The sequence below is a fragment of the Trichomycterus rosablanca genome, chromosome 7 (genome assembly GCF_030014385.1).
Source record: "Trichomycterus rosablanca isolate fTriRos1 chromosome 7, fTriRos1.hap1, whole genome shotgun sequence".
NCBI classification, from domain to species: Eukaryota; Metazoa; Chordata; class Actinopteri; order Siluriformes; family Trichomycteridae; genus Trichomycterus; species Trichomycterus rosablanca.
In genome coordinates this window covers 11,787,567-11,839,762 of record NC_085994.1, presented here as the reverse complement: position 1 = coordinate 11,839,762, position 52,196 = coordinate 11,787,567, and the positions used below count along the sequence as shown (strand labels likewise).

Genomic DNA, 52,196 nt, shown 5'->3' with positions numbered 1-52,196 from the left:
ACCTTGTTCTTTTCTTTTTAGGTGTTAATGATGGCTTTTGTTTGGCTTTTCTGTATGTAAATCCCATTTCTTTTAGGTGATTTCTTACAGTTCAGTCACAGACATTGACTCCACTTTCCAGCCACTTGTTTCTCATTTGTTTTGTTGTGCATTTTCTGTTTTCAAGACATATTGCTTTGTTTTCTATCTTGATGCTTTGATGTCTTACTTGGTCTACCAGTATGCTTCCCTTTTACAACCTTCCCATTTTGTTTGTACTTGGTCCAGATTTTAAACACAGCTTACTGGGAACAACCAACATCTTTTGCGACATTCCACAATGATTTATCTTCTTGAAGGAGTTTTATAATCCTCTCATTTGTTTCAACTGACATATCTTGTGTTGGAACCATGATTCATGACAATCTGCTTTGTGCAACAGCTCTCCGAGGTGTAAGCACTCTTTTTAAACTGAAGAATAATTAGCAAATCTAATCTGCTGCAGATGTTTTGTTTTTAAACTGCAAATTACAGAGTGATTCCATAATTTTTTCCTCAGATTTGAGTGATTCCATATTTTTTTCCTCTACTTGATCTAAAAAAAGCAATTGTGACTGACCACAACTATTATATTTGTTTTTGTTTTTTATTGTTTCTTAATGCCAGAAGGTGGACATTTTGAAAAATGATAGTTTTGTGGCATGTCTGTGATTTATTTATTTTCTACAAAATTAAACTCTCTTCCAAGAGTGGTGATTCCATAATTTTTGCCAGGGGTTGTATATAGGCCAATAATTTACACTGGGGCTTTTTGTTGATGTAAAAGTGAAAAGCAGAATTCAAACTACCTTGTTCCTAACTTGGTCCTACATGATTAACAGTTAGTTACACATAAAAAACCACAACCCTGTACAGGTTTACAATATTTTCTTTATTTATATGTGCAATTGGAATATAACATAAGCAAACATTTCTTGAAATGAAATGGTGACATGTTATCATACATCAAACTTATCCTATAAATACAGACTGCCAAATACATTCTCAGAGAAATGTTTAACTAGAACTAAATGTTTTTCTGAATAAATATCCATTACTGATTCATTCTTATATCTTTAGCTAAATTTCTTGAGAATGTATATGCAGTTACCTTAATTCAACAAACAAAGCATATTTAGACAGTACAGTACAGTATTTTCACATTACTTATTACTAATTAAGAAGCTGAATGTAAATGTGTAATTGTGACTTTTATTTCTGACAGAATCTTGGCAGAATACCATAATGAAAATATGGTCAACAAGGAATGTGCAAAAAATTAATCAGACTGTGGATCCAAATCTCTGCCCTTACATAAAGCCTTGCCTCAAATATAACTACACATTCCAAAAAAGAAAGTTGGAACAACAGGAAAAGTGTAACTAAAAACAGACAGCAATGACTTGCAAATCTTTCATTCTCTCATACAAAAAGGCAAACTTCCACTCATCCTTTTTTCGTAACCACTGAGCCTTTTGTTAAGCGTCAGTTATCTATTCCAAACAAGTGTTTTTGATCATTCCAGAAACTTCTCCGCTGCTTTCTGTACTTACTTACATTTTACCTTCTGTTCCAACAATTTTGGAATTGGGTTTGTAAAATATTGACAATTTACCAAGATGCAAAGATTTGCTTATTTGTTAGGTACATTTACATTGTATCTGGTACACTTAACATATTTATTACACAGCCAGAAAGTGACCTTGTGTCACAGATAGCTTCTTCATAAAGGTCTTTAAAAAGTAGATTTGTCACTATGCAGCTTTTTTTCATGGTTATAGTGACATTCCCATGGTGTGATACTACAGTGGAAATAAGCAGTTTAAAGTGAAAATAAGCAGTTTACACCATCAAATAAATATATTAAAGTAATCCAGTAGATCATGGTAAATAAAAAAAAAAAGAAAATATTAATCTGCAAAAATATATTTTAAAAGCATTCTTACTTTCACACCCACACTGACCATACAAATAAAAAGCAGGGCAAATTGTGTGAACAGGTGAGTTGGTGTCAGTAACACATTCATATAGATCTGATACAATAGCAAGTGTGAAGGTTGACGGCTGACAGGGGGATAAGCGTACATAAAAGGCCTTTACATCAAACATGTAGCAAATCCAATCCTAAACAACCTAAGCAATTGTTTCCCTATTACATCCTTAGCAAAAGATTGCAGTATTTCCTATTTTTGCTCTGTTTGCTTGATAATTAATTTTCACAGCTGCATATAATCAAAGTAAGTTTAACAGCATCATCAAGCAAACTGCAGGTTATATAAAAAGCCCAAGAATTTCAGGTTCAGTCCTTTTTGGTAAGACATTTAGCATAATTAAATCATGTCTTTAAATCATTCAAATCCTTCCATGCTAACCAGACAGCTCCACTGATGAAATAATAAATAAATAGAATAATTAAACTTAGAAGTCACCTGCCTCGTGCATTTATTTATACTGCAGCTGGGAGCTTAGCTAAGCAGTTTGTGGCGATCGAACACAGTCTTACGCTGCTCCTGAACCTGTTTCTTCCAGCGCTGCTGAGCTCCTTCCACTCGCTCCAGCACCGTGTTCCCTCTGCCGGGGGTCCTCACGTCCTGTAGAGTGAAACAGTAACCACCTAGTATTTAGCAATCTTTATTACTGGCTGTAAAAATAAGACATTATTATTCATCCCAGTCTTTTAGAATCTAATATCTGTGATGAGAAGCAGCATGGCTTATCCACTTCAATAATGGACTAAACTAAGCTCTGAATTATGTTAAGTAATTATGAGATAATAACAGATCTGTGAATATCTATAATACGACCCCTATTTGTTTTGAATTCTATTTGACTTTATTTTTAATACTCTGTGGATGGTCTCTTCCTTACTTATAGACCTTACAAATTCATGGGCTTAACATTCTTGTGATGTAACTGCAAACATGCGATGCACATGCAGGCTATCAACAAACTGATTTTAATGCACTTATTGCAAAATGGATAGGTGGCATTTGTTCAATTCTGTTTTGCTACAAGAATGATACAATAGTTTTAACTCAGTGCAAGTTGAGTTAATTTAAAATACACAACACCATAAAGACATGGTTTGATGAGTGGCCTAAACCCAACCCCAGTGCACACATCTGAGATGAGCGACTGCAAGATTACACAGCCTCATCTGGCACAAACATACATTCCAAAGAAAACCATGCTGATTATAAATTGGATCCCATTTATCTGTATACTTGTAATTAGACTTTAATGATGGATAAAAGTTTCTCCTGCTTTAATTGCCCACCATGTGTATAAGACATGAACCTTTGTTATAAGACAGCTGGACTAGCAAGATGAGCTATAGGTAGGCTAAATTAAGTGTCTTCACCTCAGAATCTTCCTCATTTTGCAGCGGCTGTGTGTAGGGATCACGATGTCTACGGATTAAAGGCTCCACCAACAGCAGAAACAGCATGTACAGTAGTAGAGCACCAACCACAGACAGGTAAATGATTATGGTCACCTGGAAATGATGAAAGTAATAACAGGAAATTGTATCAAATATATAGATGTGTCGAGACATGCTACAAGAGTATATTCTGTGCACTAAAATCTTAAACAGTTTTAGATGAATGGTTAGCAGCTAAAGCAATTCAAAGGGAGACCATTGAAACAAAAAGTCTTTTTACACAGTTCCTAAAATCCTGCCTGCATAATGTAAACAATTAGAAAACATGAGGAAATTCATAATAAATGCGGTGGGCATGAGTACTCAAAGCACTGGCTCATTTACTTTCCTGAGTATACATTGTTTCAAAAGACCCAAATGTTCATCTTTATTTAAAATGAGATCCTTTTAAACTTTAATACATAAGGTACCTTAATGGTATTGCTGCTTCGCTCCTCATACTTGCATTCACAGTGTAGACAGTAAGCCTCAACATCATGACCAGGCACTGGCATGGGCTCCACTACATGCAGACAATTACTGTAAACACAATAAAGTTATTTCAGCAGACCTAAACACATCAACAGTAAAATCTAAACATAAGATGTGACAATATTTCAGCATGTTTTCCTGGGTGCAACTTCCAGCAACAAACATCACTTACATTTACAAGGTAATTTGGGTGATTGAACTCTTGGTATTTGGTATTTCAGTAATAGGCTGGAATATAATTTGAATATAAATGTTTGAAGTATATATTGCATTGCATAAATGAACACATACCAGTCCTTTTGAGTAACATTCCTATTGTAGATATGGCCACTGATGTTTCGGTATGGAGGGCAGATGCACTTGCAACGCACATCTTCTATACCCTGTGACAGTTTCATGAACAGGAAAATAAGTACAATGTTGAGCTATTAAAACATGACTGTACCACGGTCATAAAACTAAAATAACATGTTGGAAAATCTTGTAATATATTTGAAGGGATGACCATGACTGCAAATAACTCAAGTAACAGTTTTAGACATTCAGATATTCTCTGAGCAATATTTTATTAATTTATTTATTTACTAGGACTTTAATGTCATGTTTTACACACTTTGGTTACATTCATGACTAGGGATGTAACGATACACTCTACCCACGATGCGATACGATTCACGATACTGGGTTCATGGTACAATTTTTTCCCGATTTTTTTTAAAGAAAATGAAGTTGAAGACAAATGATGACAACGCTTCATTTTATTACTTCTATTTAAAATAAAATACTGTATTTGTGCTTATATTTAATTTATCTAAATAATGAATGCCCTTTTATTTCTGAGATAGGTGCAAACTACGCAAAACAAAAATGCTGCACATTTTCCTTATTGTGTAAAAAATATATAGCGCCAGCGCCCTCTGCTGTTTAAAGTGAATATCGATTCATCTTAAATGATTAACCGATTCAAATCGTGGCACATGCGCACTAATGCGCACAACTATTTTCCGGTGCATCGTTACATCCCTATTCATGACAGAATCATTGGTTACTTGTTACACAAGATTCATCAGTTCACAAGTTTATTGTCAAACACAGTCATGGACAATTTTGTATCTCTAATTCACCTCACTTGCATGTCTTTGGACTGTGGGAGGAAACCGGAGCTCCCGGAGTAAACCCACGCAGACACAGGGAGAACATGCAAACTCCACACAGAAAGGACCTGGACCGCCCCATCTGGGGATCGAACCCAGGACCTTTTTGCTGTGAGGCGACAGTGCTACCCACTTGGCCACCGTGCCACCCCCACTGAGCAATAAAGCACAAGACAATATTAAAAAGGGTTAGTGTTGGACATACCTTATCTGCATATGTGTAAGCCAAAAACAGCAAAACTAGTGCTGCTGATCGATGATTGCATATACTGGACAACATTGTAGTCTTCTTCACTTCTGCAACAAAAAACATACATAAACATTAATCCTCCTGTCATTTATTAAATCACTATATTGTTACGATCAGTTATGATTTTTAGACATAACTATAATAGGTTAAACAGCAACTACAGCTAAAGTAGTTGAGTCTTAAGCATGACACAAGGTGACAAGGTAAAATAATGTTTATAGTTTATAATAAAGTACACTCAGGAAGTTATGCAAAATATATCTTAAATGTCTAGAATGCATGCATAATTGTCCAAAGCATTTCTGATTATAGAAAATACTAGTTAATCACTGGCCTGGTAAATTAATACAAATAGCTGCCAAACACTTAGGATTAAGATCGAAACTCAAGACGTTTTGTCGGGTTAATAACGATATATATTTATAGCATAATTTAAGAAAGTGACTTTATTTCTTATTACGAATTTCGACTACTGCTCAACACACTGACATGCATTTGCAAAAAAGACGTGTAGAAATATTACATTATGCACAAATGTATTAAACACCGGGAGAGTAGTTTTCTTCCTCAATACAATTTCCTTTAAGACAAACTAATTCAATCCAAACAGCTACCAAACACCATTTCGCTTTATTATCATCGCTTGTGAGCTAATACATAGCTTAAATCTAAGCCGCAACTATGGGCTGTCACTCAAACCGCTTACACATATACTAAACTGTAGGAAACATGAGTAGCGCCACCATCGGTGAAGTGCACGCTATTTAGTGGGCCAGTACGCAATTTGAGACACAGCCTTGTCTTGTTAGCTTGTAGCTAGTTAAGCTTTGAAATAAAGAGCTTAACTTCGCGTAGTCACACAATGTCATACATTTCCTAAAATTATGTATTATTTAATACTCTACATTAAAAAAACTTACATTCCAGAACAAGCTCGTATCCACCATATAGCCGTGAAAATAACTACTCACTGCGTCGAATGACACTAGCAACCCACGACGGTGTTTTACAAGTAAATAAACAAATAAAAGTCATTAGTTATTATCAAAAAGTCATTATTCTCCGGGCAGAACTAGCTTTATAATACTAAAAATAATAAAGAATTAATATGTAGAACTATCCTGTTACGTGCCTTATTTGCATTAATAATTAAGACTTACGTACTAACAATAATTATACTGTTTTTAAAAACTAACTGTAATGCCAAATAACGGTGGAAGCTATCAACCTGTTATTTATCATAATTGTTATACCGACTAACAGAAGAGTTTCTGGGCAATGTACTTCATTTTGACATTTTTATATATAATAAAAAAATAGACTTTTATTACCACTGCTACCACCTACTTTCAACACGCAGTTAGTTAAATCGCTAACTAACCAAATAAATACAAATTGCGGTGAAATTTGCGGTGCAAATGCATTAAACTTGGAAAAAATAGCACATGAAGTCCAATTTATGATGAATTTGTGTGCTGACAGCAATCCTTGATTTATAGTGATTAAATTAAGAATATTTAAATCAAATACTCGGTTTACATCCATGTTGTATGATACATAAAGTATAAAGTGCTCTACACCTTGATAAACAGACAAAAGAAATGTGTACATAAACATATGTAAAGAAAAAAAAATAGAATATAATTCGTGTAATGTAGTTTTTGTAAATGTTTTGCATTTAAAAATTTAAATCATTTGTTAATTGTGATGCACTTATAAAACCTCTGAGAGAATGGGGCTATTTCACATCATTAGGGTGAAGGACTTTTAGCAACTTGTCCTACTTGAAGTAGGTTGGGTTTAGGTTGACAGATTCGATTGGCTGGTGAAGCTGTCGCTCACATGCTGCTGGAGCCAATCACCGTGCGACTTTTTAAACGCAGTTTTGGCGGAAAAGATGGCGGAAAATTTGAAAGGTAGGATTATGTTTTTTAAAACGATTTAAATATATTCACTTATCAATATCGTATATGATATGTAAAATATTTTATAATTTAATATGTAGCATAATGCAGGTCTGTTTTTTTTTCAGAATGGTGAGTAAAGTGTCATATTTGTACGTTACCAGACACAGCTGCAATGTAACCTGTTTTTAAATAATCACCATTAGCGGTGACTGTTTATCCAATCAAGTCCTGTTGTACGCGGTTCTCGGTTAAGAAGTCACAAGCGTTTAAAAAAAAAAAAAATTCCAATTTTTTAAAAATAAATCTAATTTCCCCTCTGTATAAGCAAAGTCAGGCATGAGAGTTTAACGTTTAACTCATTGATCTGCCCACTGCACCCAGATTTTCATTCTGTATCCCCTCACAGCAGCTGAAGCCCACATGGTGTTGCAGAAGAACCCATGCTTTTTGACATGGAGGCTTTTATTATAAAATCATTTTTACTGACCTGCATGAAAACACATCACATCAAAACTATACAAATACACTGCCTGACCAAAAAAAAAGGTCAGCACTTGGATTTAACTAAGCAAAGGGTCAAATTATTGGCATGCATCAAGCAGAGAAAACATTTAAGGAGATTGCTGAAACCACTAAAATCGGGTTAAGAACTGTCCAACGCATTATTAAAAAGTGGAAGGACAGTGGGGAAACATCATCTTCAAGGAAGGAATGTGGTCGAAAAAAAATCTTGAATGATGGTGATCGGCAATCACTTGAACGTTTGGTGAAATCAAATCGTAGAAAAACTCCAGTAGAACTCAGGGATATGTTTAATAGTGAAAGTAGGAGCATTTCCACACGCACAATGTGAAGGGAACTCAAGGGATTGGGACTAAACAGCTGTGTAGCCTTAAGAAAACCACTTGTCAGTGAGGCTAACCGGCAAAAACGGCTTCAATTTGCTAGGGAACATAACGATTTGACTCTGGAGCAATAAAAGAAGGTCATGTGGTCTGATGAGTCCAGATTTACCCTGTTCCAGAGTGATGGGCGCATCAGGGTAAGAAGAGAGGTGGCTGAAGTGATGCACCCATCATGCCTAGTGCCTACCGTACAAGCCTGTGGGGGCAGTGCTATGATCTGGGGTTGCTGCAGTTGGTCAGGTCTAGGTTCAGCAACGTTATGTGCCCAAAAAATGAGGTCAGCTGACTACCTGAATATACTGAACGACCAGGTTATTCCATCAATGGATTTTTTCTTCCCTGATGGCACGGGCATATTCCAAGATGACAATGCCAGGATTCAGTGGTTCAGGGAGCACGAGACATCATTTTCACACATAAATTGGCCACCACAGAGTCCAGATCTGAACCCCATTGAGAATCTTTGGGAGGTGCTGGAGAAGACTTGTGGTGCAGTGGTCCAAATCTCCCATCATCAATACAAGATCTTGGGGAAAAATTAATGCAACTCTGGACAGAAATAAATGTTGTGACATCACAGAAGCTTGTGGAAACGATGCCACAGTGAATGCGGGCCGTAATCAAAGCTAAAGGCGGTCCAACCAAATATTAGAGTGTGTGACCTTTTTTTTGGCCAGGCAGTGTATGTAGGCAGTCAAAACAATGGCTACCATACAAACATCTATTTATATTACATTGCATAATTTTGTGTAGTTGCAAGTACACAGTTATGCTTGTGTATATGTGGGAAAAATATTAGCTCAGGAAATAAACTGTTTCCCTTGCAAAATATATAAATAACCTACATTGATAATTAGCAGTTCACTGACTATATATTTACCAGATACTTTATTAGAAGCAACTGGAGTCTCGCTCATTTAACTGGAGTCTTACTGATTTATGATCCACATCAGAGGCTCTGTGTGTAGAATTATGGCCTCTCAGCGAGACGGTCCTGGGTTCAATTCCCAGGTGGAATGGTTTAGGTCCTTTTTGTGTGGGGTTTGCATGTTTTCCCTTTGTCTGTGTGGATTTCCTCTAGGAATGCCGGTTTCCTCCCACAGTCTAAAGACATGTAAGTTAGGTGAATTGGAGATGCCTGTGATGTTGACCCTGAACTGATGAATCATATGTAACCTGTAACTACCAGTCCTGTCATGATGAAGGATTGGCTGCTTCTTTTCACCTGCAAGAGTCTTAGAGACATTCTTTGCTGTTTTACTATAATCCCTCTCTCATGCCTCAACCTGCCAGCAGAGTTCGCCCTTACAGCAGCTATGCAGAACCAGTAGCCCTAAGGTGTTAAAAACTGAAATATTAAGCACCAAATCTCAAATCTGTTGCCAAAATTATTATTAAGTTCATTTCACTTCTAATATTTAATACAGGAAAGTATAAATGAATTTTAGATTGCTGTATGCTTTCTTTTTTTAATACTTGGATAAAGAATGACAGTGTGACTTATTGTGACTGTTCATCTGGATTGTAATTTACATTTTCGGCATTTAGCAGACGCTTTTATCCAAAGCGACTTACAGTACTGTGACACTATACAATCTGAGCAATTCAGGGTTAAGGGCCTTGCTTAAGGGCCCAACAGCGGCAACCTGACCGTGGTGGGGCTTGAACCGGCAGCCTTCTGATTACAGGTCCAGTAATCTTAACCACTAGGCTACAGCTGCCCTGTAATTGTAACGCTAGGCTGTTGTTGAATGTAAATAAATTGACCATTATACATTTGAATTAAATTAAATTATCTGATCTTCTTAGAGTGCAGAGTAGCATGTCTTACCTCGGTGAACCAGCTAGAGGTACTTTGCCGAGAGGATGGGATCATCTGCAGCGAGCTTGGGATCAACGGGCACAACCTGCTTGATTATGAGGTGGAATACATCTGTAACTATCAACGGAAAATCTTTACTGTTGGAAAAACACAAGAAGTGCAGGTAAGAGCTTTAATGTTGTATGTTATACTTTGATGACTTCGATAACTAAGCACAGCTGGTTTGTCTTGAAGTTTTTTTTTTTTAATTTACAGTAAATGTAAAGACAACATAATGGTAGAAACTGAAAAGTCATCTTGTGGTAGGCATACATTGATCAGTACCATATTCATGTGCATCAGTCTTGCAGGGCCAACATTTTCTCTAGCAAGAACAATTACTTGAACAATGAATGTTTTCGAAATAGGCTTTCCATTTGAGTCCATTCTTTCACTGTTTGTTACTTTTTGCATAGTTTCTTATAGCATTGCTCCTAATAGTTAATAACTTCTACTCTGATGTTTTAGCAACAATATTGATTATCTTTTGTACAAAGATTTTAAATCAAGGGAACATCTACCCTTTACTCTGAAACGTTCTTGTGATTTGATACCTTTGGTTTGAAAACAGCGTTTACACTTCCCAAAGACATGAACCTCTAAAAATAATTTTTTCAAAGCTTTTTAAATAATTCATAAATGTATTAATTTTACACACAGGAGCTTTTCTTGGTGAAATGGAAAGGCTTTCCAGAGTCAATGAACACCTGGGAGACTCGGAAGAACCTGAAGTGCACTGATTTGCTCAGCCAGTTCTGGGAGGACCTTACACGAGAGCTGCTGCGATTGAAGAAGCGCACTATTCCCAAAAAACTAGACGCTTCTATCGTTTCCCATCTCATTCAGCAATCCAAACTCAGGAAGACCCTTCAGCTATGGGAGACTCACCTGAACAGCCTGGGTAGGGACAAGGGTCGCATCCGTGTTGAAAATGTGGTGGACTTTGAGGGCCCACCTAAGAACTTCACCTACATTACTGACTTTAAAGTGGGCGATGGCATTTTCCTTAACGAGGTGGCTGTCGGCTGCGAGTGTACGGACTGTCTAAACTGTCCTGACGAGGGCTGCTGTGCCGGAGCCTCACAGCACAAGTTTGCTTATAACGAATTGGGACAAGTGCGCATTCGGCCAGGCCTGCCCATCTACGAGTGCAACAAGCGCTGCTGCTGCGGGCCTGAGTGCCCCAACAGAGTGGTACAAAAGGGCATTAAGTATTCACTGTGCATCTTCAGGACAAACGATGGCAGGGGCTGGGGGGTACGGACCTTGGAGCGTATTCGCAAGAACACTTTTGTCATGGAGTATGTAGGAGAGGTAAGGATAAAGATCTGTGAATTAAAAACTGACATTTATAATCATCTGTAGTTTTAATGAAGGTCATACAATGTAATTTACATTTTCAGCATTTATCTGACGCTTTTATCCAAAGCGACTTACAGTACTGTGGCAGTACATTGTTTAAGCAATTGAGGGTTAAGGGCCTTGCTCAAGGGCCCAACAGTGGCAACCTGGCAGTGGTGGGGCTTGAACCAGCGACCTTTCGATTACTAGTCCTGTACCTTAACCACTGGGCTACAACTGCCCCATGGCAGTTTATGGCTGTGATTTAAATTTTTTTGTCAATTCAAAATCCACAACGGTAATAAAGCTGGTCTCTGTGGCTGCAATGTATGGTAATAATAGTACAGAAACGCTAGCCTCACGTTTCTGTTTTTGCAAATCTCAAGTGACCCATGGACTCCATGTTAAAAACCATGTGGCGTAAAACTCAACATAACAATGTCGACTGACATTAGGGCTGGGCGATATGGATCAAAAATAATATCTCGATATTTTTTCGCTATACAGCGATATACGATATATATCTCGATATTTTTTTATCCCATAAGGTAATAACAAAAAGACACTTCTAAGACAAAGCTACATGTTCCAAATTTTTTACAGGCACTTTTATTAAAATTCATGCTGGGGAAGCTTCACACAAGAACTATTTTTACTTAAAAAAAAAAAGAGCTATTCTAAGAAAAATAAAGTTGTTTCTAAGGTATCTCCTGTCGTGTAATGTGAATTACAACTAGAGATGTGCATTTCCTGCAGAAAATGCGAGTGTGATTGCGGTGCAGTGGTTGGGCGTGGCAGGTGAGAGGGAGTGCGTATCCCCTTGCTGTATTTAAATCAGGGTATACATCAGTGGGCTTCACGATTTAGAGTTGGAACGGCGTTGATATCTCGAACTTTCAAAAAACAAATGGAAGTGAATGGAGCCGAAAAACGGGCGTGGCAGGTGGGCATGGGTTCGAATCCCCATGCTGTATCCAAGTCGGGGTGTCATCAGTGAGCTTTACGATTTAGAGTTGGAACGGCGTTGATATCTCAAACTTTCAAAAAATGAATGTAAGTGAATGGGGCTGAAAAACGGGCATGGCAGTTGGGCATGGGTTTGAATCCCCATGCTGTACCCAAGTCGGGGTGTCGTCAGTGGGCTTCACGATATAGAGTTGGAACGGCGTCGATATCTCGAACTTTCAAAAATGAATGGAAGTGAATGGGGCTCTTATAGGTTAAATAAAGGTTGTGTAAAGGTTATAACCATTCAAAAAAATGAATTGAAGTCAATGGGACCAAAAAACAGTATAAAAGCGGGCGTGGCAGGCGAACGGGCTTTCTTCAAGAAATGATGTCATTAGTGGGACGGACGATTTAGAGTTGGAACGGTGTCAATATCTCGAAAATGAATGGAAGTCTATGGGAAAAATTTGTCTGAAAAACAGGCGTGGCGGGATCAAAAACCTGTATACAAGCGCTCTATTCCCGAACAGGCCAGACGATTTGGCGTTGGAACGGGGTCGATATCTCGAAAACTGCAGACGAAGAAAGCCGGACAAAAAACGGACAAATTGCCTTACTGCAATCACACTAAATATATTGTCTGGCCCTTTAAGAATGTTAAGTGCACTATAGGGCGCAGGGAGCGAGTGTGTAGGGAAGGTATCAAAATTTATCGTTTCCGGCTGTGCTCATGTTCTTCTGTTGTTTTGCACTGAGCTTGTGTGGTATTAAAAGTAGCGTTCTCGTTAAACCCCCCTCACATGTTTGGACTTGGGTGGATTGTTGAGAAAACGTTTGGGTGGATTGTTGAGAAAACGTTTGGGTGGATTGTTGAGAAAACGTTTGGGTGGATTGTTGAGAAAACGTTTGGGTGGATTGTTGAAAACCCAAACGATTTCTCAACGATCCACCCAACCATTACCTCAACAATTCACCCAACCATTCCCAACAATCTACCCAAACGTTCCCCCAACAATCTACCCAAACGTTCCCCCAACGTTCCCCCCGAACGTTCCCTCAACGTTCCCCCACGAACGTTCCCCCAACGTTCCCCCACGAATGTTCCCTCAACGTTCCCCCACGAATGTTTCCTCAACGTTCCCCCATGAACGTTTCCTTGACGTTCCCCCACGGACGTTCCCCCAACGTTTCCACATGCCCGATATAGAACTCCGCACCCAGACCAGATCAAAGCTCATATAAACATCAAACAGTTTTGTTCCTGAAATTTTATATTCAGTATTATCATTTTCAAATCTACAAGAGATCAACAACGAAAATATCATTTTTAGATGGAGCTCTATAGTCACTAGAGCTGTTTAGAACATGCCCTGCGGGCGACTCACGTGGTGGGGGAGGGGCGAGTTGTGTTCAGTGAGGGAGAGGGGTGGGGCAGGTGAACATGTGCAGAGACAAACTGGGAGAAGGGAACGACGAACTGTCGGATCTAACTGGAACGCAACATCTATATCGATATAAGCGATATTGTCTTATCTTATATCGTGTATGAAAATATATCGATATATCTTTAAAACTCGATATATCGCCCAGCCCTAACTGACATCACTATACCTGTTACATGTGAGAGAACAGTGTCTGACACAGCTACCAAAATTAATGTAGTGACATAAACTAGGATGTTCATGTTGTATCACTTGAAGGCAGTTAACAAAATATAGTTTAAATCACAAAGTTTAGGGGTATAAGCAGAAGCGTATTTGTTACCATGAAATTCCATATTATTGTTAATAGAATTTTTATTATTATTATTAATTGCTTGTCAACATTGCATTTGGCTGTAATAGAAAAAAACAACTATGTAAGTCCAACACTTCCTTAGCAAAGGATTTAACTGATCTTACTGCTTACAACACAAAAAATTACAAAATTAATACAACAAAATATTACTGGCTCTTTTAGCTTCTTAGACTGGGGCTGATTCCCATATGTTACAACAGGTTTAGTTAGTGGTGAGGGTGCAAATTTAGCCGAATTCTTTCAGTAGACACTCTAAGTTGGTGAATAACCATTAAAACATTAAACATCAGTAGGTTCAAACAGTTTAATGTGACAGTAAGGTAAAATGTAAGTAGTAGCAATAAGATAAAGACCAAGACCAGGACCAGTACTGGTTCAGCATTTGGGTCAGTAAAGGCTCAGCAGTTAATATACTGGCCTAGTAATTAGCAGGTGGCTGATTCAAGCCTCACTACTGCCAAGCTGCCACCGTTGGGACTCTGAGCAAGACCCTTAACCATTATTAGCTTACCTTGTATTTAGTCATAATTGTAAGTTGCTTTGGATAAAAGGGTCTGCTAAATAAATGTTAAAATGTAGATTTTACACAAAAATGGAGTTAGAAGCTAGTAGTTTATAACAAATATGTTAAATAGAGATGCAGCCAGTATTTTAAAGCTCATTGAAATACATTTACACTAAGAGCATGGTTTAATGTAATTGCAACATACAGTTTGTTAACCAACTCCATTATGTTGTATAATTGATTCTACATTAATAATTTAAATGTGCGGTTGTTTCATCATTTATGATTAATATCATTAAAACAGTAATAGTTTCTCTGTTGATGAGGTGTGCAAAGACCTTTATAACACTAAAAAAAAATCAACACCTGATGCATGTGCTTAGGGTGTTTGGTTACTGGGAGTGAGTCAGATTGAGCTGCTCGTGTGCGCGTGATATCCGCGACTCTTATTTCCCCCATTAAAAAGTCAGAATCTTAAATGTAGGGCATGTGCAAAAGGTCACGGTGAAATAATTAATTCTATTTGCCATAACACCCGATTGACTAATATTGTGACTCAGATCATTACTACAGAGGAAGCAGAAAGGCGAGGTCACATCTATGATAAAGAAGGAGCCACCTACCTGTTCGATCTGGATTATGTGGATGACGAATATACAGTGGATGCAGCTCACTATGGCAACATTTCTCACTTTGTCAATCACAGTGTAAGCTCATTGGTCATTTTGGACAGTAAAATAATACAATAATGTGTAATCCAGCAAATAACTAACAATCTTTTTTTTTCTTGACTTACATGACTTCCCTCTTCAGTGTGATCCAAATCTTCAGGTGTATAACGTGTTCATAGAAAACCTAGATGAAAGGCTGCCACAGATAGCTTTCTTTGCCACTCGTACCATCTGGCCAGGACAGGAGCTCACCTTCGACTACAAAATGCAGAGTAAGTGTTTCCCTATGGGTTTAAAGTTTGTGTTAGGATGAAGGGATGCAAATCTTGCCCAATTATTTTAAATAACTAACCACCATCAGTGACCCATTTAAACATCAAAGACTTTATGCTTTACTGAATAAAACAGAAACAATTTAATGAAGCCAGTGGTGCAGTAGTATAGATCATTAGTAAGACCAGAGCTAATTCTACATGTAGAAGGCATATTTTAAGGAAAGAAAGTTAGTAGCTCGAAATGAGACTAACTAAACACGCTAATGAAGTATGCAACCGGTATGTCAAAGCTTGTAAATGGTCAGCAGAGTTCTACCATTATGTTGGGAGAGTAGACAAAAAAAAACAAATCATTGTTTTTGTTATAAATAATTAATCATTCACTGGTGCTTAGTTTAACAGGTCCTTTAATGTAAAATGGAAATGACTAGGACAAAGCATACAGTGTGAAGAAATGTCCCGTTCTTGGTTGCAACATGTTCTAGAGTTCCAAACTGCACACTAAAGCAATACCTCGTGTCAGCTGAGGTGTCAGGAGCATCAGTAACATGTTCTTAAGAACACTGCACCACCTAGCAGGTCGGGGTTTGCCAAATGCATATTTAAAGGACAGGGACCGTGGTAGCCTAGTGGGTAGAGCTTTGGGCTGTCAACTGAAAGGTTGAGAGTTTAAATCCCAGCTCTGCCATGCAGCCACTGTTGGGCCCATGAGCAAGGCCCTTAACCATTTCTGTTCCAGGGGTGCCGTACGATGGCAGACCCTGCGCTCTGACCCCAACTTCCAAACAAGCTGGGATATGCAAAGAAAGAATTTCATTGTACTGTACACCTGTATATGTATATATGATAAATACATGCATTATATAATACACCACATACAGTCAGTCTGTGATTCTGAATTGATGCATCACACATTTTTACTTTGATTCAAATGCGCTTCCTTGATTATGATTTTGATTATTTAAATGCATTATTTATGAACTGTCTTATGCTGCTCTCTTTGTTTTTATCTTAATTATTCTTGATGTTGATGTACTATTTTGATTTTGTACTATGATTTGTATGGTGTATGTACGTATTTGTTTTGATTATTTGTCTTATGTAAAGCGTCTTTGAGTATCTTGAAAAGCGCTATATAAATAAAATGTATTATTATTATTATTATTATTATACATTCCATGTTTTGGAAAGCACATACTCAATCTCAAGGTTTCTTCTTAATTTTAAGAGAGTTTTTCCTTACCACTGTCACCCTTGGCTTGCTGAACAGGGTATTTTGGTCCTGGATGCTGTAAAGCTGCTTTGAGACAATGTCTATTTTAAAAAGCGCTATGCAAATAAATCTGGCTTGACTTGACTTGAGATGCACTCTGGGGTTGTTACAGGGGCAGCTGGAACATTTATTATTACTACATTGTTAGCATTAAGTGTGGCTGATCAAATAGTCTACATTCTTTTGACCATGTAGTGTAGTCAGTCTTATGTGAAGTATTTACAAATACCCAAGTTTATACAGAATAGACTGAATGGAAGTATGATGATTATTAATTATTTTATTATTAGTAAAAAAACTTTACTCTTTGTCTCTTTCCAGTTGATCCAGTTGATGCAGAGAGCACAAAGATGGACTCCAATTTTGGTTTGAAGGATATCCCAGGTTCTCCAAAGAAGCGCACACGTGTGGAGTGCAAGTGTGGCGTGGCATCATGCCGAAAGTATCTCTTTTAGATAACTTGCAGGCTGTTCATAATAGTGGATGTAATGACATGCCTGACAGATTGGATACCTCGTTATACTTCAACACAAAACGCTGAACTGATTATTAACTGTTATAGCACAGTTTACTTGAAAGAATACGCTATGTGAGGCTTCTTTTTAAAATGCACTGGTTTGGCTAGCCACTATTATGACATTTTATCAGGTTATCATGTGGCATTATTTCACGTTTTACTACATTGGTATTATGAAAACGTACAGTTCTTTATAAATCAATGTTCTTAAAAAAAGATAAGATCCATAATTTGGTCAGGGTTTGTTTTATAGTTTGGTATTTTTTTATGGAAAGACATTTTTTATTTTATTTTTAACAGCTTACAAGTGTCAAGCCAGCGCAAACAAACCTTAAAAAATTATTAAGTAGATTTATCTGGATGTTGGATTGACTGGTTTTAAATTGAATTACACGGTCCGTGAAGAGTCTGGTGTAATCTGTCTGGAAAACTGACCTTCTGTGCACCTTTAATTGCATGAACCAATTATTGGAAGGCTGTGGAAGGGGGATGGGGTGATTATCTGTAATGCTAATTCTACAGCATGAACCAGAAGTTAGATATTGTTGCTTGCTTGTGTAAATAGCATTGGAAAATGTGAACTTGTCATTCATCCTTTCTCTATAATTGTATAATTAAGAACAAATGGTGTCATTTTACATGTAATATTATGTCTGTGGCTTTCTGAGTACCATGTAAATTAAATATGGGTATTGTTGAACCAATGTTGTTTGTTTATTGAGTTCACATTGTAGCAGTAACCTGTAAGCTATAGTTCCAAGGTATTTTATTAATGCCAACCATTGTCTGATGGTCAGCCAAGTAATAACCAATAAACATGTCATACTCACACACTCATTACCCATGCTAAAGATGTGTGAATTCTTGTGTTTAGCAACGGTCAGAATTCTTTAGCAGTAATAATCTTCTCTGCAAATCAGTCAGGGGGATTTACGACAGCACTCAGGACAAGTCATGCTACTGTATCTAAATTGGTTTAATGTCTACACTTATATTTGGATATATAAAAAGGATCCAGGTGATGGACTGCTACCTTGTTCTTCTGTATGATTTTTTTTTTCATACAGTTTCAAATTTGTTCTGTCAACAGGTGACATGTCTCATAAGGTTTGCATTTTGGTCTTATCAATTCATAATCATTTTTGAACACCCTGTACTATAATTTGGCAAACTTTCTTTGGTATCCTTTAAATTACACCATTTTTTAACTGAAAGTATGGATTGAGACATTAGCAAGACACAGCAGAAAGCCTTCGCTCCCCATGTGCATCAATGAGCCTTGGCCGCCCATGACCCTGTCGCCGGTTTACCACTGTTTCTTCCTTGGACCACTTTTGATAGATACTGACCACTGCAGACAGGGAACACCCCACAAGAGCTGCAGTTTTGGAGATGCTCTGACCCAGACGTCTAATATCATCATCACAATCACCATCACAATATGACCCTTGTCGAACTCGCTCAAATCCTTACGCTTACCCATTTTTCCTGCTTCTAACACATCAACTTTGAAGATAAAATGTTCACTTGCTTCCTAATATATCCCACCCACTAACAGGTGCCGTGATGAAGAGATAATCAGTGTTATTCACTTCACCTGTCAGTGGTCATAATAGTGTGTATATATACACACACACACACACACACACTTTGTACTGGTGTCAATAGAGTCAAAACATCTTAATAAATGTTCATAAGCTAACAATTCTTTTGGACAATTGTCAACCTGACCACAAATAACTCATTATAAATATATAAATAATGCTGCAAAGGTTCTTTGATTCTTTTCATTTCAAAATATTTTATTCAGTCAACGACAGTTGTATCTTTAGAATAAGCTATGCTACATACGATATGTATTTTTGGAAACAAAAAATTCAACACTGTACCTTTAATGTTTCTAACATTTTTCCTGAATTTATAAAGCATAATGAGAAATCTTATGGAAATCTGGTATCAGTGAGTCTTAGTTAAAGGTAAGGGCAGAGTTTACCTTAAACTAAAGTCTATTACACACAGATCTTAATTTGTAGCAATGAGCAGCTCATTGCTCTGTAACATGACACTGTGACTTCTGAGCAATGCCTGACCTTTTACACTGCTATGAAAGGCTCGGGTCATGCTTAAAAGTCACCCCATAAGTAGCCTTTCGTTGTTTTAGTATGGATTAGCCCCTGTAGTTACAGGTGAAACAGTTACACAGAAATACAACAGATGAGTGTGAGAGTATTCATATATAGTTTAGACTAGGGGTGGGTTTATAAAATCGATTTTTCGATTCGAATTGATCTTTATTTGAACGATCCGATATCGATTCATATAAACGCGAGATCGATCTTTTAAATACGCCCCTTTTTATGGTGCACACGGAAATCTGTTACCCCCTTTAATTTCGCGTGACCAGCCAGTGTTTTTTCATGCAATGAGATCTGACCTGCACATCAGTTAAGCATGGCAGAAGCTCAAGTTATGACCACTACACAACTTTTTGCACTGATTTTCACTCGGCGACGGGTCGGTGCTGGATTCGGGAGGAACTCGGTGTTCGCTCTGCGATCAAAACTCGGCTCTCAATCAATGTGAGAAACAGCGAGGGGAAACACAGGGGAGAGGTTGTAAACAGGTGGTGGAGCGCAATATAGTTTCTATCAGAATACATCAGCACACGCGAGTTTTACAGTATTTATGACCTGATCGTTCTCTACAAAACAAAATATTTATTAACCTCCAACTCACTATAGAACAAGCCATGCTTCTCGTGTTGCCAAATCCACTCAGATTCATTTATTTCATCAGCGCACAAACTTTGATCTCTCATTACTTGTTGATGTGCATGTTTGGACGTGGTATCAATAAACCTTTCATCACTTCTCACGTGTGTTTTCGTGACAAAACGTAGTTTTGGAGACCAGAGAAGCTCGCCTGTGATTCCCCCTGGTGATAGATGGTGTAGTGTAAAACCCCCCATCGCCGATCAGTCGTGTAGTGTGAACTTTACAGCGACCAGGTGTTAATCAGAGTGTCGTGTAGTGTAAACTTGGCATAAGCTGTTCAACAGCCAGGTGTATGTTTACATTACATTTACAATGTTGTAGCGTGTCAGACATATAAAATAATAATAAAAAATGAATGTTACTGTTTTCTGTTTTGGATTAATTATTTATGTAAACAAAATACACAAATATTTTTAATAATGAGTGTTCTTTGTACAATTATCACATTCGTTCTCTGAACATCTGTACATATTTAAACAAAACCTGTTAATGTAACTCAAATATGCCTAACTGTGTTGAATCGAAATCGAATCGAATCGGAAATCGAATCGAATCGGGACCTTGTGAATCGAATCGAATCGATCCAGGAAATTAGTGGCGATACCCAGCCCTAGTTTAGACTGAAAAACACTTTTACAGAATTTGTGCGATTCATCATCACAAGCAGTGCACTGGATTTTTATACACAAATGTACTGTACATCACACACTACATTCACAGCTACTGAAAGTGCAGTTTATGATTCAAACTAAAAGGCACAGGTGCCAAAACAGTAAGTGTTATTGTCCGTGTCCATCAGAAAAACAAAAAACGTGTGAATGTAATCATCGTGCTACAGATTACATCATTAAACAACGAAAATATGTGTGTGTGTGTGATCATCCACAACATTCAGTAAACACTGCATCAGAAAATGTATGAAAATGAGGACAGTAAGCACAGTTTACATAAAGCTGAAGACTATTAGCTAGACTGTTTACATCTGGACAGTATCACTTAAATAGATGCTCTGTAAAAATCCCATTCTTTGCTATTTCAACATTGCATGAATTAAAAGTGTTTAAAAGTAATGTTTGATAACCATAACCATATAATAAATCAGCAAATAATCCCAGCTTTGCCATGCAGCCACTGTTGGGCCCTTGAGCAAGGCCCTTAATCCTCTCTGCTCCAGGGGCGCTGTACAATGGCTGACACTGCACTCTGACCCCAGGTTCCAAACAAGCTGAGATATGCGAAGAAAGAATTTCATAGTACTGTACACCTGTATATGTATATATGACAAATAAAGGCATTCTATTCTATTCCATCTTCTAAATAAAGAACCAGCTAATGTGAAGAAAGATCAGGAAAAAACATTGAAAGGTCAAACAGTTTTCGATTTGAACCATCCACTGGTGTGCACACTTGCAAACACTCTTCTAGTGTAATTAACAACACAATTGAATAAAGTCAAAGACATCAGCTACTTAGTCTAAATGCTACCTCATTCACACAGAAAAGAAAGCACTTTAAACGTTAAACTTACTTCAACACCACAGCATCTTTACACCAAAGCATCTGCATTACTGTGCACCCAAACACTAAGCTTTACTCATTTTCTTTAGCTTATTATTGCATCTATATCATCAACCTTTTAAATCAGATGTATAACCTGGACCCAAACAGTGGTCAAAAGCTCTACAGCTAGCATATATGCATCAGTAAGCTATAATTAGCAATGATATACTTAGATGACTATAAGGTAACATAGGTTGCATCAATACATCCAGCTCTGTCCTTCTGTTCTCTGTCAGTACCTACAGTCTCTTTAACCAGTGTCCATTGCTTAATCATAAAACTGTGATCATTAGGCGAGTCTTGGGCTCTTAACATTCATGTCTGAGCGTTTAAGTTTAGCCTTTAACAAGTTTGTCAAAAAAAATCTTTATTAGTTTTATTTCACTTCACATCATCAACACTGCACTAGACTTACTTTCACTTACAATCTACACATCAACAATGTCCATTTTCATACAAAGGGGTTCCTTAAATGTATCAAACATTTTTTACTTTCTCTTTAATGCTGTTTTATTGCCGAATCTCCTCTTTATGCATGTATTTCAAGTTGTTAGGACTGTATTAGTAATATAAAGATGGTAAACCAATTAAAGGAAACCTCTAAATGAAGAAGTGGAGAAAATGTAAGGGTTTATTTTTGCTCAATATTTCTGGGTGGGAATAATTAGGATGAAGTGGTTAATGAAGGTTTAATAAATAAATGTTGACGTTCTAACACCATACAAACAATTCTAAACTCAATTCAATTTAAAAGTCTAACTGACATCAATTTTATCCACTTGTTAGAAGAAGTGATCACTGCTAATTAGTATAAACATATGCTGACTGATCACCTAATTACAGAAAACAGTAGAAGGCTGTTCTGATGGCTTGTGGTGGTAACATGTTTAGTTTCCTTTAATTTGTCACCCATCTGTATCTTTAGTAGAATCTCTTAGTTTCTATTAACCTCAGTTTGTTCAAAATCCATCGCTCTTATTCCTCAGCAGTGCTTTACAAAACCATATCACATGTTTACTTTGCAATCTGCTTCCATTAAAACAATGATTACTCTGACATGAACTTGAATATATTTTACATATATTTACTTTTAAATAAAATAATGACATGATTTTTGGAAAGACTGCTTACCTAATCATTCTGTATATGTACTTGAAAATAAAGATGATGCCCAATGCTGTTCATTGGAGGCCTCAGCCAAAACAAATCAAACTATTGTTTCAGAAGGTTGACTACTTTATGTGATTTGATTAGGAACAACACATGTGCAATAAATAATTCCACATCACGTATGAAGGCTTTCGTATATTATACTGTGGCCCAGTTGGAACAACACCTAATACAGTCATTTTTACCAGCCCTTTAACTAAAAAAAAAAAACTTCACAAAAGTGAACAGCCAAAGGCATGTCATGCCTACACACAAGGACTCAAAAGAGAGCACATATCCCTTTTCTGACCTGTCAACCTATAAATCACCTTTAGGATGCCTTGGATTAAAGAATCAGGAGATGACAAGACTAACATTAATACATAGCAAATACTGCCGACTCTTTGGCAGAATGGCAAAACAAAAAAAACAACCACCCATTAAGCTTACAAGTTCTCTTAAGTGTCAAGCAGTGATGGCTGCAAAAAAAAAATGCTTTTTTTAAACCATTTTGTTGTGCTTGTTATTATTTACACAAGTGCAGTTATAATTCCAGTGCAACTACAAGTGTTGTTTCATTTACCATGAGATTATTTATCAAAGTGCATTAAAAACAGCTACCCTAACCACCTGTCCAAGTTAGCCATTATGTAGTGTCAGAGGGGAACCGTCATGGCCCTCTACGTCCTCAGAGAAGGCCTAAAAATGATAGAAGATATTCTAAAAATAATCAAAGTGAGCAGTTCTTATTTTATCTACTCATAATTCGACAATCAACATTTAAATTTAAGCAAATAATTCTTCATGTCTGCCTATTCATACAGTCTGTCCTGTCTGATTATAGATTTGTATTGGAATGTCAGGGGTTAAATTAAAGTGGACATGAAACACTAGATGCCATTAGCATCACCCTCTTTTATAAAGTTCTATTCTATTCATAGAAATGTTGAATTTACAGGTTTAACAGATTCAAATAATAAGCTATTTAAATAGCATTTTTCAAACAACTGTGTCATCAAATCATCTTGTCCTAGTGTAGCATGTAACATCATGAGGTTGGTTATTAGCTTTCTTTAGCTAACTCAATAGAAAATAAGAAAAAGCAAACCAAAAATCGATACAGAGGGGGTCATGAAGACTTTGCATTAAGCGGCAAGCAGTTCTTTGTTATTGGCCGTGATGCTAGGGTGTGTAGCAAGCATTGTGTATGTGGAGTATATGTAAACTGTCCATATGCACTTAACCTGAACAGACTGAAAAAATAACCACTGTGTCTATTTTGGTTCTCATGTAGCATAAAATACACACACACACACACACACACACACACACACACACACCATAAACAAGGTAGTTAACTTGCATTCTTTTTTTTGTAAAGCAAAGTGTGTAATACTGTCATCTTAAATCAAAGCTTTCCAGTCTTATACTTCAAAAACGTGTTGTTCAAACTAGACACTTCACTAATGTAAAGCTGTTTTAGCCCTGGTACTTCACCCCACTGTCTTATCCGCCCACTACAGCTAGAAAATGGGCAATATCACAAGCTTGCTAACTAACTAGCAAGCCTACTATCTTCCAAACTTGTGAACTGCTTTTATCAGCCAGACAGCAACTGCAGACATTAGTGTCAACTTAACTTAGTGACTAAGCAAAAGCAGATGAAAGTTGAATATATGCCAATGTTTTAAACTTTACGCTGTGCCATTTTACATGCTAAATAGCAATAGCTAGCTAAGTTTACAATACCTGCTGTTGATGGGCTGTCCAGGGTCTCGGTACGGATTTTGTGTACGGAGAACATGAACACTTCCAAGATGTCCATCCCACATTACAGAATCTGGTAACTGGCAACTGGCATTGCCCACCCTCTCCACACCTCAGTGGAAGCTGATGGCTGCTCCTCCACAAAAACGTACAGTTACTCTCCTCCTCACTGATTTGAATGCATAAGCCATTGGGTTTCTTCGAATCTCCTCAAAACACTGTTCAGCTTTGTCTTCTGAATTAACAAGCCCTTTTCTCTCAAAATTCCACACAACTTACCACTGCTGTCTTTCTGAGTTGATTTTCAACTGACCAACCTCATGACGTAACATGGTAACATGGCAACCAGCAAGAGCAATAGCATAATTTAGTACAATCAATCTTTTTTGTTATTTAATGTGTTTAATTTAATGTGTAATCAAATCAGGGTGTTTTATGTCCACTTTAACAAAACCCCTTTGTCTCCTTATGAGAATTTTGCTGCCTCTGCTATTGCTGGAAAGAATGCTGGTGATTGGCAGTCCAAGCTAAAGTAATTCAATGAGAGACCAATTTCAAATGACAGTAAAATTTACTAATCATATCTTTTCTGTAAATAAGTGGGCTTTGTTATCGCTACCTTTATGACAAGTTCCGCCCACTGTGGGTACACAAAGCTTGTATGATGATGTGATTACTTGTTAGGAGGATTTGTAGTTTTCTTAGGAAATGATCTATTTTGTTCAAATGATAATCATGGTGAACTATCATGTTCATTTTTGTTTCTTAACTTTTGCAGTACTTTAGAAGAGGACACAGTAAACTACATTGGTTTTTTTCAAACGAGGAATAGGGGGGCTCAGAGGGCCAAGGTTTGAGAGTCACAGGTCACTACTGCATAGCTTATACACCAATCAGGCATAACATTATGACCACCTTGTTTCTACACTCACTGTCTATTTTATCAGCTCCACTTACCATATAGGAGCACTTTGTAGTTCTACAATTTTCTCTGCATGCTTTGTTAGCACCCTTTCATGCTGTTCTTCAATGATCAGGACTTTCCCAGGACCACCACAGAGCAGGTATTTGGGTGTTGGATCATTCTCAGCACTGCAGTGACACTGACATGGTGGTGGTGTGTTAGTGTGTGTTGTGCTGGTATGAGTGGATAAGACACAGCAATGCTGATGGAGTTTTTAAAAACCTCACTGTCAGAAACTGTGAAAGTTGCTGAACTGAGAATAGTCCACCAACCAAAAATATCCAGCCAACAGCGCCCTGTGGTCAGCGTCCTGTGAGCACTAATGGTCTAGAAGATGACCAACTCAAACAGCAGCAATAGATGAGCGATTGCCTCTGACTTTACATCTACAAGGTGGACCAACTAGGTAGGAGTGTCTAATGTGGACAGTGAGTGGACACTGTATTTAAAAACTCTGTCTGATCCACTCATACCAGCACAACACACACTAACACACCACCACCATGTCATTGTCACTGCAGTGCTGAGAATGATCCAACACCCAAATAATACCTGGTCTGTGGTGGTCCTGTGGGGGTTTGACCATTGAAGAACAAGGTGTAAGCAGGCTAAAGAGGTATGTAGAGAAACAGATGGACTACAGTCAGTAATTGTGGAACTACAAAGTGCTTCTATATGGGAAGTGGAGCTGATAGAATGGACAGTAAGTGTAGAAACAAGGAGGTGGTTTTAATGTTATGGCTGATCTGTGTGTATATAGAATTTACATGTGCTACAATAATGTAATACTATAGACAATATTTCTGCTTGTGCAACAGCTATATGAAGGTATATAAAGTACTTTTTGTTTTAAAGATATGTATGACTGTACAGATAAATATTGCAATTATATTAACATTATAATTACCCAGCAGTTTTGACTTTGCTGTAATCACAGTGGTACTATGAGAAGTCATAGGCACAGCATACAAAAATAACTCTTTCTACATAAATAATAGTTGTCTAGTATATCTTAGTACCCTACGGAAACACCACAAACACTGATAAGAAATTAGACGTACTTGTAGGGTTTGGAACTCAAAAACAGGCACTGAGGAAAGTGGATTTTTAAAAGGAAGCAGAAAAGCAATCAGAAACAAAGAGAAACCAGAAAAAGGGCCACAAAAAGAAAGATACTGGGTTCATTAAACCCAATTACCAAGCAGATAACTGTACTGAAGACTACAAGGGAAGGGATCAGAACCTGGCCCAGAATCTCATTATACTGGGCAGAGGAAGCCTCCAAAGTCTTACTGGGCAGTTGAAGCTGGCTTTTCAAGCCCTCTGGATTTTGCCTTGGAGCAGGTTCATCATAAAACAACTCAAACTCTTCATTAAAGGACGAGTCTTCCAGTTCCTCCTGTGTCGAGGAAGAGTTGCCATCCTCACCTTCAGATGACACTGCTTCAACAGTGGTGGAAAAATCTTGAGACGTAGTTGTTGCTTTAGAAACAGATGTAGACAATGGCATGTCCTCTGATGGCATTTCCTCTTTCTTCGTAAAGACACCCAACTCCTCAAGTTTAGATCCTGACTCTTGTAGCTGCCCGTGATTTGTAGGTATCTCTGAGTATGATGTTGTTGGGGGATTGGAAAAACTTTTGGACACTTTGGTTTCTGATGTCTGTTCCAAAAGGTTGTCTCCAAGTGTTGCAAGAGTTTGTATCTCAAGCTCTTTATACATAATGTCATGACCTGCGCTCTGACTAGAATCTTCTTTAAAGTTGCTTGCACTGGCAGAGGTCGTCTCATCAAAGTTTAAACCTGATTCCTTATTAAAAGATATGTTATGATTATCTGGTATCTCCTGGTCAGATGTGTTTGAAAAACTGGAAACAATTTGGGGCATTTTCTCTTCTGCTGTCTGCTGGTTTTTGACTTTGAGTGGTTGCCATTCACCAGTATTCACCAAGTCTGGTACTTTGTCCTCTCCTGCCTGGTAACTCTCACTCTGTAGACCTGCTTGCGGTTCTTCTCTCTTCTTTGTTCTTACCTCAGCATCATGTTTCTCATTTTGCACTTCAGGTTTCTCCACTAAACTATTTTGTAAGTCCTCAAAGCAGATGTCATGACCCGTGCTATAATTACATTCTTCGTTCCCTTTTTTATCAGCACTAACAAAGGTCAACTCACTGAAGCTGACCGTTGCCAGAGCTTTGCTCTCAGATTCAACACCAGCAAGTCCCTTTAGGTCAGGCCCTGACCCACTTCTTTGCTCAGGATATTCAGTTACCTCTGGATCAAGTGTTCTTTCATAATTTGAAACATTTTGAAGCACACTCTCCTCAAAAGTGTAACTCTGCTCAAAGTGTGGTTGTCTCATACAAGTATTTACGTCTGATAGTTCCCCTTCACCCTCTTCATCTTTCTTGTAATCATCCCCCCTTATACCTACTTGTTCCTCTTTATCTGTGTCCCATCTGATAGCAGCTTCATGTTCTTCTGAATCCATTCCAGGGTTCTCTACAAAATATATTTGTGACTCCTTGAACAAAGAGTCATGAACTGTGATATGACTGAAAGGCTTTTCATCTTTGCTTGTATGGGCAAACTTATTAAGGTCGACCATGGCCAGAGATGTGATGTCCTTCTTAGCCAACTCATTCAGTTCAGGTCCTGGCTTCTGTTTTTGCTCATAATATTCAGACACCTCCATCTCAGATGTTCTTGGGGGATTATTTTCTGTCAGTGTGTCCTCTCTATTCTGTCCCAAGCAGGGGTCTTCAAATGGTTCCCACATACAAGTAGTAGCAATAACTGGTACTTCTTCCTGACCTACTGGGACACTCTCTACCCCCAGGCCTGCTTGCTCATGATCTGTGTGCATTTCAGGCTCTACTACAGAATTAACAAAGTCATCAACCAAGATGTTATGATCTGTGCTATGACTGAAATCCTCACCTTTACTTGCACTGGCAGTTTCAAACTCAGTAAACATACATGGATGAATTGATTCTTGTAGCTCTGGCAATGATATTTTAGTTTTATCAGCTTGTATTTCATCACTGGCCTGGTCTTGCAGTTGTTCATCTATCGAGGTTAGTTCCTCATTCTCTCTTTGATCTTTCAGTTCCTCTGATTGATTTTCATCCATATCTTGCATGCTTGAAAACATGGCTGGTAAGGTTATGCCTACATCTAAAGGCACTTGGGCTGTAACATCTTGATTTTGGGAAGAGCACTGGATGGAATTGGCAGGATCCTTGTCTGGGTAAGTTGTTAAGTAGTTACCTGGAGGTTCAATCGTTAGCTCTGTACATTTTTGAATAGAAACCAAGATGCTCTCAGAAAATAACAGTGAGTCAGTAGCTTGGCTTATGTTTTCTATATGGTCTGTTTGTTGAATTGTGGCTGAATCATGTAGAGTTTGTGTATCATAGGAAACACTTGGCAGATTGCACTGGGCTGGGTTAGGTTCTTCTGTCGTTTTAGAAGTAGAAACAGATTTAACCTCAGCAATCTGCAAGCAGAAGGACAATTATTAATTAACCCTCAACAATTCATTGTTTTGTATGAGCTTGTGTGACATTGAAAAAGAAATTAATGTTCCATAGCTTGTGTGTACACAGTTGCAAGAAAAAAATACCAAAATTTCTGCATTAGTTACTGATAAAATGTGGACAGATAATCATTCATGTCATCATAATAAGACATATACATTCTGGCTTAACTAGTATCACACAGTGCTGCAAAAATTATTTAGTATTTTAGATCATTAAACTACTTTTAATTTTAGACAAAGATAACACAAGTAAACACAAAATGCTTTTTTAATGATTTCATTTTTTGAAGGAAAGATGCTCTTTAGCCATACCTGGCCCTATGAAAAAAAAAATTGCTCCCATGGCTACTAAATTAAACAGTTAACCAAATTCACTTGACAGCTTTTTGGAAGACATGGGTCCTGTTACATCTGGTGTAAAGCTAACACCATATTCCAGTATAAAAACATCATACCAACAGTCAAACAATGATGTGGTAGAGTGATGAAATTGAGCTGCTTTGCTTTTGCAGGACCTGAACGACTTCTAAAATTTATGAAAACATGAATTGGAATCCCAGGTGGTGCCATCAACTTGCAGGGGCATCCAAACAGGCACAGTTGGCTGTACCTGAGAGAGTGAGGTCAACAGGGCCTCAGTGCTGCTGTACAATTGCAAATTTTGCTGTCTGGTCTAAAGAAAGACTACAGAAGAATTTGAGGGTGGTGGTTTATGACCTGAAGCCTAAAAGAACAGACAAGCAGCAAAATTCATCTTTACCATTGTACAGGTCTGGTTAGCAGCTACAGAAAACATTACTGCTGCTGACTGCAGTTTACAGAAAGTCACACATTTTCCAGCATGAATTGTGAATGAGTAATCAGCCTATTATAATAAAGACATGAAAGTATAATTTATAGTCCCTATTATTACAATATTAATAAATATCATACATAACATGACAAATTAATTGCAGAAATTTTAATTTCAAAGTTTTTCTTACCACTGTGTCTATATATGTGCTATTAAAATGCTATACTATATATAGTCCCTTTCTGATCACTTTTTGTATTGCATATTTATGACAACCTTTGTTAGCTCATTCAACAAAACATGGAATAAAACTGTCCAACACCAAACACATTTTGATAGCAATGTGATGTGATAAACATTGATTAATTTTGATCAATTTGTTCATGGAACAGTATCCCAAAAGTCAGACAAACACTGATGATTCTCTTTAGCAGCGTTTTACTTCTTGTTACCCTCTGATGAATCATATTTTTGCCTAGTCACTGATTTGAGATAAGCTGCAGTGACAGTTGCAATTTTATAAATGTCTGGAAAAGTTGTTGTAGCACCCTTGAAAAATATTTAGCAGGTTTGCCACTCCTGGGTTTCATTTGTGAAGAATGTCTCTCTTTGACTGTGCTTTATTAGTATCCTAAGGGCTCAGACATTTGTAGCTTAGTAACCCTTTCTAGACTGAGATATCTGAACAATGTTTTAGTTTATATGTAATTTATTTAGACTGTAGTATAGTGGCCCTGTAGAAATGTGTAGGGGTATAAAGCATCATTTCCTTAATAAATCCAGGTATGCGTTACAAAATGTGTTATTTTACTCACATTTTTTTGTGTTATATGACATTTTTATACAGATTGGTCTTTCATTAACCATGATAAATATGCAATATCACAGAGACAACTGGAAAGGAACCATTTACTTTTTTAACATGCCATTATTATTATTTATAGCCTATATAAGCATGAATAAATTAAACATATTAGTAACACTATTATGATTTTGTTCATGCTTGTATTTCACCAGTTCTTTTACTTATATTAGGTATGCATCTATAACACTTCAACTAGTCAAAACACATGAGTATTAATTAGCAATAATAGCCTACAATGTGCAACCTGTTTAGAAATATAGTTAGAAATATTAGTGACAGATGCTTTATCATAACTACAAATATCATTATGTCCAGTGTGTTAATATGTACTGCCAGTTACAGGATTACGTACTAAACAAATCATTTTAATTGTGTATTAAGTGTGTATTAGGAACTTTTTAAAGTGAGGGTAAGATGACTTTATCTGAGTTAAATTCATCAGGCATCATTTGTTATTATCAGGTGTTGTCCTAGTCTCCACAGTACTGAGAGTTGGAATGTATAGAAGTAATATAAATAACAGGGGAAGACAAAAAGAAGGCTTAAAAATAGCTTTGGATGCCAGTTACTAATGCTTAATACTTAGAGAATTCCAGGAAAAGCATTAAAAGTGCACAGTTCTCAAAGTGTTCGAGAATGTTTAAATGTGAAGTGTAAATGTCCACTTAACTAATATACCACAATAAAGCATGCCATGGATTACACACATCAAAACAAAAATTAATGACTAAAAGAAATATAAATGTGACACATCCAGAGAATTCAAGCTAACTGATGCAAACATATTACTAAACAAACGTTTGTGCCATGTTCCAGAAAACTGGTAGTAGTTTTTTCTCATATGTAAACCATTCTTGCTTTTAAGTGTAATACATTTCTTACAAAGGATGTTTAACATACATCCATAAGATGGGACATCATAGTTCACTTTACTGTCAACCTGTAACAGTATATTTAGGCCCTGATTTACTAAAGGTTTGCAACAACATGCAAACTTTGTAACACCTACATAAATGACACTTTTTAAAGTTGTTTTTTTACGTAAATTTTTTAAATTTATTTAATTACATAGTGTTGTACAACAATACTTGTGTACTTTAATGCTTGTGTACTTTAATAATTGTGTACTTTAATACTTGTGTACTTTAATGCTTGTGTACTTTAATAATTGTGTACTTTAATACTTGTGTACTTTAATACTTGTGTACTTTAATAATTGTTTTAATGTATCTTGAGCTGCTGTAATAACGGACTTTCCCTATGGGATTAAAAAGTGATCCATCCATCCATCCATCCATCCATCTACACTATATTGCCAACAGTATTCACTCACTGAATTCAGGTGTTCCAATCACCTCCATGGCCACAGGTGTATAAAACCAAGCACCTAGGCATGCAGACTGCTTCTACAAACATTTGTGAAAGAATGGGTGGCTCTCAGGAGCTCAGTGAATTCCAGCATGGTACCATGATAGGATGCCACCTGTGCAACAAGTCCAGTTGTGAAATTTCCTCGCTACTAAGTACTCCAGTCGACTGTCAGTGGTATTATAACAAAGTGAAAGCAATTGGGAACGACAGCAACTCAGCCATGAAGTGGTAGGCCACGTAAAATGACAGAGCGGGTCAACGGATGCTGAATCCATTGAAAGCTTCATGGAACGGGTTTCCATGGCCGAGCAGCTGCATCCAAGCCTTACATCACGGATTACACTCGGATGCAGTGGTGTAAAGCACGCCGCCACTGGACTCCAGAGCAGTGGAGACATGTTCTCTGGAGTGACGAGTCATGCTTCTCCGTCTGGGTTTGGCGGTTGCCAGAAGAACAGTACTGGTCTGACTGCATTGTGCCAAGTGTAAAGATTGGTGGAGGGGGGGTTAAGGTGTGGGGTTGTTTTTCAGGAGTTGGGCTCGGCCCCTTAGTTCCAGTGAAAGGAACTTTTAATGCTTCAGCATACCAAGAGATTTTGGTCAATTTTATGCTCCAACTTTGTGGGAACAGTTTGGGGATGGCCCCTTCCTGTTCCAACATGACTGCGCACCAGTGAACAAAGCAAGGTCCATAAAGACATGGATGAGCGAGTTTGGTGTGGAACAACTTGACTGGCCTGCACAGAGTCCTGACCTCAACCTGATAGAACACCTTTGGGATTATCATTTTACAAGTTATGTGATTGGAGAACATGCAAACTCCACACAGAAAGGACTCAGGCTGCCTGGCTGGGGAATTAAACCCAGGCCCTTCCTGCTGTGAGGCAACAGTGCTACCCACTTCTCCCCTAATACAGGAACAGCAGAATGAAAAAAAAAAATCTATTCATTTACACGTAACACACCCTTTTTATGTACAGTCTATTTTTTTTAAATCTTAGTAAATCAGGGCCTCAATGTGTATTTTTTTAGATTAAAAAAAGCATAATTATGATGATTGGAAAAAAATCATACAAGATGCAAGTTACATGAACTGTGACGGACGACTGGATGACAGACGCAAAGGTTAGAATGCAGTGTGCCCATTACCTAAGATCTTGCTGAAGCTTCAATAAGCTGTCCAGGTGAAAGAGCAAAACATAATTACCATCGTTTACATCACTGAAGGTACAAAACATGTCTGGGTGCAACAAATACCAAGAGAATCACAGCATGTGAAGACCCTAAAAGACCAGGTTAATGACAAGTACAGCATTGGTGCTTAAGGTCTGTGTTACAGTCTGGCTGTGTTACAAAAAGCAATTTTATGTTATTAGTACCATCATTATTGTTTTACACTCAGGATGTGCAGTAAGTGGGTAATATGATGAGCTGTTCATAACAAAATGTAAGTGAATTAGTTCATCATGATTTTGTTGATGGTCAGTAGTAAATGCATATCAGTAGGTTTAAAGTACAATCTTGCAGTTGATGTAGTTACAAACTGTAATGCATTACACAGAACATAAGACCTATTACACAAAAATATTTATACTATTATATCAGTAATACTCACACTTTGGCGATAAACCTTAATGGTAAAATGTGGCTCTTTAAATAGCTTAATTCGTAGTGTATTTAATAATACAGTGGTACCTTGTAACCCAACGTCCTCTAAACTCAAAATCTTTGAAACTCAACGCCCTTCGTCAAGAAATGTATTCATGTAATTTCAAATTAACAATGAACCGGTGCTTTGTTTAGCGCTTAGCTTGAGCGGTACTGTAAAACGTCATCAAAGTGTACATATGAGACAAAACGCATTGGTGTGGAATAACCGTCAAATTCACTCTGAAAGCGCCACATGTATCTGTTTTTTTACCTGGATTTTCCTTTTGTTTCACTTTTAAACTTGTGTTACACCTCGAGGTTCTGAGAAATTGTGAGAATCAGCTTTTTATTTCAGTGTTTTTATATTATATTTGTGTTATTTTCAGTGTATTAGTGTTAAAAACAACCCCATTATTTTGCATTAGCCTAAAATATCTGCAGTTCCACGGGACCATGTAACGCATTAACAGGTTTCCCATACATTCTTATGGGAAAAAATACCTTGAAACTCAACGTCTTTTAAACTCAACGCCTGTCCCAGTACCAATTGACATTGTGTTTCAAAGTACCACTGTACTTAATATTAACATTGACCAGTCAGATGAAATTAAATCAAGGGGATTTTATTTTAAATTGGAATTTAATTAAAATTTAAATTTAATTTGAAATTAAAATAAAATTATGTTTTTTTATTGAAATAATTGTATTACATTCTAATCAAAACTATTTTAGAGTAACAAAGCATTTACTTGGCTTACCATGTTCCTGCAAGTCTCCATTTATGTATATCTAAATATCACTCATATAAACCTAATTGTTTAATGTTTTTCATTAAAACATTTAATGCTGGGAGACCTAACATTGTTCAGTGCATAATTCACTTTTTTATTTTTAAGTAGTGTCTCTGTATGTAGTAAAGATGTTGTTAAAAGAAATAAAAAAATACCAAGTAATTTCATTGGCTGTAGCGGAGCAACACTAATTAATGCCATGTCGTTTTCTTATTGCACACTTTATAAAAGTTTAGCCCTAAAGGCTACAGTAAGCACACTCAAATCTTTGTATTTAAATAGTTTGAATAGTATTTTATCTTTATTCTTTATCATTATTGTAAAATAATACAATATGCCGTTCTGCTTTCAATTGTTTGGCTTTAGCAGCATTCTAAATCACGTGGTAGTGCAATCTGTGGTAGTGCATCCTAGATATCTGTGATGTTAGTGTGGGTTAGAGTTATCCAGATTATTGTAAAAAAAAATCCTAATTTAAGCAGTTCTACAATAAACCAATTCATTTTACATATTAATTATTCAGTTTATTCATCTCACATTACTTAATTTAATAAGTAATATGGTTTTTTCAATACCTTCAGTGCGAGCTTTAATAAAGGTACATAATACAGGCCTGGAAAGCATGGGTCATGCACTCTAAACAAAGTGGTGATAATAAATGCTAGTGGAGAGTGTATTTATTTCCGGATGCAAAAATGTATGCAATGTATGTGTCTATGCAAAAATGTATACACACCAACAAAAGAAAAACCTTTAATACATTTATTACAGTACTAAATTCATACAGACATCAAGGGATGAATGTCACCTTATACACCATACCACACATTGCTACTGTAATTCGATTCAACTTTGAAAAACTACATAGATTAAATCTATTAGGTTGTGTATACAGTATATACTGTATATGTGTATATATATATTTATATATTTACACACCCAGTATAGATTTTTCAGTACCTCGCTTTAAAGTTAAGCAATACTGACTATATTATGGACTTTGCGGACTTAACAGTTAAATACTTTTTATTTAAGTTATTTTTGGTTTAGTTAATAACTTAAGTTAATGTATATATATTTAAATTCCAACAGTATACACATTTTGGGCATTTACAAACATATATCTGCTATGGTGAAAGTAAACATATTTAACATAAATCATTTTTAGTCTGATGGTTACACTGTAGGGAAAAAAAATCATTACTAACCTCAATGTCGATCTCCGGCTCAATGACGAGAGGACAAACACAGGAAGAAACCGCAACACCTGCTGGTCTCTCTTCACTTTCCGAGTCATCTATAATCAATGAATGCTTTATTTATAACTAATCCAAGTGTGATCTAAAAGTGAATTGAGACTTTTTACATAAAACAATCAGCTAACAAACTGAGCAGCATAAAATAAAACATTTGCTGTTCAATATGCATCTTTTATACTCAGTATATTCTCCTAAATATAATTCCCTATAATTTTTTATATTCTCTATATATAATTTTCTATACTTCAGTGGAATGAATGTCAAATGTATAAGTATAAATGTATATATAGTACATATTATATATATATATACTGTATATTAAAGTAGTTTACTTTACATGTTCACTTTTTGACCCTTTAAAAGTCAACTAAATATGTAATGTGACCAAGGGTGCTCAAACTTTTGCATACAACTGTATATACATAAACCTGAAAGTAAAGGTAATCTCTCAAGGTAAACTTTTACATACAACTGTATATACATAAAGCTGAAAGTAAAGGTAATCTCTCAAGGTAAACTTTTACATACAACTGTATATACATAAAGCTGAAAGTAAAAGTAATCTCTCAAGGTAAACTTTTACATACAACTGTATATACATAAAGCTGAAAGTAAAGGTAATCTCTCAAGGTAAACTTTTACATACAACTGTATATACATAAAGCTGAAAGTAAAGGTAATCTCTCAAGGTAAACTTTTACATACAACTGTATATACATAAAGCTGAAAGTAAAAGTAATCTCTCAAGGTAAACTTTTACATACAACTGTATATACATAAAGCTGAAAGTAAAGGTAATCTCTCAAGGTAAACTTTTACATACAACTGTATATACATAAAGCTGAAAGTAAAAGTAATCTCTCAAGGTAAACTTTTACATGCAACTGTATATACATAAAGCTCAAAGTAAAAGTAATCTCTCAAGGTAAACTTTTACATGCAACTGTATATACATAAAGCTCAAAGTAAAAGTAATCTCTCAAGGTAAACTTTTACATGCAACTGTATATACATAAAGCTCAAAGTAAAAGTAATCTCTCAAGGTAAACTTTTACATACAACTGTATATACATAAAGCTCAAAGTAAAAGTAATCTCTCAAGGTAAACTTTTACATACAACTGTATATACATAGAGCTCAAAGTAAAGGTAATCTCTCAAGGTAAACTTTTACATACAACTGTATATACATAAAGCTGAAAGTAAAGGTAATCTCTCAAGGTAAACTTTTACATACAACTGTATATACATAAAGCTGAAAGTAAAAGTAATCTCTCAAGGTAAACTTTTACATACAACTGTATATACATAAAGCTGAAAGTAAAGGTTATCTCTCAAGGTAAACTTTAACTTTTAGTTTATTGTAAGATTTCTAAAAAAAAAAAAAATGTAAACAATTATACATACAGCAACGTTCCAAAAACCACAAAAAAGTTAACCCGCTGAAACACGGATGACACAAGACGAGGTGGCCGAGTGGTTAAGGCGATGGACTGCTAATCCATTGTGCTCTGCACACGTGTGTTGAAATCCCATCCTCGTCGTAAACTGAAACTTCACAATAATTTCCTTCGAGATAAATTCAGTATCTATCTATTTTCCGTGTTGTGGCCATAAAGGTTGTTAGGCCAAAAGCCTCTAAAATGCTTTTCTTCGTCTGTGGGATCAGCAACACACTTCAGGCAAGCTTTAAGATGCTGATTTCTAAGCAGGACCTCTTTCTTGCATGGCAGCCTCATGGCAATATGAAGCTTGCTTGGCTGTAGACATTGTAACCTGATTTAGTGGTTTTTGGATTAACTGTCTATCTAAACCAATGTCCTTATCTGTTCCATGCCTTTAGCTGCAGTCAATTACAGTTGTTAACATAGAAATTAGGGGGCCATTGCATAAATTTAAATGGCCATTTGCATTATACATGTTGGCAACATTTAGCAGACATAAACATAATGAATGAACTGTTTCCATATGTTCATTAATTAGCCCACTTATTTTTAAAGAATTGAGAAAGTATAGCATGGTCCTCACACATGTTGGAGGAGGCATGGACATTATGTAACTGAAAAAGGTCACCAGAGTGCACAAGGAAAATGGGGTGTAGTCAAATTGGGACAGTGCTAAATCTGAAAAACAAAAATATATATAATAAGTATATTACTCAACCCTGATCATACCTTCATCCTGGTCCTGAGAAAGGTCATTGATATACTCCATCCTATAAAAAAAGCAACAAAGCATTTATTGTATTAATTGACTTGCACATAAATCACACAGCACATTTAACTTTTTTTTGCATTTTTCCCAATTTCCAAATGCATTACGCTTCCTTTCTACTGATGCTGATCCCGACTGCTGACTGAGGAGAGTGAGACTGACACACGCCCCCTTCGACACGTGTGCAGTAGCCGACTGCATCTTTTCACCTGCATGAGGCGAGTTCATATGCAGATCAGCTTTGTGTATGGAGAGCCACACCCTGTTCACATTATTCCTCAACTCTGTGTAGGCGCCATCAATCAGCCAGCAGAGGTCATAATTACATAAGTTATGAGGTCCCTATCCAGCTTCCCACCCTGTATGAACAACAAGCCAATTGTTGTTCATGTAGCTGCCCAGCCTAGCTGGATGGCAGAGCTTTCGAACCGCAGAGTTCGAGATGTGGTCACCACATTTAACATGTTTAAATGACACTGAATATTATATAAACCTGAAACCTTAATGCATTTACAGATGTAAAAAATAAATAAATCAATAACTTCCATCAAACACGACACATCAGTAAGTGTTTTCCCAACATTCATGCCTCGACCCTCAAACCTGTAACATGATGCTTAAGGACTGTGGAATCAGAATTTACTTTGTTTACCACCACAAAATAAAGAAGCAGCACTGACTCATACATAGCTGTGTGCTTTAATTACTGCACTGAATATAACTCAGTGTTTATATTCAGCTGGACAAAATTCTACAACAACTTGAATATGAATTATGGTTTGTGTGGAATGACATTCGGTCCTTTGAGGAAACAGTGCAGAACATTCTGTATTTTTTTCAGCTGTCTTCTGGGAGATGTATAATTTGACATTTAGTAAAGGTCAAAAGACGAGAAGTTACTTCGCTGTTACTTTGGAGAATGGGGTGCTCTTCATTACTTTGACTTTCAGACTGATATGCAATACATACATTTCTCAAATAAACAATACAGGAATGATAAAGATTATCAGTTCTCGTGCAGTTTTATAGAGGTTAGTGTGTACCTATTTTTTTTTACTCTTTATCTCTTGTCTTTTACCCAGCAGAGTCAACAAAAAGGTCAAGCATTAGGTTTGTATGTGCCAGCACTGAAAGTGACACCCCTCTTGACCTATTTTATAACCCCCTAATGTAATCTAAGCCCTTCTTTTAAGTCAAGCGTGTATTTTTTTATTCATTGTTTAAATATAATTGTAAATTGGTTGTATTTCATTTTTGGTTCATGTTTTGGATCAAATTTTAGCATATTGTTTAACAATTGGAGAAATGTTTTATTTCCAGGTAAATCAGTAAAAAGTGTGTAAATATAATATTTAAAATCAATAATTGAACAACAAAGAGAAAATACAACTGATATTAATTTAGAATTAATCAGAATAAATAGGGAATAATTAACTATTTAGTAATTTGTGTTTTTTAACACCTGCCTTTTGATGCTACCAAAAACACATCTTTATACAGTAATTCTATTGTGCATTGAAAAATGTATAAATGTTTTTTATTTTATATAAACAATTCCAGCTTTGACTCAGCATTCCAAACCTCTTGGGGTCATCAAGAATTTTTTATTCATTTGTTTTATTTTATTTTATTTTTTTTCACAAATGCAAGATGAGCTTTTATGTTCTTTTTGGCACATTGCGGCTTCACCATGGATGCTATTTTTGGCCAGCGTCTTTCTTATTGTGATATCTTACTTTGCACATTAAAAGGGAAAATCTTTGAAATCTTTTCCAAAATGCTTCCTTTCAGAAAAGCACCAATCCCATTATTTTCAACTTCCAAAAGACACCCATCTCAGTGCAATAACAGAAATGACTCTGCAAGCCATGTTGCCAAGTGATGCAATGGAAGAACAACGTATGCTCATTTTCAGTTTTCACATGACGCATAAAATATGGCTGTGGATTAGATAACATATATGTCAAATCTGATCCCGTCCTAAATCTGTTGCCAGTATCAGCCTGATACTGATACCCAATATCAAATAAGTAGGTGAGAAGTTCTTTCTAAAGCCCTGTGTCGTTCAGTTCTACAATCTACAATGTCTCATGATTTACCCATAGAGACAAAAAAAAAAAACAATTATATATATACATGTATGTATATATATTATAAACTCAAAACTCTACAATCTAAACTTTAATTACTTAATGTTTTACAGAAGGAAAGTTTAATTGTTTAGATTTATTAAAGAATTACACATCTTGCAGGAAAGTTCCTTCGCATCAGAAGTTTTGAATAATCCCATGCAGGACAAATCCACTGCTTTATTTGAAGCTGTCACTAGACTATTTACATGGTACATTATTAGTTTGGTGGGATCTGTAAGAATAGTATTGTGAAATAGAATGTCTTTTGCTTTCTTAACATGTACTTGCTTAGCTGCATGCTTCTTCCTTTTAATTTATTTATTTATAAGGTTTTTAACGTCATGTGAAACTGGTTCAGTGTTGGATTTGCCAAAATGTGGACGCATGAAAACTGTCACTAATGAAGAAACATCAGTGGCTGTCCTTGCTTCATTCAGCAAGAGCCCACAGCGTAGCACTCGCCGCATGTCAATGGAGAGTGGCATCAGTCGAACATCCCTTCGGCGGATATTAGCTACTCACAAATGGCACCCTTACAAACTCCAGCTGCTGCAGCATCTCAACGAGGATGACCCAGATCGGCGCACTGAATTTGCAGAATGGGCAAAACAAAAATTGGAACAGGACCCTCAGTTTACACAGAACACTTTGTTCAGTGATGAGGCAAACTTTTATGTGAATGGTGAAGTTAACAAACAAAACCACCGCTATTGGTCTGACACTAACCCACATTGGATAGATCCCTCCAAGACTGTTGGAACACAAAAATTGATGGTATGGTGTGGTATATGGGGTACAAAGATAGTGGGGCCATTCTTCATCAATGGAAACCTCAAGGCCACTGGATATTTGAAATTGCTACATGATGATGTGTTTCCCTCTTTATGCACTGAAGCTGGCACGTTCCCTGAGTTTTTCCAGCAAGATGGTGCACCACCACATTATGGGTGTCAGGTCCGAGCATTCCTAGATGAACAGTTTCCTGGAAAGTGGATTGGTCGTCGTGGGCCAGTTGAATGGCCCCCAAGGTCTCCCGATCTGACCCCCTTAGACTTTTATCTTTGGGGTCATCTGAAGGCAATTGTCTATGCTGTGAAGATACGAGATGTGCAGCACCTGAAACTACGGATACTGGAAGCCTGTGCTAGCATTTCTTCTGCAGTGTTGCTATCAGTGTGTGAAGAGTGGGAGAAGAGGGTTGCATTGACAATCCAACACAATGGGCAGCACTTTGAACACATTTTATAAGGTCAGAAACTTGTAAATAACTCATGAAAGAATAAAGTTACGTTAAAACCAAGCACACCATTGTTTTTCTTGTGAAATTCTCAATACGTTTGATGTGTCACATGACCCTCTTCCCATTAAAAAAAGCTAAAGTTGGATCCAAAATGGCCGACTTCAAAATGGCCGCCATGGTCACCACCCATCTTGAAAAGTTTTCCCCCTCCCATATACTAATGTGCCACAAACAGGAAGTTAATATCACCAACCATTCCCATTTTATTTAGGTGTATCCATATAAATGGCCCACCCTGTATATTTTGTTTATGTATTTTCTCACTTTTTTCTCCCTTTTAGCTCGTCCAATTGCCCGATTGTACCATGCTTCCTGTCCACCAATGCCGATCACCGCTCTGATTGAGGAGAACAAAGCTAACCCACGCCCCCTCCGACACGTGGACAGCATCCGTATGCATTTTGTCACCTACACTTTGACGAGTGCAATGCGGATCAGCACTGTGTATGGAGAGACACAGCCTAAAAGCACTATTTTCCCATCTCTGTGCAGGCGCCATCAATTAGCCAGTAGAGGTTGTAATTGCATTAGTTATGAGAGAGTCCCTATCTGGCTTTAATATCCCACCCCTATCTGAACAACAGGCTAATCGTTGTTCATGTGGCTGCCAAGCCGGCAGGCAGAGCTGAGACTTGATGCGATTTATTCAAGATCCCAGCTCTGGTGTTCCAGTGTGTGTTTTTACTGCTGCGCCACCTGAGCGGCCAAAAAATTGTAATATTTTAATAAAGAACTTTCTAGCTTTCTTTAAAAATTATTGTTAAAAAATCCAATAAAAACTGGGCAAAGCAATCCTGAACGTTTTACAACTTTTCTCAGCCTCTCAGCAATTTTTTATCCATACACACGAGCTCACCCAGAGAGTAGCGCAAGACAGCATCCAGTCAACTACTGTCCATGGATGGTTTGTGATATTGTATGGACTAAAACCTCACAACCTCTGGACAGTAGGGAAAATGTTTTTTTCTGGTGCTTTATGCATGGGCCAAAACACAATTTTCAACAGTTTTATCATAACACCACAATACAGTTAAAGTAAATACTGCCCCTAATATTAGTATGGGTCACTTAGAAACAATTACTAAACGTGGGATAGTGTACTTAAAAAATGTACAGGACACGGCTATAGCCAAGAACTGAACATTAGGGGGACCAAATCAACCGGGGAAGAAGGGGGGATCGTAAATTCTAAAAAATTACTGCCCTGTAAACAACTGTTAGAAACACTAAAGGAACCTAACATTATGCAAAGCTAGCGGGTGTTATATGTTTAATTTTAATGTTTACATCAATATATTGCGGGGTACTTTGTGCATATATGAATATTGTAATTACAGCCTTGCCATAAGGTACCGCACTGAAGCTGAAGGGTGCTCTGTTACCCATTGAAAATAATGCAAAAACCTTATAAAGAACTAAAGCAAATGGTAAGCTTATTTGCAAGGAATTCATTTACAACAATAAGGCTATTTATTAAAGTTGGATATATTGTTTGGCTTGGGATGTGGGCAGTGATAGCTCAGTGGTTAAGATACTGGACTAGTAAACAGAAGGTTGCCAGTTCAAGCCCCGCTACCACCAAGTTACCACTGTTGGGTACTTGAGCAAGGCCCTTAACCCTCAATTGCTCATTGTGTAAGTCACTTTGGATAACAGTGTCTGCTAAATGCTGTGAATGTAGATAGTTTAAAATGTAGCCCCTCAGAGGAACTTGCAAAACCACTTGCTCGACTGGCTGATCATCCTGATTGTTTCTAAGTGACCCATACTAATATACGTAAGTACCCACGCAAAATTTTGTTACCCAGGGACCAAGCATACCAAGTATGTCATATGGTGGAGCCAGAAGCAGTCCTGACTGTTGGTTGGTCAAATGCAATAGTCACATTGCAACAGATTTTAATAAATCAGTGCTATAAAAAAGAAACTTAAGCAGAGATGGAGAAAGTTGCAGGACTGGCAAAGGGAATGCCTCCAGTTTCTGATCACCCTGATTGGTTAAATATTGCTGGCCACCTTTGTAAGTTTTTAATCCTTTTTTGGGAGCCTGTGGCACCAACAGAGACTGTTCTTTTACCATGACATGTCCGCCCAGTGTTCAGTTCTTGGCTACAGCCATGTCCTGTACGTTTTTAAATCCACTATCCCACATTCAGTAATTGTTTCTAAGTGACCCATACTAATATACCTAAGTACCCATGCAAAATGTTGTTACCCAGGGACCAAGCATACCAAGTATGTCATACGAAGGACAGTGGCGGTTCTAGACCATGTGAGGTGAGGGGGCCAGGCAGGGGCCAGAGGCTATGTTAGAGGGGCCAAATACTTTCTGCCCAAATGTGCATTGTGGGCATTAAGAGGAAACAGTCGATATTCAATAGAATTCAACATTTTATTTATGCAGTTTTCAGTCTACATTTTCTTGAGTTTGATGTAAACAGATCAACAAAAAAATCACAATTTAAGGCATTTGCTCTGCTTAAATGTCATTTATTCAGTCATTTTCTTTTTCATATTCAATTTGAGTTACATATACTGTATTTCTAGAGGGGCCATGGTGGGGGGGGGGGTTAGCTGGTTGTCACAGGGGCACTGGCCCCCGCTGGCCCCCACCCTAGAACCGCCACTGATGGTGGAGCTAGAAACAGTCCAGACTGTCATACCTGTCAAGTCTCCCGTTTTGGCCGGGAAACTACCGTATTTTACCCCTCTTTCCCGCCGTCCTCCCGTATTGGTACTTTCCCGTAAATTTCCCGTATTATATTATAATTTTAAAAAACATTCCTGTGCCTCTCCAAACTGAAATGTCACTAACCTCGCGAGAACTGCCACCCAGGCTGCTGCAAGTGGCAGTTCTCGCGAGGTCAGTGCGGACAGCGGGAACAAACCTGGAACAGGGAGAGATGGATGGATGCAAGGAGAGAGAGGGCATTCCTGCCAAAAAAGTAAAGACTGCATGTAAATATCTAGAGAAATGGGACATCGAATTTACCTTTCTAAAGAGGAGAAGAAAATATAATGTGTTTCACTTTAAGACAAGCAATGTGTATATATGCTGAAAATATGTCAAATAAATAAATGTGCTTCAATTCCCTTTTGTGTTTTCATTTAGGCTGTATTATAAGAATTACAGTGTATCACAAAAGTGAGTACACCCCTCACATTTCTGCAGATATTTAAGTATATCTTTTCATGGGACAACACTGACAAAATGACACTTTGACACAATGAAAAGTAGTCTGTGTGCAGCTTATATAACAGTGTAAATTTATTCTTCCCTCAAAATAACTCAATATACAGCCATTAATGTCTAAACCACCGGCAACAAAAGTGAGTACACCCCTTAGTGAAAGTTCCTGAAGTGTCAATATTTTGTGTGGCCACCATTATTTCCCAGAACTGCCTTAACTCTCCTGGGCATGGAGTTTACCAGAGCTTCACAGGTTGCCACTGGAATGCTTTTCCACTCCTCCATGACGACATCACGGAGCTGGCGGATATTCGAGACTTTGCGCTCCTCCACCTTCCGCTTGAGGATGCCCCAAAGATGTTCTATTGGGTTTAGGTCTGGAGACATGCTTGGCCAGTCCATCACCTTTACCCTCAGCCTCTTCAATAAAGCAGTGGTCGTCTTAGAGGTGTGTTTGGGGTCATTATCATGCTGGAACACTGCCCTGCGACCCAGTTTCCGGAGGGAGGGGATCATGCTCTGCTTCAGTATTTCACAGTACATATTGGAGTTCATGTGTCCCTCAATGAAATGTAACTCCCCAACACCTGCTGCACTCATGCAGCCCCAGACCATGGCATTCCCACCACCATGCTTGACTGTAGGCATGACACACTTATCTTTGTACTCCTCAACTGATTGCCGCCACACATGCTTGAGACCATCTGAACCAAACAAATTAATCTTGGTCTCATCAGACCATAGGACATGGTTCCAGTAATCCATGTCCTTTGTTGACATGTCTTCAGCAAACTGTTTGCGGGCTTTCTTGTGTAGAGACTTCAGAAGAGGCTTCCTTCTGGGGTGACAGCCATGCAGACCAATTTGATGTAGTGTGCGGCGTATGGTCTGAGCACTGACAGGCTGACCCCCCACCTTTTCAATCTCTGCAGCAATGCTGACAGCACTCCTGCGCCTATCTTTCAAAGACAGCAGTTGGATGTGACGCTGAGCACGTGCACTCAGCTTCTTTGGACGACCAACGCGAGGTCTGTTCTGAGTGGACCCTGCTCTTTTAAAACGCTGAATGATCTTGGCCACTGTGCTGCAGCTCAGTTTCAGGGTGTTGGCAATCTTCTTGTAGCCTTGGCCATCTTCATGTAGCGCAACAATTCGTCTTTTAAGATCCTCAGAGAGTTCTTTGCCATGAGGTGCCATGTTGGAACTTTCAGTGACCAGTATGAGAGAGTGTGAGAGCTGTACTACTAAATTAAACACACCTGCTCCCTATGCACACCTGAGACCTAGTAACACTAACAAATCACATGACATTTTGGAGGGAAAATGACAAGCAGTGCTCAATTTGGACATTTAGGGGTGTAGTCTCTTAGGGGTGTACTCACTTTTGTTGCCGGTGGTTTAGACATTAATGGCTGTATATTGAGTTATTTTGAGGGAAGAATAAATTTACACTGTTATATAAGCTGCACACAGACTACTTTTCATTGTGTCAAAGTGTCATTTTGTCAGTGTTGTCCCATGAAAAGATATACTTAAATATCTGCAGAAATGTGAGGGGTGTACTCACTTTTGTGATACACTGTACATATGTAGGAATGTCCACAGCATTTCAGTGTCAACAAAGGTAGGCCTATCAGATTCTGATCATCTAATTGTAGTTTGTAAGTGGTTCACAGGTGGTTATTTTAGATTTCTTGTAAACCTGTCTTAAAATGTAAGGGATACTGAACCTCGGTTGGGCTGGTGGGACGGCTCGAAGCGCGCGGCGGTAAATTTCCCTTATTTTTAAATCCAAAACTTGACAGGTATGGACTGTTGGTTGGTCAAAAGTCAGTGCTATAAAAAAGAAGCTTAAACAGAGATAAGTGGAATGCTTCCAGTTTCTGATCACCCTGATTGGTTAAATATTGCTGGCCACCTTTGTAAGTTCTCAATTCTTTTTTTGGGCACCTGTGGCACCAACAGAGACTGTTCTTTTACCATGACAGCTCCAAAGATGTAAGGAAAACATATCAAAAAAATCCTTTAAGCACTACTGAACAGCACACATTTGAGTTAGTTACCTGTGTCTTGGAGGCTTCAGTATGCCCCTAATCTCTCGATCTTCTACTACGTCTTTCACCTGGCTTTCATCTTCATACGAAACCAGGAGGGTTACTGAGTAATTTCTCCTTGAATTATTTGCCCAAAACTCGCCATCAGAGGTTTCATAGCGCACCACTAAGTCGATTCTGGCTCCGTTGAAGAGGTACGGCTGTGAGAAGGAGAGCCTGGCTGAGAACCTGTCAGTGTCTCCATCGTTGGAATCTTGTACATACTCGGCTGGAGATTCGGTGTGAGTGATCCAGCCGTCCATAGTGGATCGGACAAAGACGGATTTGTGGTAAGAAACGTTAAGGACGCAGATGAGCACATCGAAAGACAGGTGATCCTCCGGTACAGCTGTTACACTCTCCACTTCTACTTTATTAGCGCGGACCGAGTGGATCAGCTCATCCGCAGTATGCACGGGGAACTCGGGCCACACTCTGTACACGGGCTCCTGGTACGATCTGCGCAACTTCTCCTCTTCTTCCTCCCATGTATCGTCTTCCTCGTCGGAATCGAACGGGACGAATTCTCTCACGTCTGCTATATCTGCTCCTGAAGCATCTGCGAATGAAACTCTCCTGGCCAGAACCAGACGGATCCGCATGTATTCCGCAGTCTCGTCTATAATAGAGGATCCGCGCTTTCTAGGGATCGGGGAGCACCGCGGTATGAGCCGAACGTTTTCCTCGGCTTCTTCATCGTCCTCATCCTCCGCCTCACAGTCACGCCGGTCCTCGCTTCGACCGCTCTTTATAGTGGTGAAAAGACCCTCTTGTTGGGGGATGTTTAAGAAATGGTTGCCCTCCGCCATGGATCCTCTCGCGTGTTCCTTTAGGTTCGGCGCTGGCCCGGATGAAGCCGCTCTACTCTACAGCAGTGGCGCTGTCAGAACGTGCAGAACTGCATAGCCGCAATGGAGAGTCACTAAAGTCACAAGTACTTTATCCAGCCGACACACAGTGCTGCAGCGGGACAGTCCTGCACTGCTCTCCAGAATGTCGATGTGTCTAAATTTAGATAGAAGTGGCGTGTCCGTCGTTTTCCAGCGGTCAAAATACACACTTGAGTATTTCTGGTGGTGCAGACTTGCCCCCTGCTCACTTCACACTGGAGACTACACGCCCCCCTCAGTCATTTAAACCCTTGTGGTCCAGTAGCAGAATTAAAACTTAAGCTTGTCTTATCATGGGGACTATCCCCACTCATTTAGAGAACATGTGAAATGACAGCGTCCGAAAGTGAGGCTGAACCTAGTCCACCATGACCTAAGCCACTGTACGACACGATAATAATAAGAAGAAGACAAGGACGACTATGATGATGGAATAGTAAAAAATAATGATAATTATTTTTATTTTATCATGTTTTTGTTTATGTTAATAATCAAAATTAGCATTATTTCACCCAGTAACAAGGACAATACATTTGTGTTGGTACCTGCACAATAGTGATGGGAATTTCAGTTCTTTTTAGAGAGCCGGTTCTTTTGGCTCGGCTCACTAAAAAGAGCTCCCAAGTGGCTCCTTAGATTTTTTTTGTTGCTTAGATTAATTTATTACCAAATTACATGTAAAGTGAATTACTAACGTAAAAACATTGTATCAAATGTTTATTATTTAAATGGCTTTATTTATATACTCAACGTGGAACAGAGTGCTCCAACAATAAATTATGAAATACAAAAACAAAGACCCATCTCAATTAGACAAAAAGGTCTGATTGTGTATATTTTTTGTAAATTTGCATCTACAGTAAAACAACACAACATCAATAAAGCATCACTCAACAAAATATAAATGAAAATGTGCAAAACTAAAAGAAAAATCAGCATCCAGGTGAATATACACTGCCTGGTCAAAAAAAAGGTCACCACCTGGATTTAACTAAGCAAATAGGTAAGAGCCTCCCATTGGATAATGACTGCATGGGTGATTATGTTTCAGCTGGCAACAAGTTATTTAACCCTAACTGATGCAGTGAGTAGCTTCTCATTTGTTAAACAACTATGTCGAAAGACACATCCTGTGGTCGTGGAAAAGATGTTAATCTGTTTCAGAAGGGTCAAATTATTGGCATGCATCAAGCAGAGAAAACACTTAAGGAGATTGCTGAAACTACTAAAATCGGGTTAAGAACTGTCCAACGCATTATTAAAAAGTGGAAGGACAGTGGGGAAACATCATCTTCGAGGAAGGAATGTGGTCGGAAAAAAATCTTGAATGATCGTGATCAGCGATCACTTAAACGTTTGGTGAAATCAAATGGTAGAAAAACTACAGTAGAACTCAGGGATATGTTTAATAGTGAAAGTAAGAGCATTTCCACACGTACAATGCGAAGGGAACTCAAGGGATTGGGACTAAACAGCTGTGTAGCCTTAAGAAAACCACTTGTCAGTGAGGCTAACTGGCAAAAACGGCTTCAATTTGCTAGGGAGCATAAAGATTTGACTCTGGAGCAATGGAAGAAGGTCATGTGGTCTGATGAGTCCAGATTTACCCTGTTCCAGAGTGATGGACGCATCAGGGTAAGAAGAGAGGCGGCTGAAGTGATGCACCCATCATGCCTAGTGCCTACCGTACAAGCCTGTGGGGGCAGTGCTATGATCTGGGGTTGCTGCAGTTGGTCAGGTCTAGGTTCAGCAACGTTATGTGCCCAAAGAATGAGGTCAGCTGACTACCTGAATATACTGAACGACCAGGTTATTCCATCAATGGATTTTTTCTTCCCTGATGGCACGGGTATATTCCAAGATGACGATGCCAGGATTCATCGGGCTCAAATTGTGAAAGAGTGGTTCAGGGAGCACGAGACATCATTTTCACACATGGATTGGCCACCACAGAGTCCAGACCTGAACCCCATTGAGAATCTTTGGGATGTGCTGGAGAAGACTTTGTGCAGTGGTCCAAATCTCCCATCATCAATACAAGATCTTGTGAAAAAATTTATGCAACTCTGGACAGAAATAAATGTTGTGACATCACAGAAGCTTGTGGAAACGATGCCCCAGCGCATGCGTGCCATAATCAAAGATAAAGGCGGTCCAACCAAATATTAGAGTGTGTGACCTTTTTTTTGGCCAGGCAGTGTATATTATAGGGCAGTTGAAGCCTAGTGGTTAGGGTACTGGACTAGAAATCAAAAGGTTGGTTCAAGCCTCACCACTGACAGGTTGCCACTGTTGGGCCCTTGAGCAAGACTCTTAACCTCCAATTGCTTACCTCCAATACATTATTCTGTCACAGTACTGTCGCTTTGGATAAAAGCGTCTGCTAAATGCTGAAAATTTACATTTGAAAGTGTAAATGTACATGTCCCCCTCAGTCATTTAAAACACTTGTGGTCCAGTAGCAGAATTAAAACTTAAGCTTGTCTTATCACAATCATGTTTTTTTCTTTTGGACATGAGTGGGGACTAACCTGGACATTATTTAGAGAACGTGTGAAATGACGGCATCCGGAAGTGAGGCTCGAACTTTGTCCACCATGACCTAGTGGCGGCAGCCACCATACAAACCACAACACAATCAAAACCATAATAATAATAATAAGAAGAAGAAGGCGAGAACGACGATGATCGTGAAATAGTAAAAATAATGATAATGTCAAGGATTACATCATTGTTGTTGTTTATGTTAACAATTAGAATTAGCATTATTTCGTGCAGTAACAGGCTGCCATTGTTGGGCTCTTGAGCAAGGCTCTTAACCTCCAATTGCTTATACAGTATACTGTCACAGTACTGTAAGTCGCTTTAAATAAAAGCGTCTGCTAAATGCTGAAAATTTACATTTGAAAGTGTAAATGTCCCCCTCAGTCATTTAAAACACTTGTGGTCCAGTAGCAGAATTAAATCTTAAGCTTGTCATATTATGATTATGTTTTTGGACGTGAGTGGGGACTAACCCAGACATTATTTAGAGAACATGTGAAATGACGTCCAGCATCCAGAAGTGAGGCTCGAACCTTGTCCACCATGACCCAATGGCGCCAGCCACCATATAAACTATGACACTGTGAAACCCATAATTATAATAATAATAAGACAAAGATGATGAATTAGTAAAAATAATAATGCCAAAGATTTTATCATTGTTGTTGTTTATGTTATTTATTTATTTATTAGGATTTTAACGTCATGTTTTATACACTTTGGTTACATTCATGACAGAAACAGTAGTTACTCGTTACACAAGATTCATCAGTGCACATGTTTTAATGTCAAACACAGTCATGGACAGTTTTACATTTACATTTACAGTTTTGTATCTCCAGTTCACCTCACTTGCATGGACTGTGGGAGGAAACCAGACCTCCCGGAGGAAAACCACACAGACATGTGGAGAACATGCAAAATCCACACAGAAAGGACCTGGACCACTCCACCTTGGGATCAAACCCAGGACTTTCTTGCTGTGAGGTGACAGTGCTAGCCACCGAGCAACCATGCTTCAATAATAATAATAATAATAGATAAAAGTGCTAATGGACAAGATGAAAATTTATACGTAGGCTACTAATATATATGTATTATGTAAAGTCTAAGAATTTCTTAGACTTTTATTATAATTTCTTAGAATAAGAGTGCTTGAGTTCTAAAGGCTTGATTATTTTAGCCTGTAAATTAAATACTTATTAACAGCCTTTTTGCACAAGTGAGCAAATTCAGACAACAAACTTACCGAAGTAAAACAAAAGTTGCCATCTTCATGAGGAGGAGTAATATCTAGAGAAAAAACAACTCAGTGTTACTAATTACACATATTAATTAATCTAATTCAGTGTAAGATAATAGTAAAGAGATATAAAGCATTCAGTCTAAGAAAATACAGGCAAAATAACTTAATTCACCTATGTAATAAGCAAGATATACTTTACACAGCTTGTTTGATTGCTAGCTAGGTGAAAATGCTAATGCATTGTTATTATGGACTAGTCCTGTCATTTCTTTTAAACTGTGTGTTAATTTTAATTACTTAAAAATGTACCCATGGCAGTCTATCATCCTCAACGTTTTTGAGAATCAAACTTGATTGTGTTATCTTGAATGCGTTTACATAGGGTTATACCATTGTGTTTTTGTATGCTCTGTGAATAATGCTGAATGGTATTCTGTATTTAAAAATAAATTACACATTTTGTTTACAAACCTACTTGAGTAAGTCTAACAAACCTTTAACCACACCTACTAGTTTTATTTACTCAGAAAGTTACTAGTTGTGAGATGTAACAAAGTAAACGTGGCTTGTTATTACCCATCTCTGCCAGTCAGCTCTAATAGGATATGGTTTAGAGCAAAGCCACAACATTATAATGGGCACCAAAAACCTTAAAAAAGAAAAAAAAATTCACTTTGTTGAATTTTAAAGGTAATGGCACATTTCTCAAAAAGGATAAAACATTTCTTGATTATTTATTGTTCCAATTTCAATTTCCTGTTCCTACAAT

General features: G+C 37.8%; 3 protein-coding genes and 1 non-coding gene across 5 annotated transcripts; 2 read left to right on the top strand and 2 right to left on the bottom strand.

Moving 5' to 3' along the window:
* Window positions 1-2,430: 2,430 nt before the first annotated feature.
* On the bottom strand, window positions 2,431-10,018 carry tmem9 (transmembrane protein 9). 2 transcript variants are annotated; one of them, XM_062998396.1, is made up of 6 exons: window positions 9,979-10,018; window positions 5,291-5,382; window positions 4,223-4,314; window positions 3,871-3,979; window positions 3,380-3,514; window positions 2,431-2,609 (listed from the first exon to the last, which is right to left on the bottom strand). In XM_062998396.1, the coding sequence occupies exons 2-6, from the start codon at window positions 5,363-5,365 to the stop codon at window positions 2,484-2,486; spliced, it is 537 nt and encodes a 178-aa protein (XP_062854466.1). In that variant the 5' UTR covers window positions 5,366-5,382; window positions 9,979-10,018; the 3' UTR covers window positions 2,431-2,483. The 2 variants fall into 2 exon arrangements, with proteins under 2 accessions (XP_062854466.1, XP_062854465.1); XM_062998395.1 differs by lacking the exon at window positions 9,979-10,018 and adding an exon at window positions 6,256-6,316.
* Window positions 7,230-17,439, top strand: suv39h1b (SUV39H1 histone lysine methyltransferase b). The gene is made up of 6 exons (XM_062998394.1): window positions 7,230-7,251; window positions 9,957-10,132; window positions 10,669-11,322; window positions 15,160-15,306; window positions 15,413-15,542; window positions 17,140-17,439. The coding sequence occupies exons 1-6, from the start codon at window positions 7,233-7,235 to the stop codon at window positions 17,271-17,273; spliced, it is 1,260 nt and encodes a 419-aa protein (XP_062854464.1). The 5' UTR covers window positions 7,230-7,232; the 3' UTR covers window positions 17,274-17,439.
* Window positions 17,440-28,970: 11,531 nt separating this feature from the next.
* On the bottom strand, window positions 28,971-47,601 carry si:ch211-167b20.8 (protein phosphatase 1 regulatory subunit 3A). The gene is made up of 5 exons (XM_062998393.1): window positions 46,718-47,601; window positions 37,993-38,033; window positions 35,769-35,857; window positions 33,269-33,295; window positions 28,971-29,048 (listed from the first exon to the last, which is right to left on the bottom strand). The coding sequence occupies exons 1-4, from the start codon at window positions 47,554-47,556 to the stop codon at window positions 33,269-33,271; spliced, it is 996 nt and encodes a 331-aa protein (XP_062854463.1). The 5' UTR covers window positions 47,557-47,601; the 3' UTR covers window positions 28,971-29,048.
* trnas-gcu (transfer RNA serine (anticodon GCU)) lies at window positions 37,281-37,362 on the top strand. The gene has a single exon. It is a non-coding gene; the product is annotated as a tRNA-Ser (tRNA).
* Window positions 47,602-52,196: the final 4,595 nt, after the last annotated feature.

Bases quoted from the DNA above. Each gene is read 5' to 3' on its own strand.
- tmem9 (XM_062998396.1), bottom strand. From the start codon at position 5,365: ATGTTGTCCAGTATATGCAATCATCGATCAGCAGCACTAGTTTTGCTG. The intron at 4,315-5,290 runs GTATGTCCAACA...AAACTGTCACAG, and splicing joins CTTACACATATGCAGATAAG to GGTATAGAAGATGTGCGTTG. The intron at 2,610-3,379 runs GTGAAGACACTT...TTCACTCTACAG, and splicing joins AAAATGAGGAAGATTCTGAG to GACGTGAGGACCCCCGGCAG.
- suv39h1b (XM_062998394.1), top strand. The intron at 10,133-10,668 runs GTAAGAGCTTTA...TTTTACACACAG, and splicing joins GAAAAACACAAGAAGTGCAG to GAGCTTTTCTTGGTGAAATG. The intron at 15,543-17,139 runs GTAAGTGTTTCC...GTCTCTTTCCAG, and splicing joins CTTCGACTACAAAATGCAGA to TTGATCCAGTTGATGCAGAG.
- si:ch211-167b20.8 (XM_062998393.1), bottom strand. From the start codon at position 47,556: ATGGCGGAGGGCAACCATTTCTTAAACATCCCCCAACAAGAGGGTCTT. The intron at 38,034-46,717 runs GTAACTAACTCA...CTTTTTTTATAG, and splicing joins CTGAAGCCTCCAAGACACAG to GATGGAGTATATCAATGACC. The intron at 33,296-35,768 runs GTTAGTAATGAT...TCACCTGGACAG, and splicing joins AGCCGGAGATCGACATTGAG to CTTATTGAAGCTTCAGCAAG.